The sequence below is a fragment of the Pleuronectes platessa genome, chromosome 18 (genome assembly GCF_947347685.1).
Source record: "Pleuronectes platessa chromosome 18, fPlePla1.1, whole genome shotgun sequence".
Classification (NCBI taxonomy): domain Eukaryota; kingdom Metazoa; phylum Chordata; class Actinopteri; order Pleuronectiformes; family Pleuronectidae; genus Pleuronectes; species Pleuronectes platessa.
Window position 1 is genome coordinate 6,732,184 of NC_070643.1, and position 70,803 is coordinate 6,802,986.

The window sequence follows — 70,803 nt, forward strand, 5'->3', positions numbered from 1 at the left end:
ATGAATGTTGTGTGCGCTGCATTTAGAACCCATTGTCGAGAATGTAATGAGGCAGAACCGCATTTTACAAATGCTCGCCTGAGACACACAAACAGACGCGTGCTGCAGATAAAAGGAAAAGAAAACACACACCGGTGAGGATCCTGTGTGTCGAGCCTGCCAAGAGCTCGCCCATAATTAGGCGGTGATGTAGTGGCTTTTGTTCTCTCTGATTAATTATCGGTAGCTTTTAAGACTGTATGGAAACAGCCAATTAACTTCATCCAGGTTCTCATTCAATTACTCGGGTGTTACATGCGAAAGGTCAGCAGAGGTTGGGCTCGGTTCTGCAGGAGTCAAGAGTACAGAAAAGGAGAGGCACTTTTCAGGCCTGTGAAAGGACGCAGAGACAATTTGTTAAACCACTTAGCACGCTGTGGTGTTGCCCCCCCCCCCCCCTCTCCCATTTTCCACTCACTCTGCCTGTGACATCACTAATAGAGCGTTTGAAAAACAAGCCAAGGCAACGTGGTGATATGCGGAGCGCAGGCTTGTCACTTATTCGGTTAAGTGACACGCCGTCAAAGAAAACTCAGTCCTTTTTATTTTGAAGGTAACTTAAAAGCCATTTGTCCGCCTTGAACTAAATTGTCGTCCGCAGCCATCAATTCCACATGTCCGGCACTTCTGAAAAGATCTTTTAAAGCTCTAGTGAAAAACAAAAAAGGAGCAAGCGAACAGACTTTTAATTTGATTCAGTTAATTTTGTGTCCTGTCAGAAACTATTACGCCGCAAAATCCTCGGACCGGGTGGATGCGAGACTCTTTGCTTTCAGCCGCGGAGTTAATTAGATGAGATTTACTGGAGGAAGGTGATTGTGGCAGACCGAGATGATCAGACCGCTGTCAGGGTCAGCCATGGTGTTATTTACGGAGAAAAGTGCGTGCATTCAGACGCCTGGGAGTATGTGTGTGTGTGTGTCTCTGTGTGTGTGTGTCTGTGTGTGTTTGTATGTGTGTGGCAGCATCGCGCTCCAGGCCCTTCATTACCTCCTCTTCCCAATCACAGGGTGGATTTATGGTCACCGCAGAGATGCTGTGAAAGCCCCATAGTGAGGTAGTTAGGTGCTCCAGCACACCCACAGCCAGACACATCACCTTTATGGTCAGTGCTGTCCTATTCTCACACCCGAGCCAGCCAGAGTGGGACTGGAAATGCTCGAGATCCAGCAGCTTTAATTAGAGTCTCCCAGCCGGAGTTGCAGATGAATAATTCGAGGGCTATTTATATTTCTGAGTTACATTTTCTGCGGAGGAAGCATGACATGGAGTCCTGCTGCGAGAGCTGGTTCTTCAAGGATTACACACGGCACTGGAGTCTAATGTTAATCTGAAGGAGCTGAATGTGCTGTATTGCAAATAGAAAAGAAATAGACACGGTGCCTCCCTTGATAGTCAAGGACTTTAAAGCACTCTGCTGCTGCTGCTGCTGCTGTGTGTTATTTTTAGTGGACCCAAAATAAAGATACAGACGCCCTGCAGTATGGCGACCTGTATATCCGGTAAATAAAGGCACTTTGAGTTAATTGGCCTTATTGAGCCACATCGATTGGGTTGAAATTGGCTTGTAAGGTCTACAGAGTCGCGAGGAAGTCCTCCCAAACCACGTGTTCATCAATTACAGTGTGTACAATAATTGTACCTTATTGATCTCTGCTTCATCTACTCTGTTGGCATTCCTAAGTGTTTTCTGATGCAAGACTTTCTCTTACTCCCCCCCCCCCCCACCCTCTGCTTCTACCTCTCTCTCAAAGGCTTGTCGCTGCCACCTCAGCCCACACTGTGCCATCGCTGTGCCGTTTGGCTGGTGAGACATCCAGCCACTAAATATGGAGGTTAGAGGTGCATGGGAAAATTCACACAAAAGAAGGATTTAGCTCAAGCAACAAAATCAATGCCATCAAGACAAAAATCGGAAACATCAGTAGTTACCGCGTCAAATAACTACTTCCAAAAACACTTACATCGGAAAATCGGATCAAACTATTATATATAAACATTCATTACACGATTGGATTGTCACTGCTACAATTGGTTGTACTTATGTTGGGTTATATAGAATAATTATATTGGGAGATGATTTCACTTGAAAAATCATGGTCTGTAAAATAACTAGTTATTGTAAAGGTCTAATTTAAATACTATTTATCTACCTTTTAGAATACGGGAATACTCCAGTATTCATATCAGCTAGTGCTCTGTTATTGCTGACCTGTTGTCTCCTCTACTATATCGTTGTTCCATTTAACCTGCATATTATGAAACTGAACTGTATTTTCTACACAGAACTGTGTAGAAAATACTTGTGAAATGTACTGATTTAAATTCTGCCCATGTGACGACAGTGTCATTTACATAAAACATGTCATTACATTAAATCAAAAGTAAAGAAGTAGGCTAATGCGGAGAATAATGCAAGAAATCTATTTCAGAGAATGGAAGTAGTTTACTTTTACTTTTAGTCACTTAAATTGTTTATGTGCAGTAATGCATTCGGTTTTATTGAATTTTCCAGATGGCTACAACAATCAGAGTTGGGGCAAGACGGCTTGTGACAAAATGGGGACATAAAGGCATTTTCGCTATTTCACTGGGAACGAAAGGTAGTGGAAGCAGATGGGGAGAAAATGAAAATGAGAATTTCATTCAGAAGAGAGCCAAGGCCTAACAGTCCCCTTATGAAACCGCATTTAAATACACCATATCCGGATTTTTATTTGGATCGACACTAAATTGCACACACTCATAAATATCATTCCCCTAAACATGTCGGATTGTTTTTGAGTTATACTCTGAGTTGAAAAATCCCCTGTGTCACAATGTTAATGAGAAAAAACCTTCCTGGATCCACTCCCTTACCAGAAACTGAACTTGAAATGTAATAGGTTCTTTCCTGACATATCCTTCCACTAAATTTCATGGTAATCTGTGCAGTTGTTTTTGTGTGATGCCGCTTAGAAACAAACTAATAGACAGACAGACAAGCGAGCAGTCAGAAATGAAAACACCACCTCCATGCCAGAGGTAAAAAATAGAGCTTGTTTTGTCTAGTCCATACGTTTTGTCAGTGGCTTCTTTGAAATGGCCTTGCTTGTCAAATTGCCATTTTCAGAAATTAGCAGACACAGCCATTTCTCCAGATTACGAAGTGAGAGAGGTATTTTTCACCATGATTGAAGCCTTGTAACCACCAGGTAATACCCTGAGTGGTCTGTAGAGTAAGGGGGATTATCAAACCGGGATATAGAGTTAGGTTTAAAGTGAGATTCCACTCATCTCAAATGAAAATTGGCTGCCATCTATGCTCCGTGACAATGTCACTTTTTGTCTCTTGCTTCCACAATCCACAGCCAAAGATTCCTCTTTTATCCCGTGAGGTCAAAATCACACATTAGTATTCAAATGGTTCCCACAAATCTCCCTCACACACCGGGGGGGGGGGGGGGGGGGAATGATCGAATGATCCTCGACGAATATTCTAAAATCACCTACTCAGCATCTCACATATCGGCCCTGCCACCTGGTAGATGTCAGGAAGGGAAAAGGGAGACAGTGAGACGGAGAGAGAATAGAAGGAGGGGGGGGGGGGGAGTCATCAGATAAAAAAAAGTAGGGATGGACAGTGCTGAATGGATTTTTAACACTATATTATGAAGACATATCTCCTCTTTTCCATTCACGCCCCACATGCACTGACACACATGCTCTCTCCGCACACTATCCTCCCCACGGCGTTATCTGCCTCACTCTTTATAACTCGCACACAAAGCGTTCAGCGCGGAGCCGTGCAGATGTTCTCTCTCCCACAGGCGGCCCGAACACATCCTCACATTTCAACAAACTGCTGCTATTAACATACTTTGCTGTAATTGAATTAAGGAGCAGTTTAAACTGGGTATATAATCAAATCCAAACTGCATTTGACACTTCATCACTGAGTTTTTACTCTGCAAACGCGCTCAGTGATTATGCATCTTTGTCGTAATGACGCAAAAGTCGACTTATTGCGTGTTCTACCTGCAGAGAGCTGAGCACCACTCAATGTTTAATCAGAAATACACAGGATAGTCAGGGCATGATACAAACAGGGCAGGCACTTGCCAATGCCAAGCTGGATAAAATATATCTTCCTACGAATAAAAATGATGAACAGTCACGAAAAGCACCCAGCCTAGAAATGTGTAGATCCTCAGACAGAGATCTTTTAATTGCTTCGATATCCAGTCCCCAAACAGAGCCTCTGTGGACGAAAACACAATCAACAAACGCTGTATCTTCTTTTCAGACTCAACTAAACAACTCATTTTGATGAAATTGCACTTAATCAACATCTAGTTTTTTTTCGCTCTCGCCGTGCTGCAGGAGCATCGTTAATTTGCCTGTTGAAAACGCAGTGTGGTCGCTCAGTATTGCTGGCTCAGCACAGACAGGCACCGGCCACTAATGAGGTCATCATGAGGGGTCTTCCTGTTTGTTAATTTGGATCCCCTCTCTCTTTGCATTACAGCAGCTTGGATTTAGTTGAAAAAAAGGAGGACATGTAGTGCAGGGAAGCTGATGGCCAGTGGTAATTACTCGAACATTTTATATGTGCAAAAAGTACAAATAAATAGCCAAACATTTTAAGTATAAGTACCACATTAACTTTCATCTTGAGAACAAGTAAATAAGTGGCTGCTTTTAAACCTTCGAAGCTTCGCCTCTTGTTCACTTCCGAGCTGTGTGAGCGAGGTGGCAGCTGAATCATTTGCTTCCTGTAACTGCTGCTGCAGGAGATGGGGTCTAATGTTACCCGTCCACTCTGATTGAATCAATTAATCAATTCCTGTGTAATTATTCATTACTTTTACAAAAATAAATATGTTACAATTTGAATTGGGGAGTAGAAAGTAAAGTACAGATATTTGCTGATATGTGTAGCGGAGTAAATGGGAAAAGTCCCAAAATAAATCTACTTAAGTTAAGTACAGATGCAAGTAAAATGGAATTAAGTCCAGTTATGAAGTAAATGCACTTTGTTTCTTCCCGCCACTCGAGACCACAGCAGAAGAAGTGACCATTCCCGGTGCACTCTTTAAAACCCCCCTTTCGGTTATGAGCCCTGCTCTGCTCTTATGATTCCATCGTAGAGGCCGCCTTCACTCTGTGGCATTGACTAATGGATAGCCTCTGCTGCTCTGCAAAGTGGAGGCTGCGTGCATGATGTGCCTCAGCATGCCTGGAAATGAGAAAAGGTGAAGAACTCACAAAGGAGGCCGTGTGAAATCAGACACGACGAGTCCCAGCTACAGCCCCGCGGACTGGATCTGAGAGCACTGGGATGCTCGTGTTGACTGTAGCACAGAATCTGCTCCCTGTGTTTGTGTTACTTGATACCTTTTAAAGAGGCAGCATCTTCTGATCCCTCGGTGCACCAGCACACCTGCCACTGCATGTTGCCCGAGTGAAGCTCGACCCAGAGCCACTGGGTGCGCTGTGAGGGCAAGACGGAAACATGGACGACATTTATTCTTGTCTGCGGAGAAATTATAATCATGGCGAAGTATCTCAGTCGTGCCACGGTTGACTTGACCTCCGCTCTGTCTAATAAGGCAAAGACCTGCCCTGACAGCAGCCAATGCCCTATCACTCCCTCTTTGTTTGTACAACATTGCCCCCTATAGTTAATTTCTGGTATATCTCCCCAGGTCCCTCTTGATAGGTGCTTTGGGGGGGGGGTCCAAGTCAGAGGACCATGCTGCATCGCAATATATATATATACAGTAATTTTCCACTGTATGCTCCACTTAATTGACCACAAATGCACCTCACCTGTATAACCCATGGTACCTTGATCCATTCGAGGTAAACCACTGGGGGGGTCCTCAGACACGTGTCCTCCTGCACTCCTCTGATATCTGTCATTGTATTCTTTCGATGAATGAGCTTCGATCAATGTATCTATGTGAGGACTAAATAGATCCAGGCCTAGCCTGATCATTCGTGGACAAATAGTTGCTTACGTGAGGGAGATCGTAGGCTTCAGTGAAGATTGGTGCGCGTGGGGATAATGTTTCGTGGGGCTGCTGCGCCCTCTTTCGGTATGAAGTGGTCGTTATATTCGGGGTTTCCGTCTCCGGCAGACATATTGCTTACAGGAGCAAATTCTGGAAAAGCTTGAAGAGTGGAAAGGATTTAAAATTGATTCAAATTTCCACGACTCGACCTAAGCGAACTACATAGGATACGATGGGTAAGATGTCCGACGCCTCGAGGGTACAGCCACACGCTGTTGTGAGAAGGAGCCGTGTCGTCGGGAGGAGAGATTATGAAATCCTCCTCTCACTGTTGTTTAGCTAGGTAGCTAACGCGTTAGCTGGGCAAGTCGTTGCTACGTAGTAGTAGCATCAGGGGTCTCTGGTTCACGTTAGTGTCCTTTTTGTATAACTGTCACCATGGCAGTGTTTGTATCAGGTGAAATTTGAGGTATATTGTCATAATTAAAACCCGAGAGAACCAGGGCTATTTGTTAGCTAACTTCAGGGAAACTTGGCTAGCAGCTAGCGTTAGCACGACGCTACATCACAATCTATTCATGGTGAGACATTCGGGGACAAACACGATAGCTTAGGTTTAAAGTTGTTTTCTTCTATGTCATCACATTAGTTTGCTTATCACCAGCCTTATATTCAGCTGCCACTTCAAACGTCTTCTCAACATAGGTGTGGACGGTGGTAACGTTAGCTTGCTAGTTAGCTAGTGCTAATTCTCCGCCAGTTATTTTCAACGTTGCGAGGCTGTTGGCCCTTCAATGACCTACACGATATAAAACATACATTTAAATCAACACTTATAAGATGACATTGTTATAATTGTATTGATTGGATACAGATATAAGTGCGCATCGCGGCTAGTGCTAACGTTAGCTTAGCTGCGTGAGCTCTGTCATTTAGCCACCTCCACACCCGTAGAAGTACAATTCAAAGTTAACAAAATCAAGCCTATATTCTTTATTATGGTTGTTTGGGATATTTTAACCGTCAAGTGGAAATAACCCGACCCAGTGAATTCCTCACCAAAGGATGAATTAAACCTTCGCTCGCTTTTATGCGTGTGCAATAACAGAAGCATCTGACAGCCCTATAGAAGCCTGCGTGTACATGTGACACCAGGGGTGCCGGTGTTTTCCAGACCATTCCCTCACATGATTAAGCTCGTAATTTTTTCCTTAGGTGTCAAAAACCCTCCTGCTTGAATGCACATGTCAAATGGCAATATGTCATGTTATAAATTAGAGCTGAACCCCAAACCTATGATCATTCTAACTTATTTTTGTATCAGGAGTCATGTTCCTCCTCCTTCAGCCTCCTCTAGTTCCTTTAATACCGGTAAAGTGTGTTAGAGTTGAACCACTGTTTGTGCTCATCTTGTCATCAGATCACTGAATCAAAGCTTTAGGTTGTTTCAACAGGCTCAAACACAAGAACTTAGACATTCGCTTTCCGATTTTAATTCGCACATGCAGGCATAGCTTTTGTTGTTTTCTGCCACCACCCTACAACAAGGGGCTTTTATTCCGTTCATGATGTTGCAGCCAACATCCGTGACTAAAACCTCCCTGTGAGTAGATACTGTTGCTCCCTTAAACAGACAGGACTCTGTCTATTGTTTGGCAACTTTATTATCCCTGGTGCTGTGTTTTATTTGAGCCGTCCTTTACACCCAGCAGCCGGACTCAACACATCCGTGCAACATCAACACTGTGTAACATCTCTGCTGTAAAGGAGCAAACGTTATTAAGTTCAAATATTCCCTGGTCAGTGCTGTAAGGGTCTCGTCGGAAGTGCCCATGCAGACACGTGCCTTCAGCAGGGCTATTTCTATGCCCAAAGAGCAAAGAGTCAGTGCAGCAGCTAATGTAGCTAACACTTTACACTAACAGGAGTATCCAACTGCAACCTGTGCTCCTGTGCCATCCATGCCTTGTGGCTTTACCATCTGGACACATTAAACACATGCACAAGCTTTATTATAAGGTTGATTTCGCTAAGGCCCTCAAGCCGTAACATGCCCTCCATTTGTGCCACTTGTTCTGATATTTAACCTCGGAAACCACCGCTGATGCAATTGCGGGCTCTTGGCACAGATGGTTGGCACCGTTCTGTGCTGGTGGCAGTTTTTTAAATTATGTTCCCACCTCCCTTTCTCTCTCTGGTAGCCCCCGGGGGACTCAGGGATCTGCCCAGTGCCCTGTTCTGGTGGCATGACTGCACAAATACTGAGAATGGACATTTTGTCCTGTTTGGGCACCACTTTATGCTAACTCTGCAATTTAACTCCACTGAATAAATACATTTGTTCTCTCTGCCAGCTGACTGGTTGATGAATAGCTTAGCATTGTGTGTTTGTGCGCATGTGTGTATTTTTAGGCTGTGTTGTCTGGTTTCTCTGAGCTTGCTTATACTAGGCCATTTTATATATAGACCTGTGTACATGCTGTATCATCATCATGACTTATTATTAGAGATGTCAGAGAAAACTAATGACAAGTTCACCAGCTCTTCCTAACTCATGGTTTTTTCTTAACTTCAGCCTGAAGGACATTCTTAACAACTTAGTTTACTTCTTGTGTCTTAATTATGATGTTTACCTGTGTCTGTGACCCATCAGAGCCGTCAGCTAGTCCGGCCAAGGATACCTACAGGATGAACCGCTACAAGAACAAAGCACTGAACCCAGAGGAGATGAGGCGCCGGAGAGAGGAAGAGGGCATCCAACTCAGAAAACAGAAACGAGAACAACAGGTAGAACATAAAAGCCTAAATATACCATTTATCTCTGTTTGATTATATCAGAATGAAATTTATATACATATAAATAGTCTGGGCTGACGGTGTCTTTGTCGGTTCTAACAGATTTTCAAGAGGAGGAACGTGGACCTTCTCAATGAAGAGGAGGCCATGTTTGAGAGTCCACTGGTGGACTCCTACCTCGGCTCTCCAGTAACAGTGAGTGTCTATTGTCCTAATGCCACTCTCATTGACTCACGACCTAAACAAAGAGAGGCCCACGCAGTACCAGTCAATGGTTTATTTTACATTGGATTTCAGCTTTGCCAATGAGTCTCTAGTGAGTGGGTTCAAGTGTTAAGTGTGTGTGTGTGTGTTCCAGGAAGGAGTAATTTCCAGAGAAATGGTTGAGATGCTTTTCTCAGAGGACCAGGAGCTTCAGCTCGCCACAACACAGAAGTTCAGAAAACTACTTTCCAAAGGTAAATACTTTCCAATCACTTAAGCTCTGTTCCACTGGTGACCAGAGCTTGGCCACCACTGCATGTTTGGGGCTGAGGACGATATTGATTCAGGGATTCGGGGATTCGATGATTCAGATATCAATCTCTCTGATACTTTTCATAAATGTGTTGAAATGTTTTACTTTTCAGCAAGGAATTTCACAAACTAGTTTACAACTGGCAGTGAAGACACTGCTCTGATGTGAACTCTTCTAATTGAGTGTCGTAAACAGTGTTTTTTCCCACATTATGTTCTGTATATTTTTTCATATTAACACTTACTGGACAACATATGTGCCAGTATCGATACATCTGTGATAGGCCATTATTAAGTTTATTTAACCAGCACAACAGATCAAAATGTTTACATCTAGTTTTATTTTTCTTCATTTCAGAACCAAATCCACCAATTGATGAAGTTATAAACACACCTGGAGTAGTTGCGAAGTTTGTGGAGTTCCTAAAGACGAGTGTCAACTGCACATTACAGGTCAGTTTGTACAAATACTCACTGAAAAAGTGTGAACACCTGTGTATAGGATTTGTTCAAACAGAATTAAATAGAGGTGAAGTAAAAATGTTTTATTTATTAAAACCCCAACCTTAAATAGTTTAATGTCCAATGCTAACGTATACAGTACCTTTTTTGGGTGTTTTCTTTTTGTAAAAGCTACATCTCGCTCTTTTTCAATCTTGTTTATACCCAGACCATAAGTTGTATGTTGATTTAGCAAAATGCTGTGAAAACTCCAATAGAATGTTATAATCAGAATAAAATGTATACATGTCGACATAATGCGATAACGATCAAAATACTCCACGTCTAGTGTCGATTTTAGATTATTCAGAGATTCACCCTATTTAGTTTAAAGTAATCAGAAAATTCTGTTTACTTGGCAATGTCTTATTCAATTGGATTATTTTTGCAATATTGATGTTAACTAAGTAACTGGAGGTGCTTGACTTCTCAAGCATTCATTATATTCATATTCAATATCCTATTCACTCCACTTGGTGATACTGAGCTAAGATTTTGCTACTGCAGGCCACCACATCTGTAAACCAGTCAAAGCAATGCACTTCCTCTGCATTAAATAGGTTCCTGATTGACTTGGCATTTTTGTCACGCTGCACAAAAGGAGGAAACTCTTATCATCCAGTCCCTTCATGACTCATTAATGTAAAATTATTCACATGTGAAGGGTTATTTTTGTCTAAAACTAATGTTAAGCCTCCGTGTTTCTTAATAATATTTGGTGCCACTGCAGTTTGAAGCGGCCTGGGCACTTACCAACATCGCATCAGGCACATCCTTACAGACGAAGACGGTGATTGAGGCCGGAGCAGTGCCAATCTTCATAGAACTACTCAACTCAGATTTTGAGGACGTCCAAGAACAGGTAAGAAACGGACTGACTGGAATGATGAGTTGCATTGTGTGCTGGTTTGGTCCAGCATTGTTCCAATGTTTCGTTTTCTGCAGGCTGTGTGGGCCTTGGGTAATATTGCCGGTGACAGTGCAGTTTGCAGGGACTATGTGCTGAACTGCAATATCCTTCCACCACTGTTAATGTGAGTTTAGGCTTCTCCTGCCTTCTTTCAGCTTTTCTACCAATAATACATTTCTGATATGATTACTTATACTGAGATTTGCTTTTCTTTGTCATTTCAGGCTTCTGACCAAATCCACAAGATTGACAATGACTAGGAATGCGGTCTGGGCTCTTTCTAATCTCTGCAGAGGAAAAAACCCTCCCCCTGCTTTTGAAAAGGTACTATTACACTCCATGACGTAACCATGCAGTTTGATAGTTAACATTGTTGAACCATTTAAAGTTTAAATCAGTTTTCGACTCAATTCAGCTGAGTCTCTGGCAATATTTACATTGGAGCCTGATATTGATGACAGTTGGTGCAGGAAAAGTATTGTGACTTCATAATATTTATTTTCCAAATGTTTCTTCTTAGATGAAACGTAATATACACACCATCAATCTGTTAACCCATTAAGACCTATGGCATCTAAGGAACTATTCTAAAACCTCAACATAGATTGAAAACAACCAGCTACCTGACATGACATTCAAGCAGGGAGATTAAGCTCTTAAATGATTTATAGTTCATGTTTCTAGCTGCTTCAGTGGTTGAGAAAATTAAGTCTTACTTGCCCTTGTTACAGTGTTGCATCATCCAGCCAGTCAAACTTTCGCTCTAACGCTGGCTTTACATGTCAGAATTCTATTCCCATAATGCATTTCCCCTTCCTGCTGTAAACTTCAGCGAATCGGTCAAGTAAAATATCAAATAGAATGCATCTACGTACGTCCTGTCTGGCTTGTAAGTGAGAAGCACACAGACGTTGCACTCTGTCTTAAAGGGAGAGACAGTTGTGTTATTGATGTCTTAAAATAGGCTGGTTAACTCTGGTTGACAGATACAGAGGTTACTGCTATATACTCCTAATGTCGCACAGCCAGTCAGGTTAACTGTTTTTATACATTAAACCACTGCAATGTGAATGAGTTTATTTTTTTAATAACTAAACACGTTTCCAGAAAATAATGAACATGTTGACATTTTGCGGGGATTTTCGTGTCTGAATGTCTGATTGAAATTTAAGTTGAATATTTATGTTTATATAATCGATCAATTATGGTGACGTGTATGACAGGACTAGAATAATTGTCTAAACAGGTTTATCATTGTCACGTTGAAATCCGATGCTGCCCAACCAAACTGCTTCTCCTTTCAACTTCCAATCTATTGAAAAGCATGTGTGATTCCTAGGTGTTGATGAATTCATGTTGCTTTTTATCACTAATAATTCTGCCTCACTATGTCTTTGCTGTATAGGTGTCACCCTGTCTGCCAGTACTGTCCAGGCTTTTATTTAGCAGTGACCCAGACTTGCTGGCAGATGCCTGCTGGGCACTTTCCTACCTCTCAGACGGCCCCAATGATAAGATCCAGGCTGTCATCGACTCTGGCGTCTGCAGGCGTCTTGTAGAACTACTCATGTAAGTCCAGCTGTGCTCTCTGGCATCTCTGTCACCAGGAATAAGGCCTGTAAATACTTGAAATTCTTTAATAATCCCCTCTTTCTGCAGGCACACTGACTATAAGGTGGCCTCCCCTGCCTTGAGAGCTGTAGGAAACATTGTCACTGGAGATGATATCCAAACACAGGTGGGATTATAGTAAACAGAGACATGGTTCACATTTTCTGAAGACAAAAACAATTCGACACACGAACAATGCATTTTCCTAAATAGTTTGTAATGTTTTTACCCTCCTTGCTGTTGTGTGTAGGTGGTGTTGAACTGCTCAGCCCTGCCCTGTCTGCTGCACCTTCTCAGCAGTGCAAAAGAGTCTATTCGCAAAGAGGCATGCTGGACCATCTCAAACATTACCGCAGGAAACCGAGCGCAGATACAGGTGATGCATTAACGCAAAGCTTAGAACTGAAATGGGAACAACCTGCAAGTAAGAAATCCTGATCACGAGTTCAATCTGATGCATAAAAACCTTTTTTATATTGTTCAACATATTTGTGAAGAAAAGACTGTTTTATTCTGTTCAATTATTAACATATCTCTAAAGACCAAATACTACTAATAATTGGATTTGAGATTTGTTTTAGATAGATACAGTTTATTGAGACTAATGGGTCCATCTAACCATTCATCATGGCAACATCAGATCCCAATTTCCTTGTGTAAAGGGAGAAATGTTAAAGTATGCTTTCTGCTACTTCCCCCTCACTTCTTATCTTGTTCTGCCTCACAGACGGTAATTGATGCCAACATCTTCCCAGTGCTGATCGACATTCTACAGAAAGCCGAGTTCAGAACCAGGAAAGAGGCGGCATGGGCCATCACCAACGCCACCTCTGGAGGAACACCAGAGCAGATCAGGTCAGCTTTACAGTTAATACACAACTGTGCACGACAGTATCTCCTAATGACTGTGTTGATTTGGACAACACGGTTTCCAGCTCATGTCTTCGCTAAGTTAATATGTCAGTACCAGGTCTATCTCCATGACCTAGTCAGAAGAAAGTGTTTCATAGTCAAATTATTGTGTGTTCATGGACAAAGTCTTTTTAAAGAACGCGTATAATCAAGCACCAGATCTCACATTTGACCTGTGTTTTTATATCTATCCCTATATTAGCACATCTTTCACCCACACCTACAAAACATTTTGGCTGGTGGTAAAGCACGGGCTAGTAGAATTAACCTCCTTGTATTTGTCTGCCTCGTCCAGACAGTTCTTGACAGTGAAATTGTTACATCATTGTCAACACTCGTTCGCTGTCAGGTCGTTAATGTATCTGTTCACATTCAGGTACCTGGTGAACCTGGGCTGCATTAAGCCGCTGTGTGATCTGCTGACAGTGATGGACTCTAAGATCGTTCAGGTGGCTCTCAACGGGCTGGAGAACATCCTGAGGCTGGGAGAGCAAGAAGCCAAGCAGGAGAACAGCGGCACTGGAGTCAACCCCTACTGCAGCCTCATTGAAGAAGCATACGGTATTGTCCACGAATCACATCCAAACACATGCACAGGGGAAATTCATATGATATGGATGGATTATATATACTGTTTATAGTACAACAGAGTTGGAAATAAAGAAGCTGATCATAGAGATCATTTCCTGGTGCCTGAGGGTTGTTTTTGCCTGCAACTTGAATGGCCACCTTTTAGCATTGATGATTAAGCAGGAGAGAGAGAACTAGAAAAACTACAGCCCTTCACCTTCTGTTTTACTTAAACCTATTGACATGGTATTATAACCTACATTGGCTGCCTGGTTTTACTATACATTTCGCAGCCATTTTCACTTGTAACAACATGCAACTGCTAAAATGGTTTAAGAATGACTTATGATTGAAGATATTTTATAGTTTCAGAATTGCCTTTCAGTCACAAATTATTTCAAATTAAATGTACTTATTAGTTCTTACTTGCAATTGTGCTAAATTAGCTTTTGATTGAGGCATTTTGATACATTTGACTGTTCTCGAGCTGATATTTTTCATGATAACTTTGCAATAATACGTTTGAATCAACATTATTCAACTGCGCAGGTCTGGACAAGATCGAGTTCCTTCAGAGTCACGACAACCAGGAGATCTACCAGAAGGCCTTCGACCTGATTGAGCACTATTTCGGGGTGGAGGACGAGGACAGCAGTCTTGCCCCTCAGGTGGACCAGGCCAACCAGCAGTTCCTTTTCCCCCAGCAGGAGGCCCCCATGGAGGGTTTTCAGCTATAAATCTCCTCTAAAATACACCTTACACCCCCTTCATGCCTCTCTGTCTCATTGAGGACCCATGGATTGAGTTTTACCTCCAAGCATCCTTCCCTGATCTGTCCCTACCCGCCTCCACCTCCACTGTCCCCTTAAACACACACCTGCACACACACCCCTTCCCCTTGGAGGAAAACTCACACCGTCTCGCTCTCCAGCCTAGAATGTCCCCCACTCATCAAGCAGCGGACTGACTTCTTCTCGTAGGGTAGACTTGCTTGTTTCCCGACCATTTGGGGACGCACACCACTCAACCTCCATTACACTTAGATGAGGAAGTGATCACCTCATTGCCTAAAGTGTGAGTCTGCCCTGGCTTAAAGCGCACACGCAGAAATCTTCCTGCCATCTGATAGCTCTTAGATTATCTCATTGGCAGCAACAATGGCTTCTTGATTCATATCTTTATATACAATAAAAAAAAAAAAGATTCTATGGGGCATTCCTATTTTCAGGACGACCCATGTATCCTCATGCAAAGTCTGCAAACCGGGGGTCCATGAGGTGAAATACGCCCAGCTAATGATGTCAGTCTGACTTAGTGCAATTCAAAAAGTACTTGTAACATTATCCCTTTTCAGTTTAATGATTCATTATTTTTACCCCAACCCTTATTTATGTGCTCCTTATAGTGCTTGTGATTCTTTTTCCTGAGACTGGTCTCTGCATATCTGCAAATGGGAAAAGGTATCATATCTGTATGGGAGTGGGTGGGTTTTTTCTTTTTAAGGGAGGTGGGATTTGTCCACCCCTAATTGAGGGCTTCCGACTGCCCTGATTCTGATGCCCAAGCTACAAAATGTGTGGGGTTGGGGGGTTCTCACTCGTTTATCACCTTTTCTTCAAATGGGACAAATTTCTGGGGGGTTTGGTTTGAGGTGGGGGGTAAAGAAGTATCTATCCCTAGGGAGGGTTCTGAAGAAGATATTGGAATCAGGTTATTTCTTAAGATAATATGTTTAAAAAAAGAAAATCCAGGTTTCGAGGGTGGTATAGTTAGAGATCCGATGTTCGTTGTGTGGTGTGTTATTAATAACAATACATTTGAATTATGAAGTGATTTAACTATTAATCAAGGCATAGCTGGGATGTCAGGGGGACGAGCCAGCGGCGGCAACAACAGCAGCAGCAACAAACCAAACTTATTTTTATATTAAAAAAATTCAGTGGATTGCAGATGTTTGAAGTAGAGTGGCAGAGATGTCACAGAAATTTAAGAGGACATGTTTTAAGTCTTTACTCTCTGACTCTGTTGAGGCCCCAGCGTGAAGTGACGGCTGCCCGTCAGCTTGGCTCTGTGCTCCCCCTCCCTTCCCAGTCGTATGTGATAGGGTTTTTGCATGGTGTTATATTACCCTGCCTACCGTCACTGAGTATCCCTGGCCAAACACAGACAGTTGGTACAGTGAAAACGAACATTGTGAGACATTGCTGTACACTGCTTAGCGTTCCTCGTCGACGGCGTTTGCAACTAAAAGGTGGGAACTGGTCCACAACTAATTGGTTTGGTGGTGTTAATAGTGATATTGTAGTGAAGGTTGTGGAGTTTCTCATAGCGGTAGAGTCGATATGTAACCTATGGCGTTCTATATCACCATATTTTTGAAGTATAGGAATGACAACTGATAAGATAATGATTTTGCATGGGTCCTTTGTGATATGTATACGATGTTGATGTAAATAGCCTATCCTCTGCCTGGCTAGGAAAGCCTATGCCTATTCTTTGTCCCATCATGGGTGTAACAACAAGCAAAGTTTGGCTGGGGATATATCTCAGATCAGTGACGAGCCTAACTGCAACAAAAAACCAATTCAAGTATATCTATATATTTGAATTTTGATGTATTTGCATTATATATATATATATATATATATATATATATATATATATATATATTTGCGCACACTTCATGTACACTTGCATACAACACCAGCAGACACTGTACACACATCTCACACAGATGAGTGGCTAGGAGCAAGGAAAAAAGTTTCCATAAGGATTTTTTTTTGTTTTATGTTGAATTTTCTCAAGAGTGTGAGATCAGCCATTTGGCTTTTTTGTTTCAGAGCACACAGCATTGTCTTTATGTGTAAAAATAAGTTTCCGTTTAAATTTAAATTGAGTTGTTTTCAGTCTTAATCGAGACAACGAAGAGACAGGTTTCGGTGAACACGCGCTGTGAAGCCTCATGGAAACTCTTTAATTGTTTCTAGCCACACGACTAATGATGGTTTAAATCAGTCCTGTAAAGTCTGACCTGAGATCAGCGCTGCCTCTGACAGAAGCATATCTCGGGTCAGAGTTTTAGGCTTTGTGGATGGAGCAGAACTGTGATTGTGTGATGTTTGACTGACAGGCACTGTGTGAGGAAGAGGTATATTAACTCTTTGACTATGTCCCCATCAGAGTCTGGGAGTCTCTGTTCTGTGGATCACAGGAGACATTTTATCATGGAGCAATCTACACACTTACTAAATGATCTCTTCTGTTCAAAGGATGTCCCACTTCCGTGGTAGAGCCTCTTTTCAGATGCACCTTCTTATCTCTTCCCCTTAATTGGTTTCGGTATTAAATTTTTACAATTTCCCATGTCCATTCAGAATATCATAGTGTCAAAGTGCTGCTGTTACCCACAGTGGTTCATTGACAGACGATCATACATTTGAGTGTCCGTATTTGCTTTGTGAGTGAAAATGTGGTCCACAGAACATGTGAGCTCGCAGCAGACAGAAGAGGTCAAATCGTGTAAAATTGAGCATCAAGAACATGCCTCTACATGAAAGATATGTGGAGCAGCATTGATAACGTAAGTCTTCAATTTAATGGACAATTTTGTGCTCCTCTTACGAATAACGCCAGAATCGAGATGTTTAACAAAAATCTGTGCATCAATCAGGAAAAATATTATATATTTCTGAAAAATGAAAATGCACTCCTATTCACAAAAGTGCCAACCTGACCAACAAAGACTGGAGGTTCTTATGTATCTGTCTTTGACTTATAGATTTATTTTCCTTTATATCTTTTTATTTACTTGAATGTGCACACGTTTTGTGCAAAACATTGCTGCTCTATTTTTCCTTATCTTTAAAGTTACATTATTAGCCATTGTTTCTTTGGAAAGGTGGCTTTCTTTACTGTGGGCACCTAAAAAAACAAAAAAAAAGGAATAAAGGAAGTGTAAATGTCAAGGCGAGGGGGGGCGAGGACTTGAGAAACTGCATAACACTGGTCTTTCCAGCGACTTGTCCGTTGGTGTGATGGTTCCCATGCTAAACGTCTTTAAAAGATTTTCACTGTGCAAAGCGACGCTGCAAATGTTTTTGGAATTGATTCATTAATTTCCTGTGGTGGAATCGGTGGAGAACAATGTTTAGCTTAATTTTAGGTGGCCGACTGCAGCCAGTCCCTCTTTGTGCTCAAAGTCTGCGCTGACAGAAATATTGTAGAACTTCAATGTGGCCCATGATACAAATTATGAAAAACGAAAGCAACTATCACAGCAGACAAATGCAGGTACTGCCCTTATTGTCAAACTTAGTTTACCAAAGTCTTGTCCCCCTGAAGGCTGGTTTAAATAATTGACTCGCTGTTTTTGTTTTCAGTAGTTGATGTGATTGGCTTGTGTTGACCCAGTCAGTCTGACTGAGAGATTGCTCCAGGCCATTGAAAACTCGCTTCTTTTCATTAGAAGCCGCATGAGCTTAGTCCCACTTTTCTCGCTTTTCTTTTTCTCTCAAGTTCAAGTACTGTTTAGGGAGCCAGAAAATTCTGCAACAAATAATCCAGACGACTGCAATAATAATTGTCTGCGAATCCGGCGCCCCAGAGACAAAGATCCACCTACAAACTGCTCACACAGGTGACCCTCCTTCCATTGGGTGGAGCTAAATGAGGCGACTACTTGACATTTTTCTAAGATAAAATCTGGGATTCAGAAATTGTGCAGTGATTTACATTAAAAAGTATTATAAGTTAAACAATATGTATGTTCTGATACATTGACAGGGATTCAGATACAATTCTAATCACTTCTGAGAAGTGGAGGGGGAAAAAAGTCTCATTAGAACATTTCACAGGAGAGAAAAAAATAGGAAGTGAGGATACAAGCCTTTCTGCGTTACTTGATCTTTTTCTTGATCAGGATATTCTGGGCTATATTTTTGGATAACTGTGTTCAGAGTAAAAGTTTTGTCCTTGTCGGGCTTCATGATCAGGAACCTTGTTGTCTATGGGGGATTGAACAGACATCACTAAATATCTCAAACCTGACTTGTCTTCCGTCCTAGAAGGTGTTCATGTCTACATTAAAATCTAAAGCCATGCTTGGCTTGTTCAAGTAATGTCTCCGCTACAAATGTTTACAATGCTGCATGTTTGTTAAAAAAAAAAAAGAAGAAAAAAAATACTTTTCATATGCCATCACTGACCAGTCCTGGTGTAGCCTCGGCTCTGGTCCTCTCATTTCTTTTACATGTATTTATTTTCTCTTTTCTTGTTTATGATTTTTCATTTTGCTCAAAATTATCCATCTTATACTGTGACTTGACTTGACTTTACCGACGGTATGAATGAGTGACGAGAAACTAACACACTTCAGCTTAACATGACACACAAACATGAACATGGAAAAAAGAATATATACAGGAAACGGAAACATTATAAAAAAAATGTAAAGAAAATATATTGAATTTAAAATTGTTCAGTGGAAATACTGTGCAAAACAAATAAAGTTATGTTTCAACCCTTTAATGCATATCTCCTCTTTCATTACAGACATGGTTGTGATTTTGTGTGAACCTTAGGCCTAACTGCCTCACTCTGGACCGGAAAATAATTTATTTAAATGTAGAATTAGCTTTAAAAAATGAGCAAGTGGATAAATATAAACATTCTTTCTTTACATGACAAATTCTGAATCCTTTCTGGAAAGAGATGAAGAAAACCTTAATGTGTATATTCAATTTAAAGGGACCTTTAATATTCGAAGGTTCTTAGGGGCATTAACCTGCTTGGTAAGATGGAAACAGCAGACATGCATTTTTAAAATATGCTGAGAGTGACGAAGACATAGAAAGAGCCAACCCACCCAAACTTCCTTCATCGCTACCAACAATAGAATACATTTTGGACATGGAGAAATTAACATTGTTTTTTGTTATTTTGAAATTTAGAATATAAAAAAACTAGCAACAATATTTAGCCCTAATATTTAATCAGACTGTTCCTGACTATTTGTATTGATTCAGTTGTGTTTATTCCATGGGGAAACAATTTTCAAATTGAAATATTGGACAATCACTGTCTATGAATTTTAAGGACAGTCTCTCAATGCACAGGTTTTCTGGATGTTCTAATCGAGTTTTTTCAAACTTCCAACTCATAATAAATTTCAACGGCTTGTGGTTGACACCTATTTCTTGTGGAAGTGGAGTAACTAGTGGTAGTAAATTCAAATATCAGAATACACTCATATATTTAGACAATTCAAAACAAAACAAATGAAACAGTTTATGTATTGTAAGACTAATTATAATTTTATTTTATTAGTATGAATATACGTACATGCTGCAATAATTGCTGCTATAAAGTTATCAATTTTTTATATAGCAAAAGAAAACCTAAAGGTAATAATGAATGAATGCTGCAGGTGGCATCAGAACACCGAGCTGGGATGTAAACTGCAGAAGAAGAAGTGCCCAAAGTTATTACCGGAAGTGTTTTTCTGTTTCACGCTGTTGAGGAACCCCGCAGATCACAGACACATTAGCTGCTTCCTCTTGGAGTCTGCAGGTAAACAACTCTCAGAATCTGTGGAGGCAGGATATCATTCAGAGACAAGTACGTACACTGTCCATCCATGGTTGCAAATAAGTATTTCCCGTACGTGTGATCTTACACTGGCCAACTGCTAGTCGTGCGAGCTATTCCAGCTGCATCTGGCGGCCAGCTAGCGTTAGCATGTGCTAGCTAACATGATGGTAGCAAGGGGAAAAACGAAAGCTAGAAGAGGCTGAACTGGATGTAGGTGAACTATCTGATGAAGTGTGTGAGACCACACTTAAAACTATTAATATTTTCGCAGGTGAGGGATGTGTTTTTCTGCAACAAGGAGAAAAAACAATTAGCTAATAAACTAACCCGGTTCAAAGGTGGAGGGCTGTGAGGGAATGTCAGTGAAGTTGGCTCTGATCGTGGAAGTTGAGAATATCTGTAAAATATCAGACACTAACAGTTACTAGAAGAATCATGGAGAATCTTCAGTTGAATCTCAGTCGGTCTGTGTGGCTCGTTACACCAAAGTTACACATGACTGTTTGCAGCTTGAGCTTCAAATGTGTTCGAATTTCAGTCTGTCACTTTTCAGCTGACCTTGTAATGAGCCCAGAGACATGGTTATAATCAGGGCTGAGCAATTAAATCATTTATCAATAATGATTACAATAATTTTCATCAATAGCAATATAACAAAGGTTCAATAAATATCTCTCAATAATGACAAAAGACAGTGTCTAGTATACATTGAGAGGTTCATCAATATTTAATTAATTTATACAAAAGTAAATAAATGTATGACAGAGATGAAGGGAGCAGTGTGTGAATGGTGATAGCAGCTGATGTCATTTGTTATCTTCATACAATCTTTGGCCATTTCATCCAGCCCTAGTTATGTTTCATAAGTTGCAGGGATTTCAAATGCACTGTAACAGATATAAGTCCCACTATGTGTTTTATTGAGAAAAACTAGTAACTTTTTTTTTTTTTTTTTACATGTTTCCACAGTATACCAGAGATGAAAAAACAAGACAGTGATGAGTCTGCCGTCCAGGGGGTTGAGGATTCTCCACCCACAGCGGGAGGGACAGAGTCACCCACGGCGGCAAAAGACAGCTCAGACAGCAACAGCCCCAAAGAGTCGGAACCACAGACGCCACAGACAGACACACCTCCACAGACAGACACGCCTCCACAAGTTGAAGAGGCTGCAACTGAAGGTAAAGTTCTTCTTATTCTCAATATGTGTTGTTGACACAACTTTCTCAGTGTCTCAGTTATGAAACTACCTGTCGGTCGCTGCTGTGGTCAAATCCAGAAATGGTATATTGTTGTTATTTTGTAATGGGACACCATCTGTATTACCTTAATACACAGTGAAGACGGCCAACCAATATCCATTTTAATAAGCTGTGTATGAGTGCCAATAATAACCTTTGGTTAAGATGCTTAGACAAACTTTAAAAGGTCATAATAGTGAAGCAGGTGTGTATTGTTAACGAGGAACAAGCCAAGAAACATTTTGATTTATGTTTTTTCCCTCCATTGTGTCCAGTTGCAGAAGCAACACTGTCTCGGAGTGACATGGCCGAGCAGCTGAGCCGGCAGCTAGAAAACATCCTCAGTACCTACTGCAGAGAGGCCAGCACTCTACCTAATGGCCAATCACACAGTCCAGAGCTCAACGGTCTGACTGGCGAGAAGGAAGGCGACACGGCAGAGAAGGGCAAAGTCAATGGAGGTCACAGTGGGATGGAGAAGGAGCCGAAGAAGACACAGGACAAGAAGAAAGTGAAGGGTCTGGGTAAGGAGGAGCTCACAGCTTGAGTGTTTGCATCCTTTTATGGATTTGTGATACAGCGACACTGTCTAGTTGTAGATTTAGATTTTTACCCGTCTGTCATCTCTGTGTTTGTCTGTGTAGGTAAAGAGATCACCCTCCTGATGCAGACCCTGAACACACTGAGCACACCCGAGGAAAAGCTTACAGGACTCTGTAAGAAGTATGCGGAACTGGTGAGTGTGGTCTCCAAATGAAATTAATACAAAATAATTGTACTACACTATACTTTCAGCTTCTTCTTTTTTTTATGGACTCAACATTTTGCAAGTGTGCAATTACATAATATTCATTAGCTTTTAAGTCCAGTGTATGATTGAAAATTACTCTTGATAAATCAGGCTTTCTATTCATTTAAGTGATTACTTAATAGGACAATTAATTTAATATTGAATAATCTTTCCAAAAGAACAGATCTTTTGGATAGTGTCACTGAAATCATTAAATAGCATGGTTGTCCATTTCATTACTTTATATTCATGTAATAAGTACACGCCAGAAACTGAGAAGCTCTAACCTCTCTGTCCTGCCAGTGTTGCATTTTGCACGATACAAAGTAAAAATCACTGTTGCACGAGATGTTACAAACAAAAAGTACACACATTGTCTGTGTAAATGCGAAGGCCTGGAATTTCAATGGGCATCATAATGTTGCACTGGAAAAGGTGCAGTGTCAGCGTGTAGACTGCCAAATTAAAGTGGAAGTTAGCGTGTTCACTCGGATGTCCTGTCTCCATCGCTGCCACTCAAAGCCGGAGCCGGTAAAAAAAAAAAACTGCATCTTCTGCAGAGTCATTTCACCTCAGAGTGAATGGGCTACGTAGCACCATTGATGTTGACGTGACATCTTCTACCAGGTCTGTGTGTTCTGTAGGAAGTTTGCAAGAGAGACAGTTTGTTTGTAAGTATGTTACGTTAAGAGAGAAACAAAATGAGAAAACATATATATTGGGCTGGATTGATGAGAATTCAACATAAACGTATATTTTTAGCCTAAAAACGGAGAGTTTATGTTCAGGAGATATCACATTTAGAAAGGCCAGTTGTTGCTTTGGCCAATGCATCTGCCAGATGAGTGAATGTTAACCCAGGTCTAATGTTAGTTTGACTGTGGATCAATGTATAGTGTGTGTTTTGTGTCTGACAGCTGGAAGAGCACCGCAACACCCAGAAACAGATGAGAGTGCTGCAGAAGAAGCAAAACCAGGTGGTCCAGGACAAAGACAACCTGAGGAACGAACACAGCAAGGCCATCCTGGCTCGCAGCAAACTGGAGAGTCTGTGCAGGGAGCTGCAGAGACACAACCGCACACTTAAGGTACACAATACACACCTGTGTGGTGAATACAGACTCTTAACTGTCGCTTTGATTTGGTAAATGACTTCTCTGCTGCCACAGTATCTCTGCAGTCCGTCTTTATATTCATCGGTTTGTTTATGTAGTTTATTTGAAGAGAACACTTACTGAATCATACGCTATAGCAAATCAGTATGCAATAAAGTGTCATCAGTGTGCATCACCTGTCTGTCCATTGATCAACACATCACGTCATGCTGCGTTCCTATTGGTAGATTGGTAGAAATAGGTTGAGATGATCATCCTAACTTCCTGACTCAGTCGAAGTTTTTTCCCAGGCTGACTTTGTTCACAACACCTTGACAACAGTAGGGTTGAGAATTGACATTTTTCTCTTATTTATATTTGTATATTTGCGTTGGTTATAATTAAATGGAAACAGTTCATGTTAAACTTCTTCTAATTTGCCTTAGCAATAATGAAAAGCAGCTTTTATCATAAACCACCATTTTATATTCAAAAAATGTAATTTCTGGTACAGTTTAGGCACCAAAACCATTTAAATATATCTATTTAGCATCTGTTTTGAAAAAAAGGCACCATGTCTGTTTGCTACAACACAGGTCACCATACCATAGTGTCATAAGAGTGCGTCACCCATCCGTGCAGCTATTTTTGCATTGCTCATCACTTCTAGCTGCATTTCTATTGGTTGATTGGTCTCTCCCTCTGCAGGAGGAAGGGGTGCAAAGAACGCGGGTGGAGGAGGAGAAAAGGAAGGAGGTGACCTCTCACTTCCAGGTGACGCTGAACGACATCCAGTCTCAGATGGAGCAGCACAACGAAAGAAATGCCAGCCTGCGACAGGAGAACACTGAGCTCGCTGAGAAACTGAAGAAGCTGTATGACCAGTACAAACTGCGGGAGGAGGTGAGTGTGTGAGCTGTCTTTATTTTCAGCCTGCCTGTTGAATGTGTTCACGACACACTCATGTCTATTTACTCTATCTACCTGGGTGTGAAGCAGGCATTCTAATCTCTCTCCCTGTGTTACCCTCATCAGCACATCGACAAAGTGGTGAAGCACAAAGACCTGCAGCAGCAGCTGGTGGACGCCAAACTGCACCAGGCTCAGGAGCTGCTGAAGGAGTCGGAGGAACGCCACGACAGAGAGAAAGACTTTGTAAGGCTCCACTTCACAGACGCACAAACCTCAACAAAACATACTCACAGGGACCTGTCGTGAATTTATACCCAAATGTAACTGTCGTATCTGGTGCCTCATCCGCAGCTGCTGAAAGAAGCCGTGGAGTCTCAGAGGATGTGTGAGCTGATGAAGCAGCAGGAAGTTCACCTCAAACAGCAGGTTTCCCACTAGTCCTTATTCTTCTATAGCTCCACTGTGATTAACCTCACGTTGAAAGTGCGTGTTTCTTTTATATGAATCCAAATTGTTTTGTTTTCCAGCTGTCACTGTACACGGAGAAGTTTGAAGAGTTCCAGACGACTTTGTCCAAGAGCAACGAGGTCTTCACCACATTCAAACAGGAGATGGAGAAGGTGAGGTGTCACGGATACGTGGAGAAAGTGAGACGGAAGGATTGTTATTTTTTTTCTTTCCAGCATGTCATGGTCTTGTTTCCTTGGTGTTACAGATGACTAAAAAGATCAAGAAGCTGGAGAAGGAGACGGCCATGTATCGCTCCAGGTGGGAGAGCAGCAACAAGGCTCTTGTGGAGATGTCAGAGGAGGTAAGGCAGCTTTGCTTTTACTGCTTTTACTGCCGCTGCTACAGAGCTCTTGACGCCTGTCTATTCCAAGTTTAATGATATTCAACATTTCACACGTCAAAATCCCACTAAATTCCACTCTGCACCTTCGTGGGTGTCAAGCTGATCAGATGAACGGTTCTATAGATAATCAAACCACAGATGGACAGAAAGGTGGAATAAGTCGCTAGATTTCAAGAGAAATAAAATCAGCTTTTCCATCGGGCTGCTACATTACTTGTCTGCTCCTCTCAGTAAAAGCTCTTGATGTTGTGATTTTAAACTTAGTTTGAATATTAGTTGTACAGATTTTGCAGAAAGTGAAAGAACTCCCTCGAGTCTGTGAATGTTTTATTGGCCTAATAGATGTGATTTGAATGTGACAGGGACTATTATTATAAAAGTTTTGAAAATAGTGTCAGTGCAAATAAATAAATTACCAAAAAGCATAAAAAGACATATTTTGTGTTTGTCTACAGAAATCTACGCGGGACCGGGAGTTCGATGCTCTTCAGGGTAAAGTGCAGCGGCTGGAGAAGCTGCGGCGGGCACTCAAAGTCGAACGGAACGACCTCAACAAGAAGGTCCAGAACCTGAGCAGTCAGCAAGAGGGCCCAACAGCAACCCCCACCTCTGACCCAGGGACTGACTCCCCTTCTCCGACACCCACAGACTCTCTGCTGGAGCCCAGCACCTGTCCTGTCCCAGAAGCCGCCCCCTGCTCCCACTTATGCCATTGTGATCCAGAACCGGACACACACCCGCTACCGGAGGAGGTGAACGCTCAGCCAATCAGCACGCAGGAATGAGGCAAAGCTGCTCACACCACTCCTCGCTCCCCTTCCCTGCAACCAGCCACCAGCCTGCAAGCCGATACTCCTCCGCTGAAAGAAACTGATCAAATCTGGTCCGTGGGCCAGTGATCAGAAACTCGCAGCTTTATGTAATTTAGGCAGAAAATCTGATCAACATTTAAAAGAAGGATTCAAACGTTAACGCCCCGTGTCCTGTTCATGCTTTACAGAGTGATGAGAAGATTGTGCCTCATCTGTCAGCACATTTACATGCACATTATAAATCAGTTACTGTGAATAGCCCGACTATGCTTTGCAAAAAGTCCATTTCCCAGTATGAGATTTTCTAATGGTTCAATCATGAGTCAGTTCATTTCCTATTTCTAATCAAGTACGTGTTCTTTCAGTTTGAGAGCAGGACTTATTGATTTCATATTTAGATTTGGTCTCTCACTCGAAACCCTGCGCTCGCACTCAAACACACTCTGCTTGTGCTTGGATTTCCAGAGCTCCAGCTTCAGCTCTCCTCGTGCTCACGCTGCTACTGTTTGCAGGTGAAACCACTGCTCTCTGATTTCTCCTCTGCGCTCAGATTTTTTTGTGCAACTAGTCTGTCAAGAGTCCACATCCAATAGAAAGGCAGGTGTTGTGACGACTGGTGAAATTGCCCCAACCTCATTTTGGTGACATAAGCAGTGGCTGCCGTTCTCATGTTTACCAGTGGGGGCAGGCCACAGGTCGGTGTCTATTTGTGTTTTATCGTTGCTACAAACACCGTAATGGTAAAACTTAAAGAATGAAGGCGGTGTTGATTTTCTTCAAGCGCAACAATGTGAGCCATGAAGGGCAGGAGTGCCTGAGCCCAGTCTATTATGCTCGTACAATTTTGACCTTTGTCTTTTAAGACCACCCTTCACAGGATAGATTATTAGTGTGTGTGTAAATGTACTGACTCCTCTGCGTTGTGCTGTTTTACGACACATTCCCTTTATGACTCACATCACACATTGAGCTGCTCCACAAGATTAATAACAGTGCTGCTTCGGATGACGCAAGCCTAACGGGTTCACAGCAAGAACAGCCATCAAGGGTGAAATGATGTGTGTGTGTCCCTGTGCGTGCAGGTCCATTCAGTGTCTCATTTGCATCATGAGTGATAATTTCCTTGAAGCCAACTTAAGTAGAGTAACTTAGAGTAACAAATAATGTCTGTACGCCGCTTAAAAAACTTTTGAGTTTTCATTTCTTGCTGGTAATCCATTTTAGGGAACAGTTCTTTTGTGTATTTTCTCTTGTTTCGTCACACTGCTCCATTTACGGTGTTGGATTTTTGTGGTCTGTATTTATTGTTTCAAGCATAATAAGATATTGAAATGTATGTTATTCTTACAGAGCACCATTGTAAAATAGAAATGGGTTTATTTTCTAATCATTTAGACAAGTTTATAAAAACTGCATTTTGTTTTCTATGTTTCATTCCAATCCTTTCCGGGTTAATTTACCCTCTATTTAGTTTGAGATGTCTTTTCACTCTTAAAGACCTTGTAAACACGACCACTTCAGACTTGTTTAATTCCCGTCTTTATGTGTTTGTGGTTGGTTGGGTCGGTTATGTGGCTTCATGGCTAAGATTGTCTCCTCCCAGCCCCGGTAATTGCAGTAGCTTGTTATCAGGTTTTAACCAGTGAATGTTCAAGGACCTCTATGCAATGATTGCCTTTTGGTTTTATTCTATGGCAGTTTGAACTGACAAGCACTTAGCTAAGAATGTATATTCATAATATCCACTGTCCTGCATGGATGTACTGTATAAACAGACAACAGAATCTCACACTATCTTTGTTTCTAATTTCGAAGCCAGGAATAAGGAGGAAAGAATTTCTGAATTATAGTTTTCACTCTCAAACTTTCCAAATTTTCTCATGTAATATTTAACATGTCTCGTTGTTAAAATGTGATCACTGATAGAATCTGTCATTTTCAATTGAAATAGAAACGACAAACCTTATTTCTTCCACCATTCCATTGGATTATCATTGTATCTCCAGTCCTGTGCTGGAGATGAAGGCTCATTGAACACGTGAAGGAACCAAAGATGCTTCCTCTTTTTGTCTTTTGCAGTACTTTTATCTGGCTGTGTCTATTTTGGTCCTTGTTAAATAAAAGATGTAATAGTGTTAAGGACTTGTTGACTCATTTAAAAAATATCTGTAAACAAAATGTAACCATCTGAAGTGACCTACTTCTGCTTCTTTTTAAGTCTGAAAAATGCTCTTTCCTGCTGGAAGTTTTCATTTGCTCCGACTGAGCTTTGAAAACAACTGAGCACCGGTGAAAATGGAATTTGTAGTTTATGAAAATAGTTGAGTATGTTGAAGTCACATAAGGTTGAAGTCACATAGAAAAATGCTTTAGCGAGGGAAAAATGTGCACATCCACAAAACAGTCTGTTCGTGAGAGGAAGAAATCTGCACACAATACAAAGTAGGATTAAGAGAAACAGGAGTACATGGATAAGAAGAGGTGTGGGAGAAACAATCTGCTCAACTTTTGCATCATCCTCCCATTAAACATCATTTAAGAATCCCTCATCAGCTCTTAAGGATTTAAAAAAAAAGCACCATGACAAACATTTTACTTAAGTCTTAATTCAATTTTTGTAATGACTCATTTTTCTCTACTTGTACATTCCTCATGGCTTTGTATTATTTCAATAATTCAGTCCCATTTATTTTGTTTTTTTCTATCAAATCTATTTTGCTGTTACTGTGATGAACTGATGGTTAAATGTTATTTACTGTACGAACAGTGAATATATCTTTCAGAGTGAGTTCAATGACTCCAGCAGGTGGCAGTACGTGACGCAAGCTGCACCTCAAGCAAGACGTAGAAGAAGAAAGCTACTTCCTTTTCCGCCACGGCTCCGGCGCCTGTAACACGAGTGTTCATCTTTTCTCTCTTTGAGGCGACGCAGAGAATAAACCGGGCAGAGTGGCAGCTCACCGGCGGTAACAATGGTTAGTGTGTCTCTTTTTTAAATAAAACCTAGCGAGTTTGATTCTTCCCAGAACTGCGCTCATTGTCTAACGCGCAGTGTTAGCTTCGGTTTAGCTAGCATATGTGTCCCGGCTAACTTTAGCTTAGCTTCCGAATGAGTCGACGTTGAGCCGAATGTGAGCTGGTTGGTGTTAGCTGCTCGACGGAGGTGATGCGGAGGGATTAGGTGTCTGTAACTTTTATATAAAAACAAATAAGATAATGATACGTCAGTGTGAGTGAGCACAGACGGCAGCATCCATGCGTCTCCGTGCGAGCACCTGACCGGATTCAAGCGGCTCCTGCCCCTGGTTCACAGCTGTTGTTCTCCGCATCTGTTTCAACGTCCATCCCTCCCCACAGAAACCCATCCTGCTGCAGGGCCACGAGAGGTCCATCACCCAAATCAAGTACAACAGAGAGGGAGACCTGCTGTTCTCAGTGGCTAAAGACACGGTGAGTTGACTGCACCGTTCAGCAAGAACGTTTGCAAATTCAAGACCATAATAAACATGCATTTGTGACCCATGTCAAGAACGACAGACTGAGCAGAGCCTGAGAATCACTGACACATCCCCCATAGTAAATGATGAGTTGAAGTAGCCTAGGAGACAATATTTCTCAATGTCAAGTTATCTCTCAAACTACAGACAGAGACTGTTGATTCCCACAAGCGAGTTTATCGAGCAGGCGTTTGTAGACTCAGTTTTCACCTCCATGCTGATCTTATTTGTATTTTTGTTACTGCTTATAATTGTATAATTACGAAAGTACTACAACTTGCTGTCAAAACATTTCTTTTAAAAACATACAAAATTTAGATGATTGAGTTTCCGACTTTTTAACATCCAGCAGAAAACCTGGTCCATTCTTATCTGGTCATGTTCTGATTCCTGTTGTTATCACGATGCAAGTGTATTTTGCGACTTATCCACTGCATCTTCTCCAATGTCCCCCTCCTCAGGTTACCAACGTGTGGTATTCTGTCAATGGCGAGAGGCTGGGCACCTACAATGGACACACAGGAGCTGTGTGGTGTGTCGACTGTGATTGTATCCTTTTCAACAACTTTACTTTGACCTTTTAGTTTTATAACAATCATTTACAGAATATAATGTTTGAGCTCATATTCCAGTGATGCAGTGTCTCTAGCTCTACTAGCTGATGTCGTACATGTTTGGTTCCTTAACACGACGTCTCTCAGGGGACACTAAAAACGTTTTGACAGGATCAGCCGACAACAGCTGTCGACTTTGGGACTGTCAGACCGGTAGGTAGAATCTAGATGCGGACTTTCTCAGCCGACTTAGATTTCACCTTTTTAAGATTTCAACGCTGTAGTTTGAGATCCTACAACCACTTACCTGCCGCTCCTCCGTCCCACTGTGCTGCACAGGTAAACAGCTGGCCCTGCTCCAGACCAACTCTGCTGTCAGGACGTGCGGCTTCGACTTCAGCGGCAACATCATCAGTTTCTCCACAGACAAGCAGATGGGTTACCAGTGTTTCCTGAACTTCTTCGACCTGAGGGATCCCCAGCAGATCGGTACATGTCACACACTGCACCTAAACAATCCTCACTCAGCAGGGACTTATATTGATTTACCTTAAATATAGATGAGAGCAGCTCTTATAATTTGTTTTGGGTTACTTTATACATGGATTGTATATACAATTTGTATTAAAAAGTCAAATTGCACTGCTATTTGGTGTAAGCTAATCTATGGCTATTTTGTTATTTTAATTTTAAAATGTACTTTTTTTTGCAATTAACTGTTACAATCACTCACAATGCTGTTATTATTTATGAACTGTTTGGATAAAGATTGAGATTGAAAATAGCTTTTAAACAATTTGTGAACAATTCTTTTGTGACCTATATAAAAAGACAAATGACGAGTCGGTCAAAAAGTTCAAAACTCACTAGCCCATATCTCACTAACTTGGATCCATGACACATGAGATTTCAGTTCCCTAAGTTTTTCATGTGACCAAACCATCATTTCATTAACATCTGTGATGGTGAGTCCTCAAAGTGTGAAGCTTTGACATGGAATGATCCAGTAACACTGCTGGAGAATATATTGATCAGCAGGATCTTCTCAGTGGAATAACAAGCGTATCCCTCCATCTCTGCAGAGGACAACCAGCCGTACCTGTCGTTACCCTGCAACGATCACAAGATCACCAGTGCAGTGTGGGGGCCTCTGGGAGAGTTCGTCATCTCTGGTCACGAGAACGGAGAGTTCAACCAGTTCAGCGCCAAGGTACTGGTCACAAATGTGAATGTAATGAATTGATTTTTTGCTAATAAATCAAAAAATCTGAAACTGGATACGGACACGATAGCTATAAATTATTCAGTTGGAGAATAAGTACTTTATTTGCCAGAAAATATATTTTTGTATATTTCAGTGAGGGATGTAAAGCATGTATACATATAAGTGTACAGGCAAAGGTAACCAGAAGGTCGGGAGAGGGACATTGTGAAGCAAAGTTTCCACTAGCATGTCCTGATACCTATTATTTGTGGACAGTCCGGAGAGATCCTGAAGACGGTCAAGGAGCACACCAAACAGATCAATGACATTCAGACATCCGTGGACCTCACGATGTTCGTCAGTGCTTCAAAAGACAACAGCGCCAAGGTAAGACCTGTCAACTCTCCAGGCGTACTAATCAGGGTTCGTACGGTCATGGAAAACCTGGAAAAGTCATGTAATTTTAAAATGTGTTTTTCCAGGCCTGGAAAAGTCATGGAAAAAAATTATCTCCCAAAAGTTTTGGAAAAGTCATGGAATTTTGTTATATTAATATTTTCATGTTGTTCATTTTAGGGATGGACATAATTAATAGACGATGAGTTTCGTCGATGACATTATTTTTTCATGGATGAAACTATTGCATGTTCGCTATGTGGCAGGACGTCGGAATATCCGAGTTGCCTTGAACGCATCACAGCGAGGATGTTAGCATTTGGAGAAAGCAGCCCGGAGCTTACCTGCGCTGCTCGGCTTCATGTCCGCACACGGACCGTCAGTCCACCTGGAGGGGAACCCGGACAGACCCGGGTCTGTGTCAGGGGTTCCGGGAGTTAGGGCGTGACAATAACTTGACTGAGAGGGCGAGAACAGTCAAATTCAGCTAGCTCCAAACGGGGCTTAGTCTAGAGTACAGCAGCGCATATTTTCAAGTGTTACCAGTGAACAGATCCCGTTTAACTGCCACAAGTGTTGTTCATCTTCGAATAAAGTTTTCAATGAGGAAACACGCTTAGTTTTTTCTATTTTCACTGCATTTTAATATAGCCTATAAATAGTGAATATTAATATGAAAATATTAATGATTAATCGAAAATCGATCGTTAATTCTCCCAACGATCGATTAAGACCATTTAATTGAATGCCCATCCCTAGTTCATTTACGCTGAGTTTTAAATAATTCATATGCTTTTAAAGAAATACGCTAAAAAATAAGCAGGCATACTTGGGTTTGTGTAATTTAAAGTATACTGTATGCCTTGGAATTCTCATTGTTAGTTTGAATACTACATTGTCACTTTTTCGCGAATACACCGAGATTTCACAAAATGTTCGGTCAAGGAAATTTGGTTTAAAGTCATGGAAAAGTCATGGAAATCCACTGGTCAAAATGTGTATGAACCCTGACTAATACCAATGCAATCACACAGTTCTGTTTGTGGTTTTAAGTTGCATATAATGACAACACATAATTCCACAAGCAATGTGACAATTATATTTGAAAGTTGTCCTGTTTCATTTTGTGTGAGTTACCCAGTGTATTACAGTGTTTACTACTACTGGTGGAACAAACCTAAATTACAAACTGATCTTGCATAGCAAACCGACTAGTTAATAATAACAACAACAACAATAACTACCTTTCAAAACAGCCGTTGCAAAGTGCTTCACCATGAGCACAAATAAAAACCAGAAAAGCTAAACATCAAAGACAAGCAAAATAATACAGTGGCAATTTAAATCAAAGACTGGATGATGAAGGATTAACGAAATGTAAATAATACCATTAAGCAAAACCATTTGGCTGCATTGGACATTTCAACATAAAGTAGTCCTCAAAGCGTAGATGCTGTGGCTCCTAAAAATAATGAATTTGCACTACTCTTCTAAAGTCATCTGGGGACCCGAGCCAGATTGCAGTGAGAGAAAGTGAGCGTAGGTCTCCACATTTGAGCTTGCTCCGTATTTTAAGAGGCTCGTATTTGAAGAAGTGTCCCAACAAACGACATTTGCAGTCCAAACTAATGGATTAACACGTGAGGCTACTGGTTCCAGTTACTTTTTGATTATCTAGATCTTGTATCACCATTTTCTGGTTGAACAAGAGCAATAAGGGGAACCTGGTGCAACACTGCTAAGCATAAGACTGTTGAACCATGTCAGTGTATCATACTGATGTATTAACTGATAATTATTGCTATGCCTGTTCACAGTTAGTTGTTGTTAGGATGTCCCACCATCACCCTCTGATATCCCACTCTGTCACTGAGCATGTGGTGTCTTCTCTTTCCTCTCAGCTCTTTGACTCTGCTACTCTCGACCACATCAAGACGTTCAAGACAGAGAGACCTGTCAACTCTGCGGCCATCTCCCCCATTATGGATCATGTAAGAGAAAACTTTGACAGTTCAAAATGTATCCTACTGCCACAAATAACTGTCTAGCCCCATTGACCTGTAACTTGTGTCCGGTGTGTGTGTTTGGATCAGGTGGTGATGGGAGGTGGGCAGGAAGCCATGGAAGTCACCACGACCTCCACCAGGATTGGCAAGTTTGAGGCCAGGTGAGGTCGAGAATGATAACCTCCCCGCTTTAAACCTAATGTTTACCAACAGAGGCTTTCAGTATCTGGTGATTGTGAGCTAAAGTTGTAATATTACAAGAATGAAGTGGTAATATTACGACCATAAAGATGTAATTTAAGAAGAATTAAGTCACAATATCACAGGAATAAAGAAACATTTTTGTTGAAATAAGCAACAAGGAGAAACTGCTAGCTGGAGTTTGGTCACAAATATTGAACTGATGTCATTGATTCCTGAGAAACTACTGAACATCACACTGATGTCAAGAATTCCCACCTTCAAGTGGCCCTAATACTGTTTTGTAGTTAATAGATTTATACCATGCAAGAACGTAATTCTTTGTTCGCCAATCACATGCTAAAATACCAGTGTGATAACATGACTTATTCACTTGTCTTTCCTATCCCAAGGTTCTTCCACGCTGCCTATGAAGAAGAGTTTGGCAGAGTCAAAGGACATTTCGGCCCCATCAACTGTGTGGCGTTCCACCCCGATGGCAAGAGGTAGGACACAGATTAGCTTCTCAAAGAACACGGGTGTAAAACACAAAGGAGTCGCTGTAATAATGTGTTTGTGCTCCTGTGCTTGTCGTCTACAGTTACAGCAGTGGAGGAGAAGACGGATACGTAAGGATTCATTACTTTGACCCACATTACTTTGACTTTGAACTGGAGGCATAAGAAGAATCAGGCTCCTCGACTCCGCAGCGCCAACCACCGCAACACTCGGCCCAGTCAGGAGGAGGGAGGTCGCAAGAGCTATTTGACTGCTTCTCATTTCAGAGTGTGGTGTGTTTTAAAAGGCCGTTTTTTGTAATAACACTTGGAAACTGTTCGGTGATATCAGAAGCATAAGAGTAAAAACTTTTGTATCCTTGATCTGCAAAGTTTAGCGCGACTGGACTTTAAGCCACACCCCCTGATTCCGAACTTTGTTTAATCTGCTTCTACAACCGAGTAGAATTTGATTTATTAAAACTGTTGTAATCCATTCCACCATGTATCAACATAAAAATTACCTCTTCAAGTCAAGTTCTTTGTGATCTCTTAGTCCTTAAACTATAAGTTCCCACCAATACCAGAACTACCAAGTCCACCCCAAGGTTATCTGTGTGAAGTGGTTTGTGTAGTAGGCAGATGAAAACGTAACATATCTGGAAGAGGTACTAAATAAAATATTAACATCCTACTGGAATTGAAAAGAAAGCAGCGATAGGATTTCTGATTAGTTTTTACACCTGAGGCACGTTCACACACATTTTCTTCCATGCTGCAATGTTTGTGTATTCCACACCATCGTTTACACTTAAATGTAAACTTTCAATCCTTTTTTGGTTAGGGCTGAACACAGCCGACAGTGGTGGCTAATTGCAAAGTGACATCAGAATCGGAAGGTATTTATTGCCGAGTAGGTTTACACCTACCAGGAATTTGCTCTGGTTATTGGTGCATACAATGATCAAAACACATATTTACTCACTATAACATTCAGACAAGAACATATCTATATAAAAGATGCAAAATGCTAAACAGTGTCAATGTAATATGTGTTAATTTAACACATCCTTGAGGTGTGGGGGCGGAATAAAAGTCAGTCAGGTGGGGGTCCCGGGCCTTGATGAGGCCAACTGCAGCCGGGAAGAAGCTGGTCTTGGTCCTGATGGCCCGCAGCCTCGTGCCCGAGGGAAGAACCTCAAAGAGTTTGTTTCCCTGGTGGGAGGGATCAGCCACAATCTTACCTGCACGCCTCAGGGTCCTCGAGGCATTCAGGTCCTGTAGAGATGGCAGATGCAGCCGGTCACCTTCTCAGCAGAAAGGATGATACGCTGCAGCCTCCTTTTGTCGTTTGCGGTGGCAGCAGCGAACCAGATGGTGATGGAGGAGGTGAGGATGGACTCGATTATACATATCCTCTAAACTACAAAAACTGCTGAAGTATTGAACCATAAATATACGCAACTGGAATAAACCCTAGATTTTTGGACAGCAAGTGCATTGTAAATAATATCAAGACGTGACCATAGGTTATTCATTTTTTTATTACAAAGTCATGATAATACACATTTCACAAGGATAGAACTCCAGACAGCCACATGTCGAGCGTTGGAGCCGCTCACTCCACCTTTTATAATGGTACAAAATATCTAAAACAGGTCACTCACTCCCCGACACAATGTTCGTACACATTCACACACAAACCATTCAGGAGGAGAAACACTTGACTGTGATAAACACTGTCTTCATAGGAAGACGGGATGAAGGGACAGACGTTAAAAGTAAAAAAAAAAATAAAATTAACACTGAGCATAGAACAGGGCCTGACTGGGTAAAAGGGAGAGTATTATGTACACAGTAAAAGGCGACTTCATTCTAAACATGCATTCACTGATAAATGAACACAGCAAAGCCAGACTTTCAGTTTGGGGAATGCTGGTTATTCTAACAGTACCATAAATAGACATTTTTTGCATGTGAGCACTAGACTTGTAAATCATCTACGTCTCTGCAGGTAAGTTGTCATGGGCCCCACATGTGTTAAATCTGAAATGGCATGAGGAACAGTAACGCTTAAGATCTTTACATTACAGCAGACCTGGTTCACACCATGGCTGGAAAGGATTTATGGCGTTTGTTTTTCACTCCATGGAGCTCCAGGTGGGTGGGGTTAACACTCAAGAGAAAAGGGCAACACAAAAGTCATGTTTTATCATTAATCAAATACTGTGTAAACGTTCTGGTCAACACCCACACAACTGGTGCTTCACTGAGCTTGGAAACAGGTGTGGCAAAATGTAAACCAGGTCGGCCAATGGGAACACAAGATAAAAGTGGAATACAGGAAGATCCTGTCATCATAGGAGGAGAGTAGAGGAATCAGTGGGGCTTGAGGAAAATACTACAGCCATCATTCTTTCCCGTGCAGGGCTTCAAGTTGTCTTCACCTCCTCTTTAGGTCTGGAACACAAACAAGGTTCCTAAGCACCAACATATCTGGCAACCAACTGTCGGCAGGGTAACTTAGATTTTACCAAAACGGTTTTGATCAAGAAACAACCGAAGAACACAAGGAAAATGGTTCTTGAAACTTGGCCAATCTGGTGAACTACTATACTTTGAATGTGCATGTCTTACCCTGACGTGTCCATCTTCTCTTCCTCCTTCTCCTCCTCTTTCACTTCTGGGGAGCAGCAAGACAGATGAATAAAATATTTAAAAAATGTAATTTAACTCCAAATCAGGGTAGTCTTGGGAACGAGAGTTACCTTTCTTTTCCTCTCCTTCCTTCTCTTCTTCCTTCTTGACTCGTTTCGGCTTCTTGTGGTTGGCTGCGTTCCGGCGGCCTCCTCCGTGCCCCTCCGCCTCGTCCTCAGAGTCAGAAAACTCCTCCTCACATGCTATCCTCTTGTCATGGGCCCGAACTGAAAACAGAACAACAGGCATAGTTCTTTAATATACCTTCAAAAGCAAAAACAGGCTTAACCAAAGTTCTGCATTCATGGATGTCTCTTACTGGAGACGCGTTTGTCGGGGTCCTCCTCGTCCTCGTCTCCGCTGTCGGGGTGCGGGGCGTCCTCTGGGATCGCCTGCATCTGGGTACCGGGGGCGTGTGGCAGCATGCGCAGGTTTTCAAACAGACGCTGCTTGATCTTCTCCAGGTACTCGTTGGTGTTCTGGTTGGTCATGTTGGACGGGCTGATGTGCAGCTTGAAGTCGGGCCCAAAGTACTCAAAGTAATCGTTGTAGGGCAGCTCGTTAGGGATGGAGCAGTCCAGGGCCACAGCCGTTTCATAGGTCCAGCAACGAGCCACGTTACGAATGGTGTAGCCGCCGCCGCCCAGCATCAGCAGCGGCAGGTTGAAGCTTTTGATGTACTCAACACATTTGGCGTGGCCTAAAAGAGTCGACACGTACTCATGTTTAATTCCCAGGACGTTTATAAGAGATCACTTTTTGGAGCGTGGCGTGTGTGTTTATACCTTTGATGGTAAGGTTGAAGCAGCCCAGTCTGTCTCCAGAGAGAGAATCAGCTCCACACTGGAGAACCACAGCACTTGGCTGGTACATCTCCATGACTTTAGCCATGATCTAAAACACAAAACACAAAAACTCAGAAATGTCCTTTTTAGGCATGAACTCCACAGAATGTCCGCACAATGAGGTCCGGACATTCTCTGGAGTTTGCCTTTCACTTATGAACAAGATTCTCCGGTGTTCACAACAACCCATATCTCTGGAGTGTCCACTCAAGGGGTGGAGCCGCAGGCAGAGGGGGGATTTATATTTAAATAGTTACGTGATAAAAACAGACTTACTGGTTTAAAGATAGCTTCATAGGACTCATCGTCGATGCCGTCTCTCAGTGGGTAGTTGACTGCATAGTACTTGCCCTTCCCAGCTCCAATGTCCTGCACATATTGAAAATATATCTCTGAGTTACTGTCCACATCTGCACAAGTAACAACTGGTTTCTACAGGAAAAATTGAGAACAAACGACTCACTCTCAGGTCTCCGGTGCCGGGGAAGTACTCCCCATACTTGTGGAAGGAGACAGTCATGACTCGGTCTGTGGTGTAGAAGGCCTCCTCCACCCCATCACCGTGGTGAATGTCGATGTCTATGTATAACACTCTCTGATGGTACCTGCACAGTACAGACATTTATGTTAACAACATCCTTAGAGACTCCAAGTTCTGGGACAGATAAATAACTGCATTCAAAACTTGCACCCGCCAAGAAAGAAGAAAAAGTCAAAGGAAGCAATCTGGTGTTTGGCAAATAAGAATGATTTGATTGTGTGCGTCACACATAAAGCTCCATGGCAGGTGTGGATGTAATCCAGCAAAACTATAACCAATACATGCCAGATTCTGTTTTTGCTCCAAATGAAGAAAACCTGTCAGATGGGTGTAGAAACAGGTCATGTAGAAACAGAGCAGCAGCGAGGCTCAACTCACTTGAGCAGCTCGAGGATGGCCAGGACGATGTCGTTGACGTAGCAGAAACCAGAAGCTTCAGACTTCTTGGCGTGATGGAGTCCACCTGCCCAGTTAATGGCGATATCTGTCTGCTGCTTGTTCAGCTTCACTGCTCCAGCTTCAAGAAGAAAGGAACAGAGTCAAAATATGGCGTTAATTAAAATGTTGTCAGTCCTCTGTGAAGACGGTGTCAGTGTTATTGTTGTATGCGTGGTTGGGACAACGCACCGACAGAGCCTCCTGTTGAGAGCTGGCAGAACTCGAACAGACCGTCAAACACTGGACAGTCCTCTCCTACATTGACTGTGAGGAAGAGACCAGGACAGAAAGATTGAACACACATGGACAGAAACAGAGTTAAAAATCAAACTGAACCCAATACAGTTCCTTATGTGGCCCTGCATCATAATTCTGGCACAGTGTCGGAGAACGTGAGCCCTGCAGGAAGAATACAGGAGCATCTGTCGGAGGACAAGTGGACACTCACATCTCTGCATCTGTTTGCTGTACTCAGACATGTTGTCTGGTCGGATGGACCTCAGGAACTTGATGTAGTCATCGCTGTGGTATTTTGTCATCTCTTCACCACTGGCTTTGTGTGGCCGCTGGAAACAGAAGCAAAAAGGTAGTGAGGAGGCCTTTTCTCCACTTGTCAGTAATACTTGGCCAGCAGGGGGTCTCGCACAGATCTGCTGTGTCTGACAAACAGAAGAGCCTGCACACTTTGTAGCGGTCACGTTACAAAAAGAGAAACGCTTTGTGTTGTGTGCACTGCAGTCTGTGTGACTCAACACTTGCAGGGAAACTTAAATACCATACTTTAAACTGTGAAAACTACTGCATGAGGTTTTAACACTACAGGGACAGATGTTCTGATGGAATTGTAGCACCACTGTCAGAAGCATTTTTTCAATTCAGGAATCTACTAACTGGGGACAATAATGATGGAAAGCTGGTCATCAACCCCAGGGGAGTTCATCTGGAGCTCTACATTCTTTTTGATAATGAGCACCGGGACATGCAGCAACCATCACCTTACAGATCAGATAACTTATTGAAATTGGGATTTAGGAAACTTAGATGTACCAGTGGATGCTGGAATTTTTTAATCGGTACCAACTTAAACACACTCATTAAGGCATGTGTGATTTAAAGCATAGATGGAGAAATCTTTTGATCTCTTTGAAAGTTATTCATCTCAAGTATGTGGCTAAGCGCACAAATCACGATCAAGTTGATGGGTTTTTAAAAAAAAAATACTTTTGAGAATATTGGTGTAATTTAACATGGTTAAGGCTTAAGCCACGGTGAAACTTAAAGATTGTGTGGAGTGATCCAACTCACATAAATCTCCATTTTCCTGTACAGTCCATAGTTGAGAAGGAGGTTGTGTGTCATGCGGATCCTGTGGGGTTTCATGGGATGGCCCTGGCCATAGTAGTAGTTCCCCACGTCACCTTGGAGAGAAACGGACACAGACAAGTTTATTTAACCAATAGAACAAAATAATTGTGTGGTACATTTTATATCCCTCATGTCAGAGTGGACTCAATGCCAAACTTCGTTCAAAAATGTTCCCTGAATACCAATTAGATGTGATGGACACGAACACGTCCTGAGTTTGACCTACATCCACATCACGGCTGATTGATTGTTTCATGTTCACAGTAGGATAATGTACAAAACCCCGTGGAACTGATATTTCAGAGTTATAAAAGCGAGAGTACGATCGATTTGAAGATAGGACTCTCGCTTATTGATTATTCACACGCTTTCTGACCCAGAGGTTTTTCAACATAAAGGGCCACTTTTCCTAAATAGTATTAAATAAAACAAAAGAGTGCAGGTGACATTGCTTCAGTGGATACGAGTATTGTGCACGACGACTTCCCCATATCTTGGAAGTTGTTAGACAGACTGATGTGATCCGCGCCGGAATTAGCTCACATACACATTTCACAGTGCAAGGCAACGCTTTACAAAATAAAAGGATGGATTCCGGCCATCGGATAACGGGGGAGTGAGGGGAGCACCGGATGAAACCCTGCGTGCAGCTTCAGGCTATCTGTTAGCGAACATGCTCATGCAGCTGGGATGCGCTACTTAGCCTATCGAGGAAGCTAACGTTAGCTTGCTACACCGGCTAGCTCAGCCGGGTTGTGCTGCACACTCGGTTGAAGAAAAAAGAAGGAAAAACATGTAAATTGCCCTGAACGTTGAGGCGCCGTGGAATCTGCTACAGCCGCGAGAGAGTCTGAGGTGAACAAGCTGGATATTTACCGTCATAGTAATAGCAAACTTTTTTCTTTGTTCCTGGAGACAGCGCCATTTTACACCAATTAGCCCCCCGACTCGCACCCACCGGCTCCGCTGCTCCGCTGCTGCACCCGCTGCAACGGGGAGCTCGAGCTGAGCTCTCGCCGACCAATCACAGGCGCTCCCCCGCCCGACCGGGAGGCGCCGGTGAGATAGCGCGAGCCGCTCTAAAGGCTGCAGCCCCCATAGATAGATATATATATAAAGGCCTTTATATATATATATATATATATATGTGGCAGCCCCAACCAGACAGTGAAGTCTAGACTGTGCACATCTGTAGCCTTTTATACAGGTATACGGATATAACGGATTTTGAGGACATGATAGATGTGTTTAAGGACATGATACAGGATATAAGTATATTAATATAGTGGTATTTTAGGATATGATCGGGGTATTTAAGGATATAATCAAGGTATTTAAGAATATAATCAAGGTATTTAAGAATATGATAAAGGTATTCTGATGATATGAGAAAGGGGTAGTTAAGTACATGATCGAGGTATTTAAGGATGTTATGTAGGGTTATTTAAGGATATGATCATGGTATTTAAGGATATGACAAAGGTTATTTAAGGACATGATTAAGGGGTATTTAGGGACATGATCGAGGTATTTAAGGATATGAGAAAGTTTATTTAAGGTTATCAGACAGGGGGATTTAAGGACATGATCAAGGTTTTTAAGTATATGATATAGAGGTTTTTTAAGGACATGATTGAGGTATTAAGGAGATGATATAGGTATTTAAGGATATGATATAGAGGATTTTAAGAGCATGATCGAGGTATTAAGGATATGATATAGGTATTTAACGATATAATATAGTTATTTAAGGCTGATTGGGGTATTGAAGGATATGATTGAGGTATTTGAGAACATGCTAGAGGTATTAAAGGATAGGATTGAGATATTTAAGGACATGGTATAGAAGTATAGAAGGACACAATCAAGGTATTTAATGTGAATGTCAACTTTATTTTTAATGCACATTTAGAACAGCTTGGTTGACCAAAGTGTTTTTACAAAGTAAAAGGTATAACAAGAAAACAGCAATAAGTAATATATTAAAATACTAATCTTTTTTTTTTTAAAACCTGCAGGCATAAAGAGGTTCTGAACTGGGAAAGATAAAGCTGAGATTTGTTTTAAAAAATGATTTGAAGCGTGCGAGAGAGCTGGCAGATCCAATGTGGGGTGGTAAGCTGTTCCACAAGTTTGGGGCGGCTAAAGGCTCAATCACCTCTGGTTATCAGCCACGTTTGAGGCAAATCCAGGAGCAGCTGAGTGGCTTACCTCAGCTCTCTATGGAGTGTGAGTATGAAGGAGTTCAACCAGGTAAGGCGGAGCCAGTCCATTAAGAGTTTTAAAAGTTAACAATAACATGTTAGATTCGATCCTGCAACGAACAGGAAGCCAGTGGAGGGAGCGAAACACAGTTGTTATATGATCCCTCTTTGTCTTTCCTGACAGGAGGCGAGCAGCAGCATTCTGGACGAGCTGCAGGTGTTGAATAAAGGCATAGATCCCCTATCAGCTATAAGTCTCAACTGAAAGAAGTTATACCTAACAACCGAGGAAATCTGCTTTTCAAATTTAAAAACACTGTCAACATAACACCAAGACTCTTTACATACGACGGAATATTAGGGGCTAGAAGGTGATCACATCCGGCAGTTCAGGGTGTCCAAACACAATGAACTCAGTCTTGTTTCATTTAGTTTGATGAAGTTTAAGTTCATCTATGATTTAATGTCGCTTAGTCCCATACCCTAACCATCATAAATAAATGCCTAACCCTAACCCTAACCCTAACCTAAACCCTAACCTAAACACTAAACCTTACCCTTATACCATGTCTCAACCCTCAAACAGTCCATTCAATTTGTGAGGACCAGCCAAAATGTCCTCACAATGATGGTATTGAACACAAATTGTCACTTATAGAAAGACATGCCCACACACACACACATATTAGAAATGTCAATACAGCACAAAAATGGAAAAGTGCATGTTACACGAATAATCCATGTTTAAAATTGTCCAGAAATGCCCTTGGTATGTGAGTGGGTGAAAGGGTTATTGATTTTTAAGTGCATGTATCAGTGTGTGTGTGTGTGTGTGAGCTTTTTAAGAAGTTGCTATTTGTCATTTATGGATGGTTCAGTGGTTCAGGTTCTGTGGAGTTGGCTCAGTGAGCAGCTCCAGGTGAACCAGGGAGAGGGGATTGGCCCAGCTGAGACTAGATGAGCAAATCAACTCACTCTTGAACCAGGCATCTGCATTTTTTTTTTATCATACTAAACTCCTTGCATTATCTATTTGTTTGAAGTTTTATTTGGACAGTGACATGCATTTGTTTCTGTATTTTGCTCAAGTTTATTTTCATTTCATTGTATTTTAGTTGTGTGTGGATAGATGATAGAAGGGACTGGTGAAGGCCATTCATTCAAAAGTTTCCCTTAACAGTTGCTATACTCATCAAATGCATAACACATTTCCCCGTTATTTGCTCATAATCAATTTCACACTGCAGTGTAATGGTTTTGCAACCATCACAGATTCTTAAAAAGTAGCACAAGAGATCAGAGGAAACAATCGGTGATCATCTTTGTGGCACTTCCTGTAACAGCCGCCAGGTGTCAGCGTGAGCCTACTCGTGTTTTGAATGCATCGTCCACATCTCTGCAGACCATGTCACTGCTAAATGAGAAATGCAGTGTCTCCGAAGTGATCAGTCACACAACCTCATGTAAAGTGTGCAGAACAAACAAATAAGTGAATAGAATAGATAAAATAAACACTTGTGGAGCAGCAGGGAAACAATCATATTCGACTGTACGTACTTTCTAATGTACACTGTCAGCTTTTAAGGCAGATTTACACAATAGACGTTTGACTTCTGATGATTTTTCCTGTTTTTATAAAACATTTTAATGGAAATAATAATACAAATGGTTAACAAATGCCTCTGTTACAAGAGACAAAGATCGCATCGACCGGGAGCTGTAGGCTTGTTTAAATAATTCTGAATTATTTGGAGCTTGGGTCCAAATGAAGCTCAGATCTCGGCTCATCATATCAGCATGTGAACTAGGTCAGTCCCCCCAGAACAGGGCTGCTGTGCTCAGTTAGCCAGGTTCATGTTCGCCCATGAATGGGCAGACTACTGTACACGTGAAGAACAAGAAGAAAAAGAAGAAGTAGTAGAAAGGGAAGGTAATGGTGATAACCTCAGTCACAAGACTAATAGAGGGCAAGGGGTAACTGCAGCTAAACCTGTGTGTGTGTTGGTGCGTTCAATTGGCTCCAATCAGCTCAAAGCATGTGGGCGACCACAGATTGTGACCGATGTGACATGTTGATGAAGTGACGTGTGCAATCATTTGATACCTAATCCCATATGAATTACAAACAATGTGCTTTTTGATTTTACAGTCAGTGGTGGTGTCGGTTTAAAGCCGGGCTGCTAATCCAATAATGGCGAATAATTCCATGAATGAGTCAAAACAATTTAACTGATGTCAAATTTGGCCTGATCCAGATTTTTCTGGCTTCTAAATGATAGAAATATGGTGCTAATCAACCATATCACTCGCCCCACTGTAATTAAACAGTTTGTTACCATGAACAGTTTCCTAATGTAACAATTTTTGAAGAAACCACTGTACTGACCTTTACTTTACCCTGAATTACAGCCATTATAGCCATGCTCAATCTAAAATCGAACACTGTATAGTTAATTTTCAATTTTCTTTGGGTTTATATTTGTATGTTAAGTTATTTATTTCTTTAATGTGTGTCTATTTTTACCATCTCGTTTGCTGCTGTAACATGGCAAATGTCCTCATAGTGGGACTAATAAAGGATGATCCTTATCCTTAAAAGTTGGTTGTGTAATTTCACCTTTCAAAATGGTAAAATGTAGCTCTTAATCAGTTTCTCGGGTTGAATAAATATGGAAGGGAGCAGCTGCTCCTATTTTATATGTTCTTCCATTTGTTTAATATGAAGACACCAAAACAATTGTAAATGTTAAAATTAGAGGAATTTCATTTCCGTATCCATCATCCTCACCGTGCTGCTGTTGGTCTCCATATATGGCTTTCCTATGGCTACAAAAAAATCGGAAACATACTAAACGGGCTCCTGACCTTCTCCTAAACCTAAGGCATGATGCAAATAACTGTCAAGACACATGCGCCGGTAGGTAAGGTAACCAACATTTATTTACCATTATCAACTTTACAATAAAACCAGTAACATCTGTCAACATTAGCAAAATAAAGAACAGAAATCAATCCAATGTATTTACAGAGACAAAGCAGATCCAGGCTCACACACGACAGATAAAACAACTCTGCTTCATATCAAACCGCAACAGTGAACATAGCAAGCTTAAGTGTTCTTTTTTTCATAGTAAGGTAAAAATCAAAATCGTCTATTTTTTTTTTTCTTTAAACAAACAAGACATAGCTTCTCTGAATCTTTAAGATGGTTCTCTATAATACACCACAAAATACTTCAAATTTGGGTTAAAATATAGGAATGTAAAAAGTTGGCAAGTCTCTTTCATTTTCTGATTTCATTTTTTTTTTCTCTATTAACAGTCATTTCAAGTGGTGGTGGTGTCCTAGTATATCATCTAGCTTCATCCTTCAGCTGGGAGGCATCTCCTTCTGCAGATTTTGGGGTAGAAGATGCCTCCGCTCCATCCTCCTCCAGCCGTTCTTCATCCGTCTTTACTTCTTGGTGTCGACAGCTCGCGTTCTAGCCACTAAAATCCATTTTCCACATCGTGACCAACCCACAGCCTAAAACTCAGTCCGGGTCCAGATGTCAAGCAGAAACCAGGGAAGTGATCTAGTGAATCTAGTCTGTCATCTTGTTATCATGACGAAAAAGTGGCACGTCGAAGGAGTCTCTCACATACATGTGTATATATTTACATATACATATATCCATATACATATGTATACATATACACATATATATATAAATATATATATATACTCTAAATTTTCTCTCTCTCTCTCGCTCTCTCTTGCAAAACAGTTCACCCAGTTCATTGTGAGCTCAAGGTACAATCACTCTTTCTTTTCAGAAGGAGCGGGGGTCGAGCTGCTCTCCTCTGTTGGTTTTGTGGCCTCAGGGGCTGGAGCAGCTGCCTCCTTGGCCTCCTCCTTCGGGGCCTCCTCTTTTGCTGGGGTCTCCTCCGCCTTGGGGGCCTCAGCTGCAGCGGCAGCAGCAGCCTCCTCCTTCACCTCCTCCTTCTTCTCCTCGGCCGGAGCAGCGGCTCCGTTCTCTGCGGGCTTCTCCTCAGAGGGGGTGGCAGCGGCAGCGACAGCCTCCTCTTTGACAGCCTCGGTTTTCTTGGTCTTCTTCAGGTTCAGCTTGAAGTTGAAAGATTTCTTCAGGGAGAACTTCTTCTTCTTCTTCTTGGGGGTCTCCTTGGCTGCAGCCTCGCCCTCTGGTTTGGCAGCGTCTCCATCTGCAGCAGGCGCTGGCACGATGGCGTCGCCTCCTGCGCCGGCTTCAGGCTCCTTGGCCGCCTCAGCTGAGCCATTGGTGGCAGCAGCATCCCCATCAGGCTTTGTGGAGACGTCGCCATTGGTTTTCACATGTCCATTCTCCTGGAAGAGGAATAAAAAATACAATAAGCCATATGTTTCTGACACTTAACCCCCTGCACATGCATGAAACACAAAGAGGATCTGTTTCTTATGTGGATTTCTCATTTCCTTCAAGCGCATCGTCGTGCTCATCAATTAACCACCGTGTCGCCCGGCTCAGAGGCGACGCCTTGCAGTACTCTAATCAGGCGATAGGCGGCGGTAGCGCCTCACAGACGGCTTAAGGCACCAGATAGACAGCGGCTCAACAAAGAGCAGACTGGAGCTCATCGATGGAAGAATCATAAGAAGTCATCTCATGCGATTTTTACCCTCACATCGAAAAACAATCCCTGTTTATTATCTAATTTAATATGATTCTCAAATGAAGTCAGGGTTTGTGTCACTAAATGAGTGTGTGTGTGTGTGTGTGTGTGGGGGGGGGGGGGGTGTATTTCCATTCATAACGATCAAAAAATCATGTGAAATATGAAATCAACGACTAATTGGGACTCATCTACGTTAAAAAAAACACAAAACATCGCAGGGTGTGATTTCGTGAAGTGGCAGCTTAATACAAAATAAAGTATCAGGCGACAGGCTCGCATTCAACAAGGGAGGAGTAGTAGACTGCCTACGTGCTGCCGCTGCCTCCCCCTCCTCCCCATCCTTCCTCCCCCCTCTCCGCCTCACACTATCAAACACGTTGTTCAGTTTTGGGTTGAGATCTCAAATAAAACACACACACACACATACGCAAACTTTGAAATTGGATTCAACTCTTTAAAAAAATTAATTTGCAATACTACAATTTATTCAATCTTGGAGGATGGGATTGGGGGGGCAGGGGGTGACCCGTGCACGAGCAGGAGCCCGAGATGCTCCCACCTGACGAGCCCCGCACGTCCCCACGCTCAAGTGGAGTCCCCCTGATGAGGGACGGTGCGGATGGATGCAGTGAAAGGACTGATCTGAGATCTGAGAAGAGGGGCTGGAGGAGTTACCTGTCCGTTGGTCTTGACAGCCGCAGCATCAGCAGCGGCGGCGGCGGCCCCCTCAGCGACCACCTCTCCCTTGGATGCCTGGGATCCCATTGTCTTCGACTGCGCGTCTTCCAAAGCAAATTCAAAGCAAAAAAAAAAGGAAAATGTAAAAAAGAGCGCGCGTGTTTGTGTCTGTGCTTTTCTTTCTGTCGAAGTTAATCCAAAACCTCCGGGTTGAGATAAGTATCCAGGCGGGGGAGAGAGTTTGCTTGAGCAGTGTTCACACGTCCCGACTCGTCACCCTGGCAGACCGAGACCCTCTAAATTCTACACTGGTTCACCGCGACGCTTCAGCATACAGCAGGTCCGAGGCCCCGCCCCCAGGAGGGACCCGGCCCGGCTCTGGCCAACCAGCGTCGAGCCCAAGGGCACGTCTGCCCCGCGCCGGCCAATCATCCCCAGCCACCCTAATTGTTCCCGCCCATCCAGAAGACCCCCTGCGAGGAAATCAATTCAGCGCAACAGATTTCAGTGTTTAATAGTTACTGTATATGTGTTTATTTAGTTCTACTCTAAGAAATGCTCAGATGAACATGAGGAATACAAGTTAGAATAAATATATAGAATAAACAATAGAACAAATATATAGTTAGAATACATAGAATAAAACTTAGAATACATAGATAGAATAAAGCTGAATCCCTGCATCTATCTATCTATCTATCTATCTATCTATCTATCTATCCCTCCATCACCCAACAACCTGAGTATTAATACAAAATTTATGTTAATGTAAGTATGATAAAGCTGTAATAAGAATACATTTGTTTTAAAACTACAATTTTAACACTCGTAACTTGTTTACATTCAGAGTAGTTTTCACTATATATGTCAGCTGATGGGCTTATTTGGTTAAAATCCTAATTAGTGCTTTAGTTTGAGTTTTTCACTAACTTACGTTTGCGATATGAAGTAATGCACTCCGTTGCAATAGTTTCACTTTGGAGGATTAGTTTAGCAAGCAGGGACATTTCGGAGTGTTTCTCTTTTGGTTTCAGTAAAGACATTTACATCTTAAATGAATGTCTGATTCAGCATATAGTCAGAGTTTCAGAAAAAAATATAATATGACTCGTCGTTGCCAGGATTTGTGTCAGATGTCAATACAGCCATGATTCAGATTCATGATATGAAAGGTTAAGACAGTTTGTAGTGACTCATACGAGCACCAAGGAATATTTCGGTTTCAATTTCATTTGGGAGATACAGAAAATTCCAACATGCCGATTTCATTTCAGTTTGAGCAGCACTGGATTCCCTGGAGACTTTTTGATCAGCTGTAGCTAACCTGCTTTGCATGGCAATTATTCAAAATAAGTGAATTAAAATGGTCGTGAGATCACGGTCACAGTCTCCCAGAAACTAGAATGCGACAGATGACATGACACGTGGCAAACATTGGGACAAAAGGCACAGGTGAAAAGTTCAGAAGGAAGAGATACAAGATGTGGATTTTAAGATTCATGAGTTTCCTGCGTCTGCTTTTCCTTTTTTCTCCAGGCAATTCCTTCCTGTCTATGCAGCTGAATAGTAAAATGGACCCACTTTTGCCTCGTTGAATGGTGAATGAGGGTTTAATCTATTGTTCAATGTTGTGCTCGTTGTGAATATGGGGACACTTTCTTTTTGGTGATCAGCTTGGAGAACGGGATCAGCGTTGGATGGTCATGCTGTCTCCCGATGGCTCCATGACTGGGTTTGTTGTTCACTTCCGCTTGTCAACAACATACCAGGAGCAAAATATGTCGGTGTGGTGATCATGCACATTCCACCTGATCATTTTCTCCCACACACATTCTTCACATCAGCTGTTAAAGCTACAAATCTCAGCTACACAAGGAAAGGACTTCAGTGTTCAATGTCACAAATTGATCTTCACTGCAGCCAATCAGCCTAATTGATTTTGCGAGACTCGGGAACATTGGAATGCGTGTCAGCCGCCCCGTCTTGATGCTGGAGCACTCAGCTCTCTGGTTCTCACGTAAAGCAAACAGAAGTTACCCTCTCACAGCTGCAACATTATGTAATATTTAAAACGCATCTCTAACGCAGTTAAGACAAGTATGTGTGTATATCAGGATCCCTGCAAGCACCTTTTTAATATGGAAAAAAACATATTACATAAAAATACAGACCTTATGTTTCCGTGATTGGGTTCATGTCATACAGCATCAGCTGACGTGTACTGCTACATGCAGATTACTGTCTTTTGATCTCAGTCAGTAGATCAGTGTAGTCCAAATAAAGCTATAGCCAGCAGCTGATTAGCTTAGCTGTAAAACTCACAAATATCTTACATCATATCTTGTTTGTTAATGACAACTTATGGTTTATGAGGTTTGGCATAGACTGTATATAAAGATGTAAGACATGTCTCCCCTTCCTTCATCAAAAGACCTTGTTTGATTTTGTGCTTCATGCTAGGCTAAGCTATTGGTGTTCTGCCTAACACAAAAAACAGGCAAATATCTTTATTTCTAAAAAATATCATTTTACTTTTTCAAAATGCTGCCATAGCTGCTTAATTTCCTCCCAGAAGTCTTTCCACAGAAAATGTAGATAACACATTTCTCAGTGGACCACAAGTTATGCACAGGGACACTGTCCCGTTGGAACAGGACAGGGCCTGTCCCAAAGTGTTGACACAAAGTTGGAAGAACACTGGTGTCTGAAATTCCATAGTACGCTGAGGCAATAACAATTCCATGAAAAAGACAAACCAAAGAAAACATCCCAAAAAGTAGATAGAAGTATTCAGACCCTTTTTTTCAGCCACAGGTTTCCTTCATTTTGTTCACATTTCTCATGTGGAGACTCAAGTGAGCTGAGTTTGGAAGATATGGACTTAGTATGATGTTATGATTATGATTGTTATTTTATGATTATTATTTTTGAGTGACAGGACGTATAAACTCTGCTGTCGTTCAGTCTTGAATTTGTTCAAATGCATGTGAGGCTCTTCTTCTATGGTTTGCGTTCGCTGTGCTCATTTCATTGCAGTCAAACTGACTGGACAAGCTTTTATCACACACGTATCACGCTGTATCTATATAGTATCTGGCTGGCCTTGTAAATGTCATAATAATGTGTCCACTGTGTGCTGTGGAATGCCTGGCACGCAGGCCCTCCCGACTCCTTAAGCCATCTTCTCCTGTCAATGGGCTTCTTCAGCCTGCCTGAGGTAACTCTGTGGGGAGAGGCAGCGAGAGGGAGAGACGCCATCATGCTTAACTTTTGCAGATGGAACCACATCAAGTGCTCCTTTCTTTTTCTTCCATGAAAACCCCCCCGGTCCCGGTGTGACAGTGATGACGACAGCGCTGAGGGCAGTGATGAACCGCCGGCTCATCGTCTCCTCATCACAGCACTTGACACTTTGCTCTGCGTAATGTGTGTCCATGTGTCGTTGCACATGTGCATCTGTGTGTTATGTGCATATAAGGGAAGCATTGTCATGGGACCAGGGAGCGTCAGGGGGTGAAAGGCACAGAGGCCGCAATCATTCACACATAGACACACAACATGCACACAGGCACATACACACACACAGCAAGGAGGACATCAGCTGTGACAGAGTTCATTTAGATGTGCCGAAGGTTGGAATTCAGTGAGGAGGAGGAAGAGGAGGGGGCTTTCTGATCTGTGTGATAGAGCTGAGGCCTTAGAAGGAAAGTATGGGATGGTGGTCACCTTGTTGTTTGGATGTGACCTGGAGAGGAAAGACGTGTTGATAACATAAGTGATAGCGTTAGATGTGGTCAGTTAAGAGGTCTTAAAAACTATTAACACCCCCCCAGCACATATACAAACCTCCATGGGGGATGCACTCTGTGACTGACAGGAGGGGGAGAAGATGTTAGATGGAGTAAGGTAATGGAGGACTCAGCTCTAAAGTTTCAAGGACTTGTAACCAAATAATGATATATTTTGCACAAAATGTTTACAAAAGGTGATGAAGCCTTTCAGTAATGTCTTCCTGGCTCTGGAACAAAGAGTCATGTCAACTTGATGTCACCTTATTTACTCATTCTAACCATATTCAGGCAGGAACTCCGGAAAATGTCCAGAGAACCTGACATTTAAGTAAGCAATTACAAACACTATATTATCTTGTTCATAGGAAGTCCCCTAACTCTCCAGGTTTTACCTTCAGGGTGTGTCAGTATGAGAGAGGTGCTTTCCCACAAGGCAGTAGCCTCAGAGGGTGATACTGAAAGTATGATGTCACATTCACAGAGTTTAATCCATATCAAGTCAGTTGTCATAACAGCTCGTTTCAAGACCCTAGCTGTAATTATTATCACAACACAGCATGATCTATAATTCATGGACAAATCACCCAAACACAAACTCCATCGAAGCCTCAAAGGGCAGAGGTAGGATTCTTTTTCACCCTGAACCAGCCCAAGATAATCATTAGGAACTTCTTACCTCATTGGCAGCCTAATTGAGCCAATCATACCCTTTAATTCCCCCCTTAGCTCACTGTCACGTCGAGCTGAACTGCCCAGCCTCGGGGGCTACTTCGAGTGGTCCCTGCCCTTTGACCCGGCCTACTGCCGCCCTTAGATCGCATGACTGGAGGTCGATGCCTGAGGCTCATCATACAGCTTTGCACTCAACCAGAATGCTTTGCTCTCGTAGGAATGCTGACTTTATCTTTGGGTTACTGTTACCTGCCCTGTGTCTCTTATCCCCTTGCAGTCCTAATTGATTTGCTTGTCAAGCTACATCTTTGAAGAAACGTCAGATCCCAAACCTCACTAACCCCCCCACACACGTTTCTTATTGTCTGGTTGTAGTCAAAGAAGCTTTGTGTATGTGTTCCTGGATGTTGGGCTGCGGGTGAGCTCTGTCTCCCAAAGGCGCCATTGTTCTATGCCTCATCACCCTATGGTTGAACATCACAAGTCCGGCTTGAGGGGAAGAGAGGAGGTAGTGCCGGGTGGATAAAGAGAGTAAAGGAAAGAGACTGAGGGATAAAGGATTATGGGTATTAAATAACCAGAAACTGAGCTGATCACCGACAGGAGTGTATTGAAAGTTTATGAACGACTCTTTCCTTTTACTATTTTTTTTTAGATTTTTTTTCATCTTGAAAATGCCATTTTTGACGATTGAGTGATTTGTCTGATTGAGCATAGCTGTGGATTATAATCAGTCGATTTAATCAAAAACCAGCCTAGCTGCAGTCAATATCTCTTAAGTGCTCGCTCAGTCGTATAAGCACTGATTCCCGGACCTCACAGAGGGACAATACATAGCATATGGCTTAGTGTTTTAGCTGACAGATGTCCACGCCGGACAAATAGGGAGCAGAGAAAAAAAAATAATCATGACTTTAGCTTTGAGCTGCGTCGGTGCAGCCTGGGGGTCAAGGGAGGTCAGAGTTGGGGGGTAAAGAACAATGGGGTAAGGAAATGGGGAGGTGGAGTGTTGCGGTACAACAGTCCTATTAAATATGAAAGTAGGTCACTGTGTTGTTTGCAGTGACAAAGAGACGGTTTAACTTTTACACTTACATGACCGAAGGTTAATTTCACTATATTTTACTGTGGGTAATTGAGGTCTCAGCATTGAGCAGCTGGTCAAAAGGCAGTTTCGGAGAAGTGTCTGGGATTTCCCATTTACAATCCAAATACTCCTATGACTCATTTACAGAAAGTGACAAGCACACTCCTTCTCTTTACTTTCACTTTGTGTGCACTTCTTCTTTCTCCGCCTCTCACTGATTTAAGGTCATAGAGGGGGAAATCCAAGTAAATACTCTGGTATAGAGAAACAGGCTGGCATAATTTTTTTTTATTACTATAATAGTTATTGTTAAGCAATGTGGAAATGTTCAGTATTTTTCTATGGGTCATTGTTAAAAGCCTTGATTCTGAAATAAGCATTTGTAGAGCTTGTCCTAAATGTGGAATTTCAGGCTCGCTATTACTCGCTGTTCCTCAGCCTCCCAGTCTGTCTTTGTCTACTGTACACACGTACACACACACACACACACACATGTACTTACACACACGCACGCACACACACACACACACACACACACACACACATGTACTTACACACATGCACGCACGCAAGCACGCAAACACACACACACACACACACACATGTACTTACACACACGCACGCACACACACACACACACACACATGTACTTACACACATGCACGCACGCAAGCATGCAAACACACACACACACACACACACACACACACACACACACACACACACACACACACACACGCCTGGCACATGCAGTACTGGAAATGGTGTCAGCCCAGTATAAATCCTTTTTGACATATGAACATGCCAGTGACCTTATTACCATGACAACAGTTTCTACAGGATAATCATGCTGTGGCAATGCTGACACAATATGACACAACAACACAGACACTTATTGTTCAAAGTCTAGCTGAGACTCAATTGACTCACTATTTATTTTTTGCCTCCTATGCTTCCTGTTTCTTTTCCTTATTTGCCCTGAATTTTATTTTTGTCTCTCGCTCTCGCTCTTGCTCTCTCTGTGTGTGTGTGTGTGTGTGTGTGTGTGTGTGTGTGTGTATGTGTCTGTTTGTTTGTGACTGTGTTGGATAATGTGCAATGCATTTGTAGAATTCCAGTATATGGGAAAGTCTTGGAGCTAAAGAGAAAAGCATCCATCAAGTAGCTTTCAAAACAAGATTGATGTAAAGGTAGGTCAGGCCTATCTCTGGGCTTGTGAGCTCTCACTTCCTCAGTGTGTGTGTGTGTGTGTGTTTCAAATCTGTGTACACCCACGCGAGAGTCCTAAAATAAATCGTCTTCTTTCATACATGTGAGCACATTCAGCAGAACTGAACAAAACATCCACCCCCTCCACTTTCCTCTTCTGCCTTCTTCTCTCTCCTTCATGTTCCTCCATCCATCCTGGTAGGGAGAGAGAGGGAGAGGGAATATCAGAGGAAACGAGGGGAATAGGAAGACCAGGAAAGAGAGAGAATCTGGGTTTTGCACAGTATTTTGACCGAAAATAGCGTGTGTTTGGCTCAGTTCATCTTTTTGAGTTGGTGTAATGAATGCATGGAGTGCAGGCGGCTTCATGGAACCAGAGAAAAAAAGGAGAGAGACTGCACTTGTGGATGCATTCACCTATCTCTATAAAATGTATATTACAGGGCCACTCCAACCAATTAACACGTGAGCACAAAGGCCAAATGGAAAAATCGAAGTCGACAGAGGCTTGATCAGCGTGAGCAGTTTATTGCTCCACCTGTCGGAGCCTCAGATCACCTAATTTTTATATGAGACCCAACCATAGTGGACTCAAATTACATCACTTGAGGACATTTATCAGATTTAATATTTACGGAAACCCTAAATCAAATATTGGATGATGTTGAATGCTGTATATTCAAATCCATCAAAATGAAAGCTGAGTTTTCTTCAGCTGGTCCTTGTATCTTTCTCAGGTCTCAGAGCCCATATGTCTTCATGTTACATTACAGGTTTACATCGCCTCTATTGGCAGGGATTCCAAGAATCTCCAATTTAAACCAATCTTCTGCCGCGCTTTGCCACCACCCACACATTTTGATATATGTCCTTATACACTTATTTCCGTGCATATGCACTTAATTGGCCGACTTCACGCATCTCTTGTGGCTTCTTTACTTCACTAACAGCTGGAAAATATTCTGCATGTGGACACTTAAATGAGCAGAAGAGGGTGTGAGAGGTAAGTAGTGGGGGATGGATGGGTGGGTGGTGAGTCAGAGGGGAGATGGAGGCAGAGTGAGGAGAGGGAGAAGTGCTGATGAATGGCTGGATGGCACACTGACCCACTAATGTTGCAGCTGCATTGCCAGTGGCTCCGCCTGGCCTGGTGAAGCACGCGCGAACGTGCGCGCACACACACACACACACACACACATACTGATACATGCATGTCCAAATCAATAAGCCCCTTTACTCACTTACATCACACCACGGGCATTTCTGGACAAACATTTAAAAAAAAGCCATACTTTGTGTAACATGTGTATTTCCATTGCTGTGCTGCCTCTAAACTACACATTGGCACTTCTGCTAATATCACCGCCTGTCAGCTGCAAAAGGTCATGAAATGGAGGAAGCAGCGCAGCACAGGAAATAAACGGCAGGCTTCACTACTTCTGTCCCCACTCGATTTCTAAATCAGTCAAATGTATTTTAGTAATAAGACGCCTGATCAGTTTCAGAATGACAACCTTGTCCTGACCACGTGGGCAGCAGATTTCAGCTAAGGTCGCGTTTTTGTCGGCCTCTTTTCCCATCCACACGGACTGTTTACCTGCTGGCAACCAAGCCTGCTCAAACGTGATTGGTCAAACTAGAAATGGAAACCAACAGGCTTAGGCCCCAAAATCCTGTCCCTCTCCTATAGATGGTATATATGTATATTCACACGCTGAAGCTGTAGAGGTAATGTTTTAACTGTGCTGCCTGCTGCAGTAAAAAGTTAAATTTAAGTTTGCAAATTGAACTGCAGAAAATGGAAAGGTCATTCTCTCATTCTGCAAACGTTCTCTCTTCTTCCTCATCCTCTTCCTCTCAGACTCACTGTTTGTTTCTATTTGGAGTAACTCAGGCTCACAGTTCTTTTGTGTATGACAGCACAACTGTGCTTGTTTGCATTCTTGAATTAAATGGTAACAAAGCACAGAATCCAGCACTTGATGCTTTGAATTGAATCTATCCTGAGTGATTCCGCACCTCATCCCACCACATCCGGTGCTCCAGTGCTCAGTATCAGTGTAGTGAGCATTAGGTGCAGTGAGGCAGAAGGCAAAGGGGGTGGAGAGGTCAGGGTGGTGGATGGGCGTGGAGCTTGTCAGACTGTCAACGCTGAAGAGACCAGAGTTCACATCCACAGACCTGCAATTAACTGCTACTTCTTTATTAATCGTGACCATGATCCTTCCCTTACTTTGCCTCACAGGGCTTTCGAACCAGAAGAAGTTCAACACTGTGCAAACCAAAGCCATTATTTCCGAGAGGGAGAGAAAATACATTCCCCGGCAGCTCTGTGAGCGATAAACACAGATTTTTCACAAGCCTGTTTAAGTTCAACTGAGCTGACTACACTTCAAACGGACCCACTAGGAGAGAAGATGCCTGAATTCCTGAAATCTCTGTACTCTAGTTTTATCATGACCGGTTAAAGAAGGAAAAAGCAGATGCCGGTGATAGTTATTGTCAAATATGCATAAGCAGATATCACCCGGTACATCACACAAACTACTGGACCTGGACACAGACAAAGCTATTCCTATTTGCCATTATCACGTCAGCACTAAACTAAAATTTTGTCAAGAAAGCAAGAGAAAAAATTGAATTCAGTCAATGTGTTTTTAACATCAGATCCGAGCCACACTTCAGCTGACATCGATTGCTTTGGTGCAGGTTTTCAGTCCTTTAGCTAATAATTCCAGAAATGTCTTTCTGTGTGTATGTGGCTCGCATATCTCTGAAACTGTTCATCTTATTCGGCTTCACACTTGACATGCGTATTGTCTAGGGTCCAAGGAAGTGCAGTGTTGAACTTAGTGCAATTTGGACATGCTATATGTTTAATATTAAGAAAATCTGAGCGAGCAATGGGGCAGCTTCTGGCTTCAGTCCGGGTCCAGTCACTCTTTACTAATTTCTGCAGGTCACGTTTACAGTTCCAGAAGGAAAACTGCAACTAGCATACCACAGCACAATCAGCTCATTCCAAACAGGCAGGTTTAAAACAGACACTGCAGTAGTAACAATCCAAATGCCCAAACTCGCAGGACTCGATGTAAAGCCGTTTCCTTACACAAACCCCTGACTGGAGAATCAGGTCTCTTGCTGTGAATTCTCCAGAAAACCTGTTCTTTTCATACGTCGTCTCAGTCTGACATTAAACCAACTTTGTTCTCGGGAACTGTCCGATTCATGTCTACATCCACTGACTCTGACATTTGCATTCACACGCACCTCCGGTTTCAGGGTTGGCAGTAGACGTGTGAAAGCAGCTCATTAGTGTTGAAATGCCCCTGGAACCATATTTAGATCATTGTGAGCCAATAAAATGTTATGTCCTTCTCTATTATATTCACAATTATTGTTATTATTACTATAAAAGGATGAAACAACCCATCATTCTTACCAGTGAGTGTGCTGAGCAGATTTCTGTATAGCTTATTAAGTCAGTCTGAGAGGCTGTGTGCTTAAAGAGATATAGATCTAATTAAATGCTCAGCACCATCCTAGGACATCCGTGCTACAGTGATGGATGTGTCTCTGGAGTTATGTTTTATACACTAAAAGCCACTGTGACAGATATCCCCTGCGAGAGCATTCTAACACACACACACACACACACACACACACAGAGTACAGAGTGTCTGTGAGACGAGGTGCAGGGTGGCATGACACTGTGTATTTAATATCACCATCAGAGACCCTCCACAACAAAAACACACACCAGTGGGATGCCATATCCCTCACAGGCCAGACAGGCTACATCCATACTACAGCGTTTTCAAACACAAACTTGCCGATGTACACAGGAATTATTTATTATTTGTCTCTTACGCATGTAGGCAGTTGTATCACTGTAAAATGCAGAATTTAAGTGCACTATAGCTGTAAGTAAAGACAACAGGGTCAGCAACATTTATATTTGATTATCCAGTTTGCGTTCTAAACTGGTAATTGAGGCTAACGGCAGTTGTTTTCGTCCAGAAGGGGGTCACGTGATAGGAGACTGATGAGTCAGCGAAGGCAAAAATTACTAAAAACACCCAAACAGCAAGCTGTTGTGAGTGTCCACGTCTATTTTTCCAAACATCTAAGTTTCTGCCCGTGTACTCGGGAGTTTTCAAACTAGAACGTGGTCAGCCGAGTTTCCAAACTTCTTCCTTTGAGTTGCTGTAAAACTAGTAGTGAGGACGCGAGGCGTAGCAGAGTTGATGTGTTTTCAAACCGTGTGGGGGCTGCTTACGTAAGATAAGGCAGTCAGCTGGTTAAGAGGGAATAAAGGTCCACTATGTAAACCCAAGACATTAAACCACAGCATCCCCAGACCAACCCAACCAGGGGCTGTTCAGGCCGTCAGCAGGTTATATTATTTCCAAAGAATGTGGAGAATCTGTATCATTCACAGAATGAAGTGAGTTTGTTTAGCATATGGTCTGTGTGACGGTGAGGTCAAGTATGGGTGTTGGAGGTAGGATATGGATTGGAGGGAAAATGTACACTTGTAACAAAAGGGCAGAAGCACTGACATATTGGCAGCTTGAAAAGCTACAGTAGCGAGGCTGCCCTTGGCATCGACACGCACACACTCACACACTCACACAGACACTGGCTTTGCCCTCGCAGCACACCCTCCAGCCTGGCACATGGAGCGGTGGGGGGAGGGAGGCTGCATGCCCAAGGATGAGAGTGAAAAGAGAGAGCGATCCGGGGATGGCAAGATGGCTGCTCGGTCTGCCTCTCGCACTCCCCATTAAATTAAAGACTGTGAGCGAGCGGCAGACTGCTCAACTAGATGCACCACGTGGAATAATTCATCTGCTGAGATCAGAACATCTGCAGCTTCGTCGTCAGCAATCACGGAGCGTTTGAAAACTCCATATCAAAGAAACGCGCAGGCATCGCATACTGGGAAAATCCCAAAATGATTTTTCTGCTGGAAATGCTTACAAGTCTCAACGCAGATTGTGCACCTTTAAAATTGTGCCTAAAAGGCATTTCGGGTTTCATCTGTAGATTACAGATGAAGCATGCAGAGTATAGCATTTTTTTGGGGGGGTGGGTGGGGGTGTTTTCTCTACGGGGGGGCTGATTATATAAATTACAGTAAAGAAGATTGATAACCAGGAAGTTACTCAAGGCAAATGAGTTGAGAATCAGCAAAGACGGGGGAATGAGGAAGGAGGGGTGTTATGTGGAGAGGTGTTGACCTAATTCTGTGCAAATGGCAGCTCATGTGATAGACAGAGTTGTTATTTCTGTATATTTTAATGCCCGAGACTGGGGATGAGCCAGGCTTGTGTCTTTAGGTTGTGCACACATGTGCAATGTATGCTTGTGTTCAGCGTGTTCTTTTTTTCCATGCTGCTTTAAATGTGTGTATCTGGATGTTGGATGATTAGAGACTGTGCTGTAAAGGAAAAAAGAAAAAAAGGAGAGCAACTGGAAAACAAATTCATGCGTTTAGTTGAACAAATTGAATATTTAGGATTTTAAAATTTCTGGAACATTGTGGATTTCGGAGAAATCTGGACCAGTTGGGAAGGGCCGGGGATTTTTTTAGATACTGTAAATAAATCAGGGAGATGTAAAAAACAATACACAGAGACTCATTTTAGGATTTTCAACACAACTATTGTGGAAGCCAACTTTACATGTGAAAACCCGAGGGGAATACATTTTTTTTGGTCACGGTGGGAGGAAAACACACACACACACAATCCATTTATTCTTTGAAACCACCAAAGGACCTCTCAAAATAAATACCTCTCTGTCTTCCCTCTTCCCTGCCTTTGTATTTCTCTGTCTCTTGTTACCTGCCGTCCGAGTTGACAGAATCATACGTGGCAGCAATTACCTCGGTCTCCGCATGTCAACTTGAGGAGAGCAAAGAGAGGTTGAAAATGACAGCAGAGCTCAGATCTGTTCACCCTCCACTGTGGGGATGGCGGCTCGAGCGGAAGCGAGGGTACACACCTCTGATGAGTATCTGAGAGTCCGCCACACTAAAATGTCTCAACAACTACTGGATGCATTGGCATGAAATGTTGTACAAACACTGACTTACCCAGACGATAACTCCCTTGGACTTTGTTGATCTTTTGACTTTTCCTGTGGGGCTGCAAGGATGAGGAAGACATTTGTGTTTCAACAGTTGAATGAGTTGCGATTTGGCACAGTCATGAGACAAAGGGGGAACTGCAAAAACTTGTGATCCCTTTGAAATACTTACCTAGGGCTATAATAAGTTAGAATTTTAATTTACTAATAAAGAGCCCAAGGGAAACCAAGACTTCCTAAGGACCTCTTTATTCAATATTTCAGTTTCTAGCAAACACTGCTTCCAAGAATTCTTGGACTATCACGGTTTACAAAATTCCACTGGAGTGAAGTCAAGTACTTGCAGCTTGTTCAGACATTTCACAGAGAGGAAAGAGTGGTGTAGCTTGCATATAGATTACAGCAAATAATGGATGACACAAAGTAATAAATAATGTGCCACTCACATCATATCAGTTAAACTTTAATTACACGATGAAAGGTTGTCTCTATATGCCGGCCCTGTGATACACTGGTAAACTCCCCAGGGTGCAAAATGTCCGCTGGAATTTGGATCCAGCCCTGTGACCCTCAAGGGATAAGTAGTATAGACAAGGGATAGATGGATGGATGGAATTACATGAAGCAAAGTAGGAAAAAACATTAATGTCAGTCTCCAAATTTACCACTGATGTGCCCGGAAAACTTGTGACTACTCCCACTACTTCGGGGTTACTGTCATGGACCAGGACAATCACCCCCCCGGCACAACCCATTCTCCAAGCAGAGGAGTTTGTTTAGTGGGAGGCGGCTGTCGCTGTCCTGCTCAACGGACGGACTGAAGACCTTTGTCTCCCAGGACAGACATATTTTCAACTGAATTGACCTCCTGTCTATCAGGCTGCCTCTCTGCTTACAACATACCAACTCATATTCAGAGTATTTGATGACCATAAATATACTGGCTATGTTAGCCCCTGTGCACAATATGTGCGGTTTGGGTTTTAGTTTTCATTCTCCTCAATTAAGTTTATAATTTTTAGTGGGTTAGTCGTAGTAAATATTTTTTACTTTAATATTACTGTACTAATAAGTCTTTTGAACTCTGTCCATCACAAAACGTCTATCTATCTATCTATCTATCTATCTATCTATCTATCTATCTATCTATCTATCTATCTATCTATCTATCTATCTATCTATCTATCTATCTATCTATCTATCTATCTATCTATCTATCTATCTAATGTTGGCATGTTAACATGTTAGCAAGGTTAATTTTACTTTGTCAAGTCTGCGTCAACAAGTTTTATAGCATATTAGTTTAGATCTGTTTGTACTTAGTTTTGTTTGTGTTTAGTTTTGTTACAATTTGGATGTGTTAGCATTTATCTCGAGTTAAATATCTGCTGTCTAATAGAAAATGAGAATAACTTTGAGTATTTATCATTCACAGATTATTTATGGGCCGGTCATAACCTGAATTGAGCATAGTGCAGCATTTTAATTGGATTCAACACAAGTATCCATAAATGTGTTTTATTTGTACTGTAATGCTGGACCTCTGAGCAGTATTATCTGAATGCTGCTGCAGAGGCTTTACCGCCTCGCCAAGAACAAAACCTGATAAGTCGCCCACACTGGACGACACTGAATATCAGCACAACACATTTATTGGCAGTTTCCTCCAAACCGCATTGGTCATAAAAGCCACTATCAGCGCAACAACAGAGCGTTTTCTCACACTCGTCTGCTATTGTTTGAGCCTATAAGGTCTGTGCTCGACTGTCTTTGTGTTCATAAAACAACAAAGTGAAACCAAACAAGTCCTTTTGCTTTGCTAATGAGTCTATTTCTACTGTGCTCAACCAGGAGTGAAGGAGGCTGCCTTGATCAACAGATGGCTGATTACCATTTCCCAATCTGTGGTCAAACTCTGGACTGATTGGGGGGGATGATTGGAATTCAGCTGGTAGACTTTTTCTGTTCACCCACTATCGAGCGGTCTCTCTCCCTCTCGGTTCTTTGCCTTTCCTCCTTTTGATTAGCAAGTAAAACATTATTCCGATGGCTCATTGATCGCTTGGGGGTTCTACACAGATAGCAGTATTTATGGCTGTGTGCCCGTGGAAAAAGACACTCAAGAGCGGCACAATTTACTTCTCCTTTCACACTGCTTCCTCCTCATCTATAATACACACTCACACAGACACACACACTGCTGCCACTTTACTCTCTCTCTCTTTCTTTCTTTCTGTACCCTCTTCCATATCACTTTCCAATCAGCCAAATTCCCCTGGCACAGCTGAATAATGTGTCATCATTCACTTTAGCGAGCGCCTGTGTACACAAACACACCCGCTGACACAAAAACACACGCACTGGTCCTGTCCTATAATGTCATCATGGCACCAACTCAGTCAAATTACACTGAATCAATAGGTCTTGTTTATCTGTTGAGGGCCGCCCTCCTCTCAATATACAAGGGGAACGTCTAGGGGGGGGCATGTGTGTCCTGGCACGTATTACAGACTGCTTGTGTGTGTGAAGTCTCTTTTAAGCTGGCCCCCGTTGTTATCAGTGGCTGGCGTGCCTGTACGTGACTCCATGTAAAGGAGCTGTTGTGAGTACATTTGGACGGCTGCTTCGCCCGGCCCCGCATAGACAATTAGAACAACATAAAGGCAGATATCGCCAATGGTCAGATAAGCTAATTGACTCCCTGACTGTCTCAATGAAAAAGCCCATTGAAATGCAGTCCGGCGTCTGAGAAGCGGCCCACAACAATGAGGAGAATGTTAATGACTTGCTTTGTTTACTGCAAGGTAAACAACGCAGCAGTCGAATGCCTCGTAGCATTCATTCTGCCACATTATCACCCGGCACACAAGGCAGCTGTTAGAGGATTCGGAGATAAACATTCACAGGTCCTTTTTGCAGAACATGGTTAATGCCATGCTGGATGATGCCAGCTGGACAGGAGGGTCTAACAATAAGGGAGGGATGTAGGTGAAACTCCATTGTCATCTAACCTCCCTCGTTGTTTGATTCCAATGTGAGAGATATTGACCTATTGGTACATGTCCCATCCACTAACATGGAAGAGGCAGGGTTTATGACCAATACTGCAGCCAGGCATCAGGTGGCTATGAAAATACTTTTGTGAAGCAGTCATGTTGATCTTAAGTTACAGTCTGTCTCATCTAACTTAACTAACCCCAATTTACATTAATTGCTTACTAGGGTTGTCCATTCCTCAAACACTGCCATTTGATTGGCTAGAGATAACTTCCTCTGTGTTGGGGCAGCGTAATGAATGGATGGTCCAGCAACTGCACGAATGACCACTACATGTGTTAACATTGCTCAGCCCTGAGGCCAGTGTTTTAAAAATGTATCCTCCTGAAGAATGTCTCATTGTCTGGAGTTGATGATGGAAATCTGTATTGAATTCTTCTTTTTCCTCCTGACACCCGATTGGTGTCCAATGTAAACAGTTTGTATTGCCAAAGGTATTGCTGTCCCTCCCCTGGGGCATTGTGGGTGGGCTGCAGTGACTGACAGTCAAGGCGGTAACCCCGTCCCATGGGGGTTGGTAGACCCTTGTATGGACATTAACAGAGACAAGCAATTAGCACGGTGAATACAAACCAGACAGCTAATTAGCACACTGCTGTTGAGCCCTCCTGTATGTAAATCAGGCCAGGCAGAAGAGCTCTCAAGATTTGCAGGAGTACAGTCCTCAGACTTGAAAAAACAAAAACGGATGCAGATGCAATGAGGAAGTTGCAGAGAGCGGAAAAAGATGAAGATTATTTGTGTGTTCAAAGAGAGAGGACTCCAAATTACAAGAGTGGGAAGAAAGACGAGCGATAAACTGAGGGGTGGGCGATTAAGAAAAGAAGTTAGGTGAAGGAGGGGGTGGAAACAGAGCAGAAGAAGAACGAGAGAGAGAGAGAGAGAGAGAGAGAGAGAGAGAGAGAGAGAGAGAGAGAGAGAGCGAGAGAGAGAGAGACTTGGATGAGAACAAATGCAGGCCAGCATGAATGTTTCACAAACAGGCTTCTAGTCGTCCTATATACTAATGTAACCTCGCAGTGTATTAATAGGGCTTCAGGGTGTGTTTTGATGTAGGACTGTGAACAGGTGCAGACATTTGGCTTCTTTTGATCATATAGTGTGTGTTTCTTTGTGTGTGTGTGTGTGTGTGTGTGTATGGTGAGTGGGAGGATAAGTTCAGCTGCACAGACTTGAAGCTGCACAAACTTAAAATCCTGCCATGTGGAGAATTTTGAATAAGATCACGCTACTGCACTTGATCACTTGAAAGATGCGTCATGACACAGCATATTAGACACCAGAAACACCTTGAAGATGCAAACAACACACATACACACACACACAAACACACACACACACACACACACACACACACACGCACAGGCAACTGCCACCTCCTTCCATCTTTTGGGTTTAATTACACTTCATTCGATCGAACACACTAAGCATCTCCAGACCCATATTTTCGTTTTTAAGGAGGTTGTGTTTATTATCCTACAGTCTTGTGAGATTGTTTTGATCCCTGGTTGGCCGGCGACGCCTGTCATGTCATTAGTTCATGCGTTTAGCCCCTCATCACTTCGACTCATGTTCAGTAATCTCAGCATGTCACACGCCGCTGCTTGATTGGAGCCGTGGTTTAGCAGAGACTGAGTATATGTGTGATAATGGGATTGAGCTCATCATGGTAAATCCAGGCCCATCAGCAGCTTTGGACCATTTTTAATTTTCTATCAGTGCTGCTAAGTCCGTTTGATTGACAGGCAAAAATGTCATTCGGTGATATAGTCTACCATTGGAAGCTAGAAAACTCCATATGTGTTCCCACTCATCATTCATTTTATTAGTATAATTATATACTTCAGACCAATTATTATCAATTAATAACACTTTTAACTGTCAGATATATCGGTTGTGTTCTTAGCTAGATGAGAAAATTGATACCACTTTCAGAATTTCCTACAGAATTCAATCTACGGCTGTGACGGAGGTGCACATGCATGAAGGTCACTATCACGTGCAACAGATTCCGATTGACGGGTAACAAGACTTAAGAGTGACAGAGAAGTTTTAAAAGGAGAGAAAGAATTGCATTGCAAACTGCGGTTGAAAGAGGTCTGACTGCAGGGACTGAATCGTCATCTCATCTTGTTTTTATGAGAAGGGAAAACATGTTTTGGTTCATATGGATCTGTGGCCAGTCTTAATTCATGGGCTCTGACTTAGAAGCAGTTAGCTTAACTCAGCATAAAAAGTGAAGGCAGGAGGAAACAAAGGACTTTGGCAAAGTGTAACAAAAATCCACCTTCAAGAATTTCTTACATTAACTGCATCTTTTAGTGTAATCCATTTAAAACCCGGACAGTAGGCCTTAAAAAAGACAAGCTGTTATGGTTGATCAATGATCTATGGCCACTTCACTGCTCCTGGCTAAGAAACCGTTTGGTATGTAACCGCCCATAAAACCACAACTTGTCTTTTTTGCCTCATTCTAGTTAACTAGATTCTGTAAGGTGAATTTTTGTTACAGTTCAAAAAGAAGAATATCTCTTTCCCCCTACCACTTGTCTGTATGTAGTAAGTTAAACTAAAACAGACAACTTGTAGTTAAATGTTCAGTTTGCAACCTCACTACCCTGGGCCCAGAAACAGTTTTAAGGCATGTAACAGGCATGTAATCCCCCTTGGAAAATTATAACTTTTTTTTTTTACATTTAGCTTTTATTACGTAGTCTATCGTGTGGGATACATTTAGTTAACTAGAGCCATGCTAGCCATTTCGCTGTGTTTCCACGCTCTTTCTACGCTCGGATCCCCATGTCCAGCTGGATATTAAATGGACAGAGTTGACATTTTCTCATCTAACTCTTGTTATAAAAAACAAGGCATATTTCGCCAAATGTCAAACTCCTGCTTTAATATTAATGCTAGATTAATGTTAATGTTAATTTCAAAGTTTTGAGATAGTCAAGATACATATTGTTGACGATTCCCTTTCTCTGTCTAATCCTCTGTTTACGTCTGGTGCCTCTCTCCCCTGCCTCATATCTCCGCCTCGATCCCTCTTCCATCCGGTGTATTGACTCTCTGTATAGTCTGTCTGTTTACTGGGAGAGTAAACAGTTGAATGAATGTGCAGGTCACTGTCAGGGTCACTTTCCCTGCATCCTCTACTCCCACCATCCGTGCTACGCTCCCCGCGGCCCCATCATTCCGTCCTTCCCCTGCCCCCTGATTATGTGCTGGTAATGAGAGGTCTAGACATGCTTGATCGGGATTAAGGCCTGGGAAGGCATGCGGGTAGAGCGGGGTCAAGCAGGGATAGGTGGCTTTAGCTCGGACACATGCACCCCTGTGGACAGCGAAAGGCAGAGCCAGAGGTTTTTTGAAGAATGTTTAAGGGTTGAGCAGAGGGAGAGAAATCAGGAAATAGTGGGGTTGAGCAGAAGTCCTACTTTCTGCAGTCTTGCTGTGTGCTGATACCGATGCTGTAGCAGGATGGTGCTATAGAGTTTTTTTCTCCTGACTGAAAGGTGAAATCCTCTCAATTGTATTCAGGAATCTATTGAGACAACAAATACAAAATGTGCGCATAGCTTATATAAAATGTGAGTTGGTATTTGCAGGGCCACTGCTGGTGTAATCGATATGTGGTGCCCCCACCCCTAACACCAACACTTTTAAGTCTAATATTCTTTAAACCACTGACATGTATTTTCTCTATCAGTGTTACAATTAGTCAGGGCAACCTTACCAAGAAATGAATAGATTAACTTTCAATCAATGTTTCAAATGCCAACAATCCTGTGTAGAAAATGTTGTCACTCATCTCCTAAATTCTGCCACAGAAAAAAAGACATGGACATAGACTTTTGCATAAAGTTCTTATAACATCTCAGCTATACAATTATTAACATATTGCTACAATGACCACAGTGTCAACAGGATCAAGAACAGTAGAGTGCATGTTCATGTGCCTATTACCAGGACAGGCTTATATATTCTTACTTGTTGTACAACAACTTCCCTTAAGCTCATTTTAATGGGTATAAATACAGGTAAATGGAAATGCACTTATATGTTACAAGAAAAAAAGGCACCAGCTTGATGGTCCGAGCCAATTTTTCCCCTGACACCCAGCACTCCAGGGTTTATCATTGCCAAGATGCTGCAGTTCCATACACTGCCATTTTGTTCTGGCATCCTGGTAGGGAAGAGGCATTTTATTGTGAGTGGCAGTAGGAAGTGAATGCTTCTGCAGCAGAAAAACCCAAGCAGGCTACTGCAAAATCCTAGTGTACTCCAAAAGAATATCTTTCCACCAGCATGCGTGCTCTCTTTTTAAAATATAATTTTATAAATGTATCAATTCGAATATAACCTAACAAACCAGCATGTTGCTACCAGTGGTGTAGTTGTGCCTTAAGAAGAGGTTTTACTCTTAATTTATGTCACATAGGTTTTTAAGGCAGCCTGTCCAGCAAAGGATAAATGGTAAACCTAATGTGTTATAGCCAGTGACATGTAAGACCCTCGCCTATTTTGTTCACCCAAAAATTGGGCTTATGGTATTTGCCCATTGTAGTCTAAGGGCCAGTCATTTCTTCAGTAAACTGTCGCCTGGAACAGCTGATTTGTGACTGTGCCTGCCCCTAGAATAAAGTCTGCAAAAAGTCCCTAGAATCCGATGTGAGAACACGGCAAGAGTTCCCCTGTTGGATTCATTTCTAGCAAGCAGACTCAAAAATGAAAGAAAAAAGAGAACAAATATCTTCTGGTGAAAAAGTGGAGCCATACACGTAAAAGACACAGATGAAGATGTAACGAGAGGTTGTGGTGATAAGAACCGGCGACTGTGGTGAGGTGCTGTGAACATGATCACCTGATCTCATGCATCGGAATTAATACTTTTCTTCCTGTCTCTGTCTGCTCCACCCGGCTGCTCCACCTCTCGTCCGAACAAGGTGGAGGATTTGTTGCTGTTGTGAACGTGTCTGTGCAGACAACCTCCCGCTGCGTTGTGCATCTGTGAAAGGCAAATTCTGGGTAAAGGGAGGACACAATTCTTTTGGACTTTACCTGCCGGTCATGTCTGAAATGGCTTTGTGTTTCACCACTGGTTCCCACCCAAGAGTGTGATTTTAGATGTAGCTCAAGATGAATAAATCTGCCTTTGTACCTTTTTATACAAAACCTCGAGACGGAACAAATAAAGGCCCACCATGAACAGGCTTAGTAAAACAGTTAATAAATTCATGTATTTTCTTTTTGCATTAAAAGATAAAATTCCAAGCAAAAAGCTAAAATATTGTTCGATTCTCGGACACAGTCATCTGCTTTCCATTTTCAGTGTATCTGACGTGCAGCCTTGACCCTCTAACCCTTCCATCGCTGTGTTTATTGACTCTTCCATTTTCAGGTGCAGGCAAATGTCTTTCCATGTGTTTGAGGTAGAGGACACCAGCTGTTGACACAAGTCTCTTTCAGACACAACACATCACCAGCGTCCAATTCCTCATCCTCACACTTCCCAGATGGAGCTGTTTGTTTAGGGGCATTCCTGAGCGTGGAGTGGAGGACAGGGATCCTGACACTGGGTATGTCCGGCCTGTGACTGATTCCTCATCCCCCTTGTGTGGAATGACTGAGAAAATAACCCGCAGCAACAGGATAATTCAGAATTTCACCTTCGTCGTCTTGTTTTTTTGGCACCAGGATGGTCGAGAGAGAGAGAGAGAGAGAGAGAGAGAGAGAGAGAGAGAGAGAGCTGTCCTTCTGCTGCATGGCTGACAGAACGTACAATATATCTTCTCAGGTGACCTTGAACAAAACACTGAGGGTCTAACCATTTTTGGAAATGTTGACACACTGCTGCAGCGTGGGATCTCTCACTGTTTGGATTCAGACTAGAATGTGAAGGGAGTTGCCATGGTTGGAATAGTTTCGAAGACACAAAAAGATCACAGAAAAGGTTTTGCAGGTTTACAGTATGAAATCCATGATCCTGATTCTGATTCTCTCTTAGAGAACGCCACCTGAATATCTCCTGCTGCGTTCTTTTCTGGGAATGGCAAATTCCTGAGAGGGTGAATGGAGGGGTAAATGGTTAATGCAAAATAATTTTAAACTCCCACTGTGTAAATACAAAGCTTTTAACAATTACCCGCGTAATTAATGCAGCTCCGACACACCATGACAAAAAACTTGTGTCGAACCTCCAGGTAATGAGTGTGATTAACAAGTACTTTCTGCTGTGGAACATCTCAGCTGATGTGTAAATGGGTGTTATGGCTCACACACACACACACACCCACACCTCTGTGACAGACTGAAAAAGAAGTGACGGATTCACACCTCATTCCCATTCACAGCTCTCTAGACACACACACACACACACACACACACACACACACACACAGGGACTCTGGGACACTGAGGGAATGATAACAGAGACATGCTAATGTGTGCTAATGATGTCGTTATCTCCTGACGAGTGCAAATGGAGTGAGAGATTAACACCAACGCGGCAGTGGATGAGATGCGAGTTCACCGGCAAACGTGTGTGTGTGTGTGTGTGTTTGTGTGTGTGAGATGTGTTGCAATTAGGTCGGCACATCTACAGTGTGCAAGACAGAGAGTGTGTCTTGTGTTTGTCTTGTCAGTACACGTGTGTGCATGGGCGTCGCTCTTCGTCGACCCCGCGTCACCCTAATGCACTGCCTCCTGAGGATCCCATGGGAAGCCACATGGGCCCCCCTCCCCCTCCCGCACAGAGCAGATGAGTGTGTGTGTGTGTTCTGCTTTCCCAAACACAATGAATTGTGTTTTATCTGAACCCTCTGCTCCATCTGACTGTGCGCTGAGCAGAAACATGTGCGGCGGACACATCACAAGTTGTCCTGCTCATGTCACAAGATCACTCACATCCGCTCGCCCCTGCACCGTGTCATTTGATTGCCACCACAGCTGTGTGCGCTGGAGAGCCTGGCCGCGTTTAGCCCCGTACAGCCACATGCT

The 70,803-nt window shown here is 42.4% G+C and overlaps 5 protein-coding genes across 6 annotated transcripts; 3 read left to right on the forward strand and 2 right to left on the reverse strand.

Moving 5' to 3' along the window:
- The first annotated feature begins 6,110 nt into the window (after window positions 1-6,110).
- On the forward strand, window positions 6,111-19,377 carry kpna6 (karyopherin alpha 6 (importin alpha 7)). The gene is made up of 14 exons (XM_053446037.1): window positions 6,111-6,271; window positions 8,689-8,822; window positions 8,934-9,026; window positions 9,190-9,289; window positions 9,706-9,800; window positions 10,579-10,710; window positions 10,794-10,882; window positions 10,983-11,082; window positions 12,164-12,327; window positions 12,418-12,496; window positions 12,620-12,745; window positions 13,097-13,224; window positions 13,658-13,842; window positions 14,401-19,377. The coding sequence occupies exons 1-14, from the start codon at window positions 6,268-6,270 to the stop codon at window positions 14,586-14,588; spliced, it is 1,617 nt and encodes a 538-aa protein (XP_053302012.1). The 5' UTR covers window positions 6,111-6,267; the 3' UTR covers window positions 14,589-19,377.
- Window positions 19,378-20,323: 946 nt separating this feature from the next.
- Window positions 20,324-28,276, forward strand: txlna (taxilin alpha). 2 transcript variants are annotated; one of them, XM_053447037.1, is made up of 11 exons: window positions 20,324-20,418; window positions 21,409-21,620; window positions 21,956-22,204; window positions 22,325-22,416; window positions 23,388-23,558; window positions 24,273-24,467; window positions 24,600-24,719; window positions 24,828-24,902; window positions 25,004-25,096; window positions 25,192-25,287; window positions 25,785-28,276. In XM_053447037.1, exons 2-11 carry the CDS (start codon window positions 21,419-21,421, stop codon window positions 26,112-26,114), a joined length of 1,623 nt encoding a protein of 540 aa, XP_053303012.1. In that variant the 5' UTR covers window positions 20,324-20,418; window positions 21,409-21,418; the 3' UTR covers window positions 26,115-28,276. The 2 variants fall into 2 exon arrangements, with proteins under 2 accessions (XP_053303012.1, XP_053303013.1); XM_053447038.1 differs by having other exon boundaries at window positions 20,338-20,466.
- Window positions 28,277-28,966: 690 nt separating this feature from the next.
- Window positions 28,967-35,012, forward strand: eif3i (eukaryotic translation initiation factor 3, subunit I). The gene is made up of 11 exons (XM_053446786.1): window positions 28,967-29,116; window positions 29,499-29,591; window positions 30,100-30,187; window positions 30,340-30,405; window positions 30,532-30,681; window positions 31,275-31,402; window positions 31,673-31,783; window positions 33,694-33,783; window positions 33,886-33,959; window positions 34,392-34,484; window positions 34,580-35,012. The coding sequence occupies exons 1-11, from the start codon at window positions 29,114-29,116 to the stop codon at window positions 34,659-34,661; spliced, it is 978 nt and encodes a 325-aa protein (XP_053302761.1). The 5' UTR covers window positions 28,967-29,113; the 3' UTR covers window positions 34,662-35,012.
- A 987-nt stretch (window positions 35,013-35,999) lies between these two features.
- On the reverse strand, window positions 36,000-41,361 carry hdac1 (histone deacetylase 1). The gene is made up of 12 exons (XM_053446785.1): window positions 41,238-41,361; window positions 40,302-40,414; window positions 39,445-39,562; window positions 39,186-39,260; window positions 38,937-39,075; window positions 38,481-38,622; window positions 38,294-38,386; window positions 37,958-38,066; window positions 37,492-37,872; window positions 37,244-37,399; window positions 37,113-37,158; window positions 36,000-36,935 (listed from the first exon to the last, which is right to left on the reverse strand). The coding sequence occupies exons 1-12, from the start codon at window positions 41,284-41,286 to the stop codon at window positions 36,908-36,910; spliced, it is 1,449 nt and encodes a 482-aa protein (XP_053302760.1). The 5' UTR covers window positions 41,287-41,361; the 3' UTR covers window positions 36,000-36,907.
- A 4,126-nt stretch (window positions 41,362-45,487) lies between these two features.
- marcksl1b (MARCKS-like 1b) lies at window positions 45,488-48,215 on the reverse strand. The gene is made up of 2 exons (XM_053446582.1): window positions 47,893-48,215; window positions 45,488-46,909 (listed from the first exon to the last, which is right to left on the reverse strand). The coding sequence occupies exons 1-2, from the start codon at window positions 47,980-47,982 to the stop codon at window positions 46,364-46,366; spliced, it is 636 nt and encodes a 211-aa protein (XP_053302557.1). The 5' UTR covers window positions 47,983-48,215; the 3' UTR covers window positions 45,488-46,363.
- Between the last annotated feature and the right edge of the window lie 22,588 nt (window positions 48,216-70,803).

What these genes read in the sequence shown, in the direction of transcription:
- hdac1 (XM_053446785.1), bottom strand. Translation starts at nt 41,286, where the DNA reads ATGGCGCTGTCTCCAGGAACAAAGAAAAAAGTTTGCTATTACTATGAC. An exon ending in AGTTTGCTATTACTATGACG is followed by an intron (nt 40,415 to 41,237) that starts GTAAATATCCAG and finishes TTTCTCTCCAAG; the next exon opens with GTGACGTGGGGAACTACTAC. An exon ending in ACAGGAAAATGGAGATTTAT is followed by an intron (nt 39,563 to 40,301) that starts GTGAGTTGGATC and finishes TTCTGTTTCCAG; the next exon opens with CGGCCACACAAAGCCAGTGG.
- marcksl1b (XM_053446582.1), bottom strand. Translation starts at nt 47,982, where the DNA reads ATGGGATCCCAGGCATCCAAGGGAGAGGTGGTCGCTGAGGGGGCCGCC. An exon ending in CTGTCAAGACCAACGGACAG is followed by an intron (nt 46,910 to 47,892) that starts GTAACTCCTCCA and finishes TTCCTCTTCCAG; the next exon opens with GAGAATGGACATGTGAAAAC.
- txlna (XM_053447037.1), top strand. Translation starts at nt 21,419, where the DNA reads ATGAAAAAACAAGACAGTGATGAGTCTGCCGTCCAGGGGGTTGAGGAT. An exon ending in GAAGAAAGTGAAGGGTCTGG is followed by an intron (nt 22,205 to 22,324) that starts GTAAGGAGGAGC and finishes TTGTCTGTGTAG; the next exon opens with GTAAAGAGATCACCCTCCTG. An exon ending in GACACAACCGCACACTTAAG is followed by an intron (nt 23,559 to 24,272) that starts GTACACAATACA and finishes CTCCCTCTGCAG; the next exon opens with GAGGAAGGGGTGCAAAGAAC.
- eif3i (XM_053446786.1), top strand. An exon ending in GAGGGATCCCCAGCAGATCG is followed by an intron (nt 30,682 to 31,274) that starts GTACATGTCACA and finishes CCATCTCTGCAG; the next exon opens with AGGACAACCAGCCGTACCTG. An exon ending in TCTCCCCCATTATGGATCAT is followed by an intron (nt 33,784 to 33,885) that starts GTAAGAGAAAAC and finishes TGTTTGGATCAG; the next exon opens with GTGGTGATGGGAGGTGGGCA.
- kpna6 (XM_053446037.1), top strand. An exon ending in ACCTCGGCTCTCCAGTAACA is followed by an intron (nt 9,027 to 9,189) that starts GTGAGTGTCTAT and finishes TGTGTGTTCCAG; the next exon opens with GAAGGAGTAATTTCCAGAGA. An exon ending in GGAACACCAGAGCAGATCAG is followed by an intron (nt 13,225 to 13,657) that starts GTCAGCTTTACA and finishes GTTCACATTCAG; the next exon opens with GTACCTGGTGAACCTGGGCT.